Source organism: Oryx dammah, unplaced genomic scaffold (genome assembly GCF_014754425.2).
Source record: "Oryx dammah isolate SB20612 unplaced genomic scaffold, SCBI_Odam_1.1 HiC_scaffold_5, whole genome shotgun sequence".
NCBI classification, from domain to species: Eukaryota; Metazoa; Chordata; class Mammalia; order Artiodactyla; family Bovidae; genus Oryx; species Oryx dammah.
Window position 1 is genome coordinate 7,181,917 of NW_024070189.1, and position 72,089 is coordinate 7,254,005.

Sequence of the window (72,089 nt, forward strand, 5' to 3'; positions counted from 1 at the left end):
TTCTATACTGAATATGCCCTCTAACTACCTGGCATAATTTTCATTATCTATAATTTTATTTCACAATTCTAGTCTTCTAGAGAGCTTTTCTTAATTCATTTAACCAGTATTCATCACTTTCCCTTTGTGCCTTCAGGTTTCCACGCCTTCTTCTGCGGTCCTTTTGCACTATTTGCGGGGACTGTGCATATACTCATTACTGTCCCACCCAGACGTCATGGTGCTACAGGCCATATATATGCACTTCTAGCACAGTGCTCCTGACGTGGAAGGAACACAAGAAAGGTTAGTCAATAAGTGAACAGACAAATGAATGGAGCTGGTATTTCTGAAATTCATTGTGTAAAACCATCTATAATTATTATATTAATGCTATATAAATATATGCTTGGTTTTTTTAAATTAAACAATATAGAATACACTGCATGCAAGGTTATGGACTTTGAGCATTTCTCCCTATTGTACTACTTTCCCAAGAGATACTTCTCCTCACCAGGCCTTCTTCTTCCTTGAGACACAACTCTTATTTAACTTAGGTCAGTTAAGAACCCTGCAATCGCTTGTAAGTGATCAAGCGAAAGGAAGAGCCTCGAGTCTCCGACTCTAAATCAAAAGTTAGAAATGATTAAGTTCAGCAAGGAAGATATGTCGAAAGCCTAGAAAGGCAGAAAACTAGACCTCTTGTATCAAGTTACGAATGCAAAGGAAAAGTTCTTGAAAGAAATGAAAAGTGCTACTCTAGTGAACACATGAATACTAAGAAAGTGAAGCAGCCCTATTGCTCAGATCAAGTTTTGGTGGTCCGGATAGGTCAATCCAGCCACAACATTCCTTTAAGTCAAAGCTTAATCCAGAATAAGGCCTTAACTTCAAACTTGCACCTAACACCAAAGTACAAGTCGAAGCAGCAAGTACTAATGCAGGATTTGCAACAAGGTATCCAGAAGATCTAGTTAAGATAATGAATAATGGTGGCTACACAGAACATCAGATTTTCAATGCACAAAATATAGCACTGTCTTGGAAGAAGCCACTATCTAGGACTTTCATAGCTGGAGAAGAGGAGTCAATGCCTTGCTTCAAAACTTCAGAGGACAGCCTAACTTTCCTGTTAGGGGCTAATGAAACTGGTGACTTAAAGTTGAATCCGATGCTCATTTACCATTTTGAAAATCCTGGGATCTTTCAAGATTATACTATATCGACCCTGCCTATATAGATCCTTCCTGAATATTCACTGGAAGGACTGATGCTGAAGCTGAAACTCCAATACTTTGGCCACCTGATGCAAAGAGCTGACTCACTGGAAAAGACCCTGATGCTGGGAAAGATTGAAGGCAGGAGGAGAATGGGATGACAGAGGATGAGATGGTTGGATGGCATCACCAACTCAGACATGAGTTTGAGTAAACTCCAGGAGTTGGTGATGGTCAGGGAGGCCTGGCGTGCTGCGGTCCATGGGGTTGCAAACAGTCGGACACAAATGAGCGACGGAACTGACTGACTGACGGACCCTGCCTATGCTCAATAAAGAGAACAGCAAAGTCCAGATGACAGCATGTCTATTTATCGTAAGGCTTAGTAAATATTTTAACCCCAGTGTTGTTACTGATTGATTCTTCTCAGTAAGAAGATTCCTTTCGAAATACTACTGCTCATCAATGACATGTTTGACCGCCTTTAAGAGCACTGTTGGATCTGGTCAGTGAGATTCATGTTGTTTTCATGTCTCCTCATCCTACATCCATTTTGTAGCCTGTGGATCAAAGGATAATTTCAACATTCAAGCCTTATTCTTTAAGAGCTACATTTCATAAAACTATAGCTGCTGGACATGTTTACTTCACTAATGGATCTGGAAAAAAGTAAACTGAAAACCTTCTAGAAAGTATTCACCTTTATAGATGCCATTAAGAACATTTATGAGTCTTGGGACGAGGTTAAAAGATCAACCTTAATAGGAGTTTAGAAGGAGTTGATTCCAACCCTCATGAAAGATTTTGAGTCATTTGGGACTTCACCTGCAGATATGGGGAAAACAGCATAAGAACTAGAATTAGAAGTGGAGCTTGAAGATGTGACTGAATTGCTGCAATCTCCTGATAAAACTTGAATAGATGAGAAGTGGCTTCTGACAGCTGAGCAAGGAAAGTGATTCCTTGAAATGGAACCTACTCCTGGTGAAGATGCTGTGAAGATTGTTAAAATAACAAAGGTCTGAGAATATTACATAAACTTAGTTGATAAAGCAGTGGCAGAGTTTGAGAGGATTGACTCCAATTTTCAAAGAAATTCTACTGTGGGTAAAATGTTATCAAACAGCATTACAGGCTACAGAGAAAATTTTCCTGAAAGGAAGAGTCGATCAATGTAGCAACTTTCACTATTGTCTTATTTTAAGAAATTGCCACAGCCACCCCAAACTTCAGCAACCACAATCCTGATCAGCAGTTATCATCATTGTGGCAAGACCCTCCACCAGCAAAAACATTACAACTTTTTGAAGTTTCAGCTAACAGCATTTTTTTAACAATAAAGCATAGTTTTAATTAAGGCATATACATTGTTTTTTTAGACATGCTATTGCACACTTATTAGTCTACAGTATAGTGTAAACAACTTTTATTGGAACTGGGGAATCAAAACATTCACTCTATTCAGTTTGTTAAAATACTTGCTTAGTTGTGATGGTCTGGAACCAAATCTATAATGTCTTTGAGTTATGTTTATAATCCAACTCTGCACAGTTTAACTCCCAAACTATCATAGTTTCATTAATACAGAGGTATATCATATTAACAACTGAAACTTGCAATATATTCATGTTTACTGGAAGCGGCTACTAAATGTACTACTAGGAGAAAAGCAGGTGTTTGAATTTAAAAATATTTTAAACTACTAACTTTCTGGAAAAGTTAGACTGTGTAATTAACCACTATGCAGAACTGGAGAATAAATGGGTTTGGAGCATCACTGTTTGTAAAAGTTTTAAATGTTGGAACATAGAAAATTATAAATTTGAGGTAATCTCTCATATTCAATAAATATGTTCAATAAATTTATTTTGAGCAGTGCAGAAAAGATCATGCAGGTCAAGTAAAACATGTGAGTGTTTATGATTTAACACAATTGTCTTATTTTTAAATGTCATATATCAATTTTTTAAAATTAAATATATTAGGTAATTTTTACCAAAGTTTAGGCAATATAGATACATTATATAACTGACAAGGAATGACTCACCTTGTGCTTGGGCTTAAAAAACTAAATCTAATTGACTTTAAATTAAATTAGTCGAATCCACTGTTTATCTGGCATAGAAAAGCAATTCCACTGAAAAACAGTTGACTGACATTTGAGAGTTATATCTTAGTTATAATATTCAATTACATAATTGGCAGTCAGGAAACAAACTAGTGTGTGCTAATATGAAACATTATTTCTTACCTTGTTTAAATATAAAATTTATATTCAGTTGGCAAGAAGGTTATTATGCAAAATATCAATAAAATAAGCATATTGGAAACAGACTGAAAATTCACATTCAAACTCAAGATTCTCATTGTTCTGATTTATTTAGATAATAACCAACCAGCTGCCTAAGGTCTGTATGGACGATGTGTGTTAATAGTGGCATACACGGGAAATAGCCAGTTTTAACCTTTGTTGCAACATAATGCATTTGACATTTTAAAAAATATAAAAATTCTTATATTCCAAAAGAAACCTCATTGATAGTGAATTGCCAATTCTATTTCTCTCTCTCTCTTTTTTTTTTTTTCCTGGCAACCAGGAGACCCAGATGCTCAGCGCTGGAAGATACTTCTTCCAATAGCAGCATCTGGCGTGCTGGCAGACTCCATAAGCAATTTTGTTTTACAGCTTTAAAGCAGCTTCTGGGTCTATTACATGGTTAATCTGATGGGCTGTCTGGACTGCCTTGTTCTCCTGGATGCCATATGCCAACAGCTAGAGATGCAGTGAGCTGTCTGCCCATTAGGGCTGCTATAAAGAGCACACCTGAAAAAACCAGCTGCAAAGAGAGCGCTCTGCTTCTGCTCAGGCATTACAGTACCAGGGATGAGTGACCTGACTGACATAGTGCAGAAAGGCCCTGCCAAAAATGCCCGATGCCCTCTGAGCACCAGAGAAGACTAGGAAACTGTAAATAATAAAATATGCAGGAAATCAATGTATCATGTGTTATTGACATAAGTATTTGCAATTTTCCCCCATGCAAGAGAAGGAACATACAATGGAATGTAGAATTGTGAGGGTAAGAGACACACATTTGATTGCTGCTATTCTGTGGCAATTAGATCACGAGGGGATGTGAGGCATTGTGTCTTACTCATTTTCATATTTTCAGGGCCTGCCAGAGTATTTGAACATGGCAGAAATTGAGTAAGTTATTTTAAGTAAATAAAAGCAAATAATGTAATATTACCGTGATTGTGCAATAAATTGTATAATCTTTAAATTCTTGGCATCATGAATTTCTTATGCTTTAGATATTTCATTTTACATAGCTATTTCAGGGAATACTTTTCTTGACCAGAGAATAAACTTAACCACCCTTCTGTATGCCCCAATATCTGCTGATACATGTCATTATATCTTGTGACACAATTTACATTTATGTCCTTGTGTGATCACAATAAATTGCAACCCAGTCTTTTAATTTTAATTTAAAACTTGTCAATATACACTAGCCTCTTAATTTTGCATGAGGGCTGAAGCATACTCTTTAAATGTAGAAGAGTCTAGGGTCTCTGAAATCTAAAACACATCAGCTGATAAATAATGAAAATGGTAAGATAAGAGGAAATGTGCAGTGTTCATCAAACTGAGTTGGTGGTGGTGAACTAAAGTTTCCACCTTACGTGCCTAGCTCTCATGCGTGGCATTGCTCCCTCCTCTTCTAGTATCGTCTCTCTGACCCACTCTCTTCTACTTTTAAGAGCTCATGAGAGTAGACTGGGGCCTCCCAGATAATTCAGGATAACTCTCCTGTTTTATTAGCTAACTGATCAGCAATCTTAGTTCTACCTATAGTCCTCCATGTTTCGTTGTAACAAAACCCATTCATAAGTTTTGGGATTAGGACCTGCACATCTTCTGTTCCTAACACTGCCCAATAACTAGAATTTAAAGGGACGGATGGAATATACTCTTGTTAAAGTTTCCCAGCTGAGCCCCAAGAGTGATGTTTGGAAACAGGGGAGGACTCACTGGTTTATATCATATCAATGCTGATGATTTAGAAATGGGTTAGTCATGCACCCTCACTTTATATAAGGTGAAATTGAATCTTTAAGACCTAAATCATGAAGCCCAAACTATCTCTGAAAGAACTGGGGATAATGACTAGTTTTCTAACTCTTATTTTAATGTTCTTTATAGTAAGCCATCCTCCTTAATCATCTGCTGCTTCAGGCCAAAAATACACGGGAGTCTATTTCACAGGTTATGAGATTCTTAATGATTCATAAAAATAAGTATAAAAACAAAAATAAGATTATAATAAATATATAATTCTTACAAAGATTAAAATAAAGTTTAATGGGTGAAGGCTACAGATAGTCTCATTCTAATAAAACAAAAGCACAAAAAAGCAAATGTATTATACGAGCCGTCATTAGAGCTTTGTTCAGGTATAGCCAGGAGGAAACACTTGGAAGTTGATAAATTAGTTTAGGGAAACTCACTGCTCCAGGCTTCATGCTTTACCCTTGTGTTTGGGAAGAATAATTCCCCCCCACCTCTGGCTCCCACCAAATAAATTCATGGTACTCTGCTTTTACATGTCTTTATACTAGCACACCATACAATAAAACAAACAAAGAAAGAAAGAAAAGAATTGTGCTGAACTACTCAAGTAATGAGAGATGGTTTGTCAACCCAGAAAATTTAATAACGAAAAATCTTAATGAAAATATGTATACTTTAAAACCTGAATTACTCTATCACCATAGCCCTTTCTCTATACCATAATTATTCACTGAATAAAGCACCTTAAGTGATTCTATGGTTAATTTGAGTAAGTAGATCTGGCTTCAAAGTCACTCCAGATCCTGTTTGTCATTCTGGAATTCCAGTGTGCTAGAATTGCTTAAAATCATAAGAAAGATCTCCCCTGTAAAATTTCTTTTTCTTTTCCTATTCAACAACCAATGCCCTGAAAAGAATTAGGTATTGATATTGCTACTGCCATCCAGCATGCCTAACCCCTGCCATTTCCTAGCCTGGACACTGGAAGCCAGCTGAATATGCTTTTGTTCATTGAGAACTTTGTTTTCATATTTTTTCATTAAGGAAAGGCTGTTTAATATTTCAATACTCATTAGAAAGGATAGTTTAAACTAAAGGAGAAAGTGATCTAGAATAAAGTATTCAATTACAAATTTGAAAATCTTCATTTAGGAATTTTATATTAAACAAAGCATATTTTGAGTGAGCAATATTTTTCTAGTTTTACTGAAGAATATTTGACAAATAGAAATTATATGTTGTTAAAGTATACAACATGTTTTGATATACATATACATTGTAAAATTATTAACACAATCAAACTAAGTAGCATAACCATTACCTCACCTAGTTACTTTTGACTGCATATGTTGAGAACATTTGAGATCTACTCTTAAAAAGTTGCAATTATTATTAATAAATGTTGTCATCATTCTGTACATTAGGTCTCCAGAACTTATTCATCTTTTAACTGAATATTTGTTCCCCTTTACCATTATCTTCCCATTTCCATGGCTACTAGAAAACAACATTTTATTCTGTCACTATGAGTTTGACTTTTTTAGATTCCATATATGTGAGATTATGCTCTGGGAGATGGCAAAGTATAGGGAAGCCTGGCAGGCTGCAGTCAAGGGGTCACAAAGAGTTGGACACAACTGAGTGACTGAACAACAACATGCAGTATTTGTCTTTCTGTGTCTGACTTATTTTACTTAATATAATGTCCACCGAGTATATCCATGTTGTCACAAGTGGCAGGATCTCCTTTTTAAGGTTGAATAATAGTCCATTTTATTTGTATGTGTATATCACATTTTCTTTACCCATTTACAAATCTACAGACACAGGTTCTTTCCAAATCTTAGCTACTGTGAATAATGCACAATGAAAATGAGAATGCAGATCTCTCTTAGAAATGCTGAACTTACTTTCTTTGGCTATATACCCAGAAGTGAATTGCAGCATCTTACACTAGTTCTGGGGTTTCCCAGTTGGCATTTGTGGTAAAGAATCCACCTGCCAACGCAGGAGATGTAAGAGATGTGGGTTCAATCCCTGGGACAGGAAGATCCCCTGGAGGAGAGCATGGCAACCCCCTCCAGTCTTCTTGCTTGGAGAATGCTATGGGCAGAGGAGCCTGGTGGGCCACAGTCCATGGGGTCGCATAGACCTGGACATGACTGAGTGACTGAGCATGCACGCCAGTTCTGTTCTTTAACATGTCAAGGGAACTCTGCATTGTTTTCCACTGATTGCATCAATTTACGTTTCTACCAACAGTGCAGAAGTGTAGTTTTCTATTCACATTCTCACAAACATGTGTTATCTTTTGTTTTTATTCATCTCTATCCTAACAGGTGTGAGGTGATATCTCATTGTGGTTTTGATTTGCATTGCCCTCATGATTAGTGATGTTAAACATCTTTTTATGTATCTGTAAAGTACTTGTACTGAGCGACTGAACTGAACTGAACTGAAAGCACTTGTATGTCTTTGTTAGATTAATTTTGATTGAGGTATAGTTGGTTTACAATGTAGTGTTAGTTCCTGCTGCTGCTGCTAAGTCGCTTCAGTCGTGTCCGACTCTGTGCGACCCCATAGACGGCAGCCCACCAGGCTCCCTCGTCCCTGGGGTTCTCCAGGCAAGAACACTAGGGTGGGCTGCCATTTCCTTCTCCAATGCGTGAAAGTGAAGTCACTCAGTCATGTCCGACTCTTCGCAATCCCATGGACTGCAGCCCACCAGGCTCCTCCATCCATGGGATTCTCCAGGCAAGAATACTGGAGTGGGTTGCCACTCCTTTCTCCAGGGGATCTTCCTGATCCAGGGATCACACCCAGGTCTCCTGCATTACAGGCAGATTCTTTACCAACTGAGCTACAAGGGAAGCTCGGCATGGTTTACAAAAGTCTTCTGCAGTTCTGCACTTTATCTTTTCACTTTGTTGAATGTTTCTTTTACTGTTAGTTTGATGCAGTTCTACTTGTTTTTTGCTTTCGTTGCCTATGCTATGATGTCAAATTCAAAGTATCACTGTTAGACCAATGTCAAGGAAGTCTTCCCCTAGGTTTTCCTCTCAGAGTTCTATGCTTTCCTCTAGAAGTTGTGTGCTTATATTTAAGTCATTAATCTAATAAGTTAATTTTTGTGTATGTTTTAAGACAAGGGTTCAATTTTATTTTTTGCAGGTGAGTAGCTAGTTTTACTAATATCATTTATTGAAGAGACTATTTCCATTTCATTTTCTAGGTACCTTTCTGGAAGACTAGCTGACTGCATGTGCGTGGCATTATTTCTGGTTTCTCTATCCTGTCCACTGGTATGAGTAAGTACATTAAATACAAAACAAAACTAGAGGCTGCTTATTGCCAAACAGAAAATGAAATTTGATCATTTATTTTGGTGTTAAGAAAATTGTAAGTACTTTTGAAGAGATGAAAATTCATTTGCCTTACCTTGTCTCTTAAATTTCCTTTACTATGGCAGTATTCCCATATTTTGTTAGAATTGTGGTCCAAGTTTAGGCAGCTACAAATGAAGTGGAATTAAAAATTGTTCTTAGAATTCCAATATTTATTAAAATGTGGTTTACTCAGGAAGCTTTACTCTTGAGGTAAAAATCAAATACAGAACAGAAAATAAGCACTACATAGGCAGAACACTCTTTGACATAAATTGCAGCCAGATCTTTCTTGACCCACCTCCTAGAGGAATGAAAATAAAAACAAAATTATGCATGCATAGGCTGCCTGCTGCAGCCCCAGCTTGCCATTACCCTGTCCGCAGTGCAGCTGCCACGTGGCCGTGCTGAGTAGTCTTCTCTTGTCTGGAGTTATAAGATTTTTTCCTTTGATTCATCTGATTCATTCATTGTGTTGTGTACTGCCATCAAAATAAAGCTAAATCTTACAAATCGACTGACGCTGTGAGCAGAATGGCTGACCATGCCATGACCGTGGTGGCTGAAGCCCACCAGACCCTTGAGGGATGGTGTGAAGCAGGGGTGTGCAGTTTACTGATGATGATGGTAATTCATACAGCAGCAAAGACTGGCAGCCCAGGACCAGCCTGAGCAGCAGTGACAAGGAGATCAACGTGGCATCTCTTTACTGTTGGGCAGCCCAGCCACACTTTCCTCCAATCCATAGCACACAGACAAACCAGAGTTCTGCTCCACATGATTACAAAGAAAACGCCGACACGGAAGATGTTTTAGCCCCTGGCATAGGCCTCCGCCAAACACAGCTCTTACCTGAAACACACCCGGATGGCCAACCTAAAAATGGGTAATGTAGGATGAAGCTTTGATATGAGATTGGGCATGGATTTAACCCCTCAAGAAAGGGAACTGGCCAGATTCTATCCAGACTCAAAACTATCACGAGAAACAAACAGAAAAACTATGAACCCAGGCCTCCCGTATTGCAGGCGGATTCTTTATCAGCTTAGGCACAAAGGAAGCCCAAGAATACTGGAGTGGGTACCCTGTCCCTTCTGCAGGGGATTTTCCTGACCAAGGAATTAAACTGGGGTCTCCTGCATTGCAGGTGGATTCTTTACCATCTGAGATATCAGGGAAGCCCCTATAACAATTTTTAGGAAATTTTTAAAGTGATTTTGATTATACATATACATATAGCCTTCTTTTTCAGGTTGTTTTCCATATAGGTTATTACTGAATGCTAAGCAGAGCTCCCTGTGATGTACGTGTAGGTCTTTGTTGATTATATATTTTATATAGAGTACTATGTGTATCTCCCAAACTCCCAATTTGTCCCTCCCCTCACGCTTCCCCTTTGGTAACCATAAATTTGTTTTCTAAGTCTACAAGTCTGCTTCTGTTTTGTTAATAAGTTCATTTGTATGAATCACTTTGTTGTACACGTGAGACTAACACAACATTGTAAAGCAGCTATACTCCAATATAAAATAAAAATTAAATTTAACATTGAGCAAAGTTTCCTGGACTACACAGTAGGTTCTTGTTGGTCATCCACTTTAAAAATAGCAGTATGTACATGTCAATCCCCCCCAAAAATGGCTATATATTAAGAAAGGCTGCCTGATGAAACATGCCTCAATGTAAATATCATAATAATCATAAATTACATGATTTGGTAAGTTCAGATCAGTTCAGTCACTCAGTCATGTCTGACTCTTTGTGACCCCATGAATTGCAGCAAGCCAGGCCTCCCTGTCCATCACCAGCTCCCGGAGTCCACCCAAACCCATGTTCATTGAGTTGATGATGCCATCCAACCATCACATCCTCTGTCGTCCCCTTCTCCTCCTGCCCTCAATCTTTCCCAGCATCAGGGTCTTTTCAAATGAGTCAGCTCTTCACATCAGGTGGCCAAAGTATTGGAGTTTCAGCCTCAGCATCAGTCCTTCCAATGACTATTCAGGACTGATCTCTTTTAGGATGGACTGGTTGGATCTCCTTGCAGTCCAAGGGACTCTCAACAGTCTTCTCCAACACCACAGTTCAAAAGCATCAATTCTTTGGTGCTTAGCTTTCTTTATAGTCCAACTCTCACATCCATACATGACCACTGGAAAAACCATAGCCTTGACTAGATGGACCTTTGTTGGCAAAGTAATGTCTCTGCTTTTGAATATGCTATCTAGGTTGGTCATAACTTTTCTTCCAAGGTGTAAGCGTCTTTTAATTTCATGGCTGCAGTCACCATCTGCAGTGATTTTGAAGCCCCCCAAAATAAAGTCTGAAACTGTTTCCACTGTTTCCCCATCTATTTCCCATGAAGTGACGGGACTGGATGCCATGATCTTCGTTTTCTGAATGTTGAGCCTTAAGCCAAGTTTTTCACTCTCCTTTCACTTTCATCACGAGGCTTTTTAGTTCCTCTTCACTTTCTGCCATAAAGGTGGTGTCATCTGCATATCTGAGGTTACTGATATTTCTCCTAGCAATCTTGATTCCAGCTTGTGCTTCCTCCAGCCCAGTGTTTCTCATGATGTACTCTGCATAGAAGTTAAATAAGCAGATTTGGTAAAACTGAATATAAGTAAACTGCTTCTTTGGGCTATTGAATCTTCATGGTCAACACTGCCCTGTCTGTATGTTCATCCATGCTGATAGAATGTGAATGGAAAATTGATTTTCAGTGCAGAATTAATGTACATGAAACTCACATTAGGGATGTTATCCAGTGAGTGCTAGATATAGAAAATGTTACAACAGGAAGTAATTTAGGATAACTTAGCTATGCATTCTTATTTTTTACAAAAGAAGAAAATAGGTCATGAGGCATCACTAAGAAACTTACACAAAGTCAAGTCAGGATTCAAAAGTGGCTCTCTTGGTCTCTAGACTTGTCTTCACTTGCATTCTATTTGACACCATTCTTCAAGCTTTGTGAACAGAATTTCTTTAATCAAAACTAGTTAATTTTAAGGAAATTCTTAATCTCTGGAAATTGTATATTGCTCATCTTCATCAAGGTGCAATTTCCTGACACTATTTCTCAGGTTTATATTAAAGACATTTTAAAAGCCTGTGACATGTCAAATAACAAAGTTACACACATCATCAACTGTTCTCTTTATGACATTAACATAAAATAATCTTAGACATATGGATTACATTTAATTTTATTGAGGGAAATTTTAAGAAAATGGTAAAACCATCTTTAGGAGTTCTGTAACTTAGCTTTGCAGAGTCAGTGTATCAATATTAGCTAATTTCAATCAGATTAGTGTTTTATTTATGTATTTTATAAACATCATGATTTATACATCACTCTACCTATTCAAATATATGCTTTGAAAAATATACTTTACTTTGAAGTTATTAAGCCATGAGTAAATATTTAGACAGATTTTATACAAATCAGTATAATTCCTACCCAGTCTACTTTCCATTTCTTCCCTCTTAATATCTTTAATATCAGAAATAACAGCATTTCAACCACCTCTTTCCTTTTTCTTCTATCCTGTCCAATTGATCTCGGTGTTACTGATTGCTTTGTAGTAAAGCAGCATGAGTTACTACTTCTAAACAATATGATTCCACTCAAAATGATGCCTTTGAGCTACCAATCATAGGCAAAGCACAGCATGAGGACTGTAATGCAAGATTGTGAGCTCTACCCATGAGCCACAAAGTCGTGCTTTTTCCATGTGTTTTAGTAATTTCCCATAAAAATTGACTTCAGAGAATATTCTCATACTTTAAAACTCCAAAATTTAAAATAGAAACTTCTGTGACAATTTTCCTTAAAGTCACTCTTGGCCTTCCTAAGAGCAGCCATTGGTATTTAATTAAGAAACCAAAGGCAAATTCCCCATGGGTTTTCTTTTTGTAAATATCATAGTACAATAAAATATCTTTTAATATGAAGGAGAGAAATGAATTGCTACTGCTTGTTTTCTTTTTTAAAACTTTTTTTTACCGGAATACAGTTGCTTAACAATATTGTGTTCTTTTTTTGCTGTACAATAAAATAAATCAGCTATTCATATACATATATTGTTGTCATTTAGTTGATAAGTTGTATCTGACTGCTTTGCAGCCCCGTGGACTGTAACCCTCCAGGCTCCTGTCCATGGGATTTCCCAGGCAAGGATACTGAAGTGGGCTGCCATTTCCTTCTCCAGGGTCATCTTCCGGACCGAGGCATCAAACCTGCATCTTCTGCACTGGAAGGCAGACTCTTTACCACTGAGCTGCCGGGGAAGTCCATCAGTCAGTCAGTCAGTTCAGTCGCTCAGTCGTGTCCAACTCTTTTCGACCCCACGCCTCCCTGTCCGTCACCAACGCCTGGAGTCCACTCAGACTCAGGTCCATTGAGTCCGTGATGCCATCCAGCCATCTCATTCTGGGTCGTCTCCTTTTCCTCCTGCCCCCAATCCCTCCCAGCATCAGAGTCTTTTCCAATGAGTCAACTCTTCGCATGAGATGGCCAAAGTACTGGAGCTTCAGCTTTAGCATCATTCCTTCCAAAGAAATCCCAGGGTTGATCTCCTTCAGAATGGACTGGTTGGATCTCCTTGCAGTCCAAGGGACTCTCAAGAGTCTTCTCCAACACCACAGTTCAAAAGCATCAATTCTTCAGCACTCAGCTTTCTTTCTTCACAGTCCAACTCTCACATCCATACATGACCACTGGAAAAACCATAGCCTTGACTAGACGGACCTTAGTCAGCAAAGTAATGTCTCTGCTTTTGAATATGCTATCTAGGTTGCTCATAACATACACATATATTTCCTCTTTTGGGGATTTCCTTCCAATTTAAGTCACCTCAGAGCAGTGTAGGGTTCTCTATGCTATACAGTAGGTTCTCATTAGTTATCTATGTCATACATAATAATGTATATCCATCAATCCCAATCTCACACACATTTGTTCTCTACATTCCTGTCTCTATTTTTGCTTTGCAAATAGGTTTATCTCTACCATTTATCTAGATTATACATATAAATGACATCATATATGTGTCTTGTCTAACCTTGTGAAGACAGAGGGAGAAATCATCCACAAGCCAAGGATAACAGCCTCAGAATAAAACCAACCTTGCCAGTATCTTCATCAACCTGCAGAACTATGAGAAAATGCATTTTTTTTTAATTGTTTAAGACACCCAGTCTGTGGTACTTTGTTATGGCACAACTAGCAAACTAATACAATGCAAATTTATTTAAATTACTAACTCTCTCTACTCTGCATTCACTAAATATTCTACTATTATAAAACTGGCAAGTGTGTGCTACTCAGCTTCGAGTTCTATATCCTCTTCAGTCATAGCTGACCTTCATCAGCAAAAGGGACAGAATACTCTTTTACTGGGCTACCCATGGTGGACCTATGCAGCCTTGCTAAGGCAAACTGCCTTTTATGCAGAAGATCATAACTGTATCCATCTTTCTCCAGGAACCTTGATAATATTACATTGATGAAACCTCTCTCCAAGGGATTACATTGAACACCCTTATTAAGGACATATCATTTTAACAGATTTTAGTCCATTTGGTTTAAATACATTCCTAATTTATAAATTCTACTTAATCTCTTGATGAAAGTGAAAGAGGAGAATGAAAAAGTTGGCTTAAAGCTCAACATTCAGAAAACGAAGATCATGGCATCTGGTCCCATCACTTCATGGGAAATAGATGGGGAAACAGTGGAAACAGTGTCAGACTTTATTTTGGGGGGCTCCAAAATCACTGCAGATGGTGACTGCAGCCATGAAATTAAAAAACACTTACTCCTTGGAAGAAAAGTTATGACCAACCTAGATAGCATATTGAAAAGCAGAGACACTTTGCCAACAAATGTCTGTCTAGTCAAGGAATTAGAAGTTCATGGTTCACATACGGTTGAAGCCTGACTTGGAGAATTTTGAGCATTACTTTGCTAGTGTGTGAGATGAGTTCAATTGTGTGGTAGTTTGAGCATTTTTTGGCATTGCCTTTCTTTGGGATTGGAATGAAAACTGACCTTTTCCAGTCCTGTGGCCACTGCTGAGTTTTCCAAATTTGCTGGCATATTGAGTGCAGCGCTTTCACAGCATCATCTTTCAGGATTTGAAATAGCTCAACTGGAATTCCATCACCTCCACTAGATTTGTTCACAGTGATGCTTCCTAAGGCCCAGTTGACTTCACATTCCAGGATGTCTGGCTCTAGGTGAACGATCATGCCATTGTGATTATCTGGGTCATGAAGATCTTTTTTGTACAGTTCTTCTGTGTCTTCTTGCCACCTGTTCTTAATATCTTCTGCTTCTGTTAGGTCCATACCATTTCTGTCCTTTATCGAGCCCATCTTTGCATGAAATGTTCCCTTGGTATCTCTAATTTTCTTGAAGAGATCTCTAGTCTTTCCCATTCTGTTCTTTTCCTCTATTTCTTTGCACTGATCACTGAGGAAGGCTTTCTTACCCTCCTTGCTATTCTTTGGAACTCTGCGTTCAAATGGGTATATCTTTCCTTTGCTTGTCACTTCTCTTCTTTTCACAGCTATTTGTAATGCCTTCTCAGCCAGCCATTTTGCTTATTTGCATTTCTTTTCCATGGGGATGGTCTTTATCTCTGTCTCCTGTACAATGTCACGAACCTCCATCCATAGTTCTCAGGCATTATGTCTATCAGATCTTTTCCCTGAAAACTATTTCTCACTTCCACTGTATAATCATAAGGGATTTGATTTAGGTCATATCTGAATGGTCTAGTGGTTTTCCCTAGTTTTTTCAATTTAAGTCTGAATTTGGCAATAAGGAGTTCATGATCTGAGCCACAGTCAGTTCCCAGTCTTGTTTTTGCTGACTCTATAAAGCTTCTCCATCTTTGGCTACAAAGAATATAATCAGTCTGATTTTGGTATTGACCATCTGGTGATGTCCATGTGTAGAGTCTTTTCTGTATAACAACACAAGAGAAATTGTCCATAGTACTCTACTTAATAGGTATTAATTTGACAAATTTATAACATCACCTAATATGGGATTCATTTAAGACTATACTTCCACTGCCCAGAAAAACCTTTCTCAATATTCAGATTTTAGAATGTGGATAATTAATCCAGGTTCTCCCTCTGATCCTTTCCAGAAAATTAAAATTAATCTTCCCAGACCATTCTCACAGATAATGCAAACCACCAAGTTGGGACATTAAAAAACAAAACAAACAAACGAAAGAAGCCCACATTTACTTAGTAAATGAAAATCAAATCTAGAGATAATAATGGCATTAATACCATATCCCATAATAAAACCAAACAGCAACCCCTCCATGGTAATAATACATGCTAGAGAAAAATCTACAGCAGGAAGAAAAAAGAAATGTCTGTCCAATGCCGCTGCACACCATTCTGCTGACTCTTGGTCCTGTAATTACTGGTGTGAGTACTTTCACTGATATGTGATCCAGAGGCTCAAGCTCTTCAACTAAGTCATTGTTTCAACCAACCACAGTAAAGGCTCCCACATCATTGGCTTCGGCTGATTGAAGACGTCCCTGTCACCAATCAAACCAACAGCTGAGACCAGGGCCCACAGTCACTGGCTCAACTGGAAGAGCATAGGTACAGGTTAATGCTACAGTCTCACCTCCGGCCACTAACACTTTAATCGGTGAACGTCTGACACTGGGTGAGAAAATACACCCAAAGCAGGCCATACGATTTAAAATCTGTGTTCCGGAGAACCCCTTGCCTTATCCGTCTGGGCAAGATTCTGGGTTCTTGGGATCTTTCAGGCCCAGCCACCTTTGGTCGGGGCTGCACCTGTGCCTGTCGGATTCCGGCGCTGGTTCAGTGACTGCAGTGTTAGGCGTTCGGATGTCATCTTGGCTAGCTGTGCCTCCACAGTGCCCTTTGATTTAAAAGATGTGCACAAGCTGAATTCCCAGACCCACAGGTTCCTTCAAATTCCACAGCTGGCTCAGCTTTATTATAATACCACGGAGTCACCAAAAACGTCAACCGAAGATAGGAACGGATACTCCAGTTGCACACCCCAGACATCACTGCACAAGGAGCTCACCCCATTATCTACCAGGGGAAAGGGTCACTTCGGAGCACATTGTGCCAACCCACGATGTAGCTGCTGGGGATGACTCTGCAGCACAGACAACGTGGCCCCGAAACAGACCACTGTCCCAGCAGCGTCCACGGCCTGCTTTTCCTAAGTCGTTGACAAGTTGGACCTGTCAGTTTTCACTTCTCTTCCTGCAGTGTTAGGGATTTTGTTACATCTCATGAACTGAATATTTATCTCAGAGACTCCTTATCAAGGAATCCTTGGTCCTCCTGGACTCCTTGATGTCTGCCACAATGTACAGCTCTGTCCTCTCATACCTGAAAAGAAATCTGATAGAGGTGGGTACTAGTCCATATCTGTACCATTCGAAATATTAGTGGAGATTATTGCTTTCTCCAGGAGGTACTTGTTTATGTTGGTCTACTCCTTGATCCCCTTGGGAAGAGAATTCTCATTCTCCAGGACCTTCTTCTACTCCCTCCATCCAACTTTCCAAAATGACCCTGCCCTGTGACTCTGGCTGTGTCCAAGAAACCAGCCCTTCCTCCTGCTTACATATGCCATCTTCCCTTACTATCAGCTCAGAAGCTCCAACAGCATGACTGCTGAACCTGCCACCTTGACTCACAGAATACACGAACATATTATTATAATGAACAACATATGCATAACTCATGCTTTTAATATACTTTACAACTCCACTAAAGACCCTGAAATTCCAGATCTGTTTTCCCGGTTAAGGTTATATAACTGATTTTGTTATTAGACTATAAGGAATTCTAATACGTCAATTTGTTTTGCTCCATTTTATTCTCATAATAAAAGTTTTGTGTACCACATAGGGGATATAGCCAACATTTTATAATAACTACAAATGGAGTATGACCATTAAAAATTGTGAATTACTATACTGTACACCTGTTACTTATATAATAGTATACATCAACTATACTTCAATTTAAAAAGTTGCTTCAATTGGGAGCTTGTATACACCCGTGGTGGATTCATGTCAATGTATGGCAAAACCAATACAGTATTGTAAAGTAAAATAAAGTAAAAATAAAATATTTTTAAAAAAATAAAAAAATTAAAAAAAATTAAAAGTTGCTTCCTATTCTGCTTAGGGCAACGTATGCAGGTGTGTGTGTGTGCGCGTGTGTGTGTGTATGTGTGCGACTTAGTCTTATGGGATCTCATTTCCCCAACCAAGAATTGAACTTGTGCCATTACAGTGAAAGCAATAGGGAATACACAGTTTTAGTTTGTATGTTCTTGTTCTCACTGCTCTCTTGACCCAGGTTTATATATATATACAAACTATTTAATATATCCAAGAGGTTATAATCTGTGAGTTAAAAATAATCACCAAAAAAGAAAGCAAACCCCAGCAATAACCATTTCCTGCTATCCATCTTAAGACACACCTCGAAGTTACTGCGTATGTGTGTGTGCGTGCCCTCTCAATCATGCCCTGACTCTTTGCTACCGCATGGACTGTGACCTCCCAGTCTCTGCTGTCCATGGGGTTTTCCAGGAAAGAATGCTGGAGTAGGGTGCCATTTTCTTCTCCAGTGGTTCTTTCCCACCCAGGAATCGAACCCAAGTCTCTGGCAACTCCTGCACTTGCAGGCAGATTCTTTACCACTTGCCACCTAGGAAGCCTCTTAAATCCTTGCAAGTCTTGCTCTAATTACCACTTTCATTCCCAAACAGAGGCAATCACTATTGTTAAATATGTATATAATTTTGCCTTGATTTTACATATAGCTTTGCTGGAAATAAAACAAGTGCTTGTATATATTGTGTTTTGCATGCTTTGACATCTGCGCAAATGGATGTTTGTTTATATTCTTCTGCAACTTGCTTGTTTGGCTCAGAGATTCATCCATAGCTGTAGCTGTTACATAGTCTCTATAGCACTGTATTCAACTGTATTTTATTTATCCATTCTTCTCCTGTTCTCCTGATGAATATGGTTCCATGGTTTTTTTTTATTAATTTAATTGGAGGCTAATTCCTTTACAATATTGTGATGGTTTTGGCCATACATCAACATGAATCAGCCACGGGTGTACATGTGTCCCCTCATCCCAAAGCCCCCTCCCACCACCCTCCTCATCCCATCCCTCTGGATTGTCCCAGGGCATCGGCTTTGTGTGCCCCATTTCATGCATCAACCTGGGACTTTGACCCAGGTTTGAGGCTGGTTTCAGGCTGGTCACTCGTCTAATTGAGCACCTGGTTAAACTTATATCCCGATGCTTTCTTTCTCTGGCTCCCATATCCCAGAGTTACCACACATTAGCCCTTACTGCTCCAAGGCAAGGAACAGACCACTAGGGACAGTCCCCATGCCTTGCCTAGAGCCTGAGAAATCATTTAAATTGGCAACTCCACAGGTAGCTACAAAAGCTAGCCCACCCTACCCCCCTGTCAGATATAAGCTGCCCCCAGTAGCTCCTGCTTGCTGTTCATCTGTCCCTGAGTGCAACCCACTGCGTGGCCTTGCCTGGCAGTTTTCTTTGTCTGCATCTTGAGAACAATGAGTTTTGTCTTTCATCTATATGAATGTCATTGTGTTGTGTCCTGTCATCAGAAGAGTCTTTTTTCTCTTGTAAAATATGTATGCAAAAGACACCCCTAGCAAGAAACCGTATGTGGAATTAAGTAAAGTTGATAGATTTGGGAAACTAACCAAAGGAAAAACTGCCTATTGTCTAGGTGAAATAAACTGTGCTGTGTTTCGGAGAACTCTAAATAGATCCATCACCCCAGGCATGATCTATGTTTCTCCAAACTGAGATGTCTTGAATTTAAGCATTATATTTGATTTTCAAACAGTGCACACCTGCCTTCCAAGCTTTCATCCAAAGTCTCTTTCTGATCTAAATGTCTCCAATGAGGAGCTGTGGTAAATTTTTGACTTCTGAGTATCTATGATGAGTTAAAGATATCTGTAAAAATTATATGAAAAATTATAAAGTCTAAAACTAATGGTGTGACTTTTTATACCACTTCAAAATTATGCTGGTGGTCTCTGTTTGGTAATGTAATAATGATAATAGTTTGGAAATGGAACAGAAAACACAGGTAATATTAAAATGCATAATAAATAGTATTAACTAGGGTTTTTAAATTCTTAATAAAAAATACACTTTGAGAAAGTGATTAGAGCTTGAAATACAAATATATTGCCTATATTCCTTGATTACCAGCATGCTATTAGGCACATCAAGTAATATATCTAAGTTCTAGTGTACTTATAGGAAGATAATTTACACTAACTACCTCATGGATTGTAAGTAATAAGTGAATAGTGGGAGTGTAAAAACCATTTAGTGGAGTTCATAGTATGTAATATGGACTTAATAAATTGTATATAGTGATAGCAATATTAATATTTCAATTATTAACTTATATTAAGGGATATCTCAGTTCAGTTCAGTTCAGTCACTCAGTCGTGTCTGACTCTTTGCGACCCCATGAACTGCAGCACACCAGGCCTCCCTGTCCATCACCAACTCCCAGAGTTCACTCAGACTCACGTCCATCGAGTCAGTGATGCCATCCAGCCATCTCATCCTCTGTCATCCCCTTTTCCTCCTGCCCCCAATCCCTCCCAGCATCAGAGTCTTTTCCAATGAGTCAACTCTTCGCATGAGGTAGCCAAAGTACTGGAGTTTCAGCTTTAGCATCATTCCTTCCAAAAGACACCCAGGGCTGATCTCCTTTAGAATGGACTGGTTGGATACCTTTGCAGTCCAAGGGACTCTCAAGAGTCTTCTCCACCACCACAGTTCAAAAGCATCAATTCTTTGGCGCTCAGCTTTCTTCACAGTCCAACTCTCACATCCATACATGACTACTGGAAAAACCATAGCCTTGACTAGACGGACCTTAGTCGGCAAAGTAATGTCTCTGCTTTTGAATATGCTGTCTAGGTTGGTCATAACTTTTCTTCCAAGGTGTAAGCGTCTTTTAATTTCATGGCTGCAGTCACCATCTGCAGTGATTTTTTTTGAACCCCCCCAAAAAAAGTCTGACACTGTTCCCACTGTTTACCCTTCTATTTCCCACAAAGTGAATGGATATCTAGGCACAAACTATTTTTAAAATAAAAGCGACATCAGCTGAAATAGGTGCTTGATGAATCTTTAGTTACCAAAATGATATAGTTGATAAATATGGACAAAATATGGACCAGAAGGGTTGTAAGCCAGCCCTATCCCATCTTCCAACAGCTGGGAACTGATGTCAAAGAACAGCAAAGTTTTCAAAGCCCTAAAATGCCTGCCATGTTATTAGAAGAATTCCAAGCAGCCCAAGCAACAAAGAAGTCTGTCAAAAATCATGCCTGTACCCTTGAGAAGACCCCAAATTCTCAGATATGTGCAAGCCATCTTATCAAATATCATCTGTATTTTAAGATTCCTTAAGCTCAAATCCAGCCTTTCCTTTGCTTTGGGTAGAAAATGTATTACAGTTTTCAGGCACTTCTCAAGTTTTTGTGTTATTTGAAGGACACACTGCCATTGGATTTAACTTAATAATTTTAATTTCCCTTCACATTTTAGCAATTCATTCCATTTCCTAAACTGTATTTCTAAACCACACATTTCCTTGTATTTTTTGTATTACTCACATAGGCTATAATCATTAGGAAATGATTATTTTTGCTATATATCAAAATCAGACCATCTGAGCAAATGTATTCATAGAAACTGAAGTCCTGTAGAACCAGTTATTAATATTCCATGAATAAATGCATTCATGAGAAAATGATTTGAAGGCATAGTTCTTCTTAAAAATAGATGAACTGATGCTTTTTCATTTTAGTTTCTATGAAGAGTTATTCTGGTATTCACAGAATAAATGATCTATATAAAAGTGCTAAAATGATATCTACCCAATAATGTAGACTTTGTTTTTTTTTTTAATGTCAAATCAATAGGTTTTCAAAGCCAATATGTTAGAATATCAACTAAAAGATAATTTTCTATACAATCTCACTTAGTCCCAATTCCAACATATCTATATTAAGCTAGATATTAGGAGACTTTTAAAGAATATCCATTTTCTAATCTGTAATTGTGATGCAAGATAGAAGAAAACAGACTACAAATCCTTAAAGTAACTAACAAAGAAATAAATTATGAATATTATACAATGTTTAAAGTACAAAATTTATTATGCTATTTATAATAAGTAACTCTGCTAAATTACCATTTATATCTAAATTCACTTTTAAAACTGAATATCAGAATTAAAGTATATTGCAGCACTTTTACTTCCTGTTTCATTCAGGTAAGTGTAATGTGTATGTGTGTGAGCACGCTCAGTCATGTCCAACTCTTTGAGACCCCATGGACTGTAGCCCACCAGGCTCCTCTGTCCATGGGATTTTCTAAGCAAGGATACTGACTGGGGTGGGTTGCCATTTTCTACTCCAGGGGATCTTCCTGACCCACGGATCAAACCCACATCTCACGCATCTCCTGCTTCGGCAGACAGACTCTTTACCACTGTGCTACCTCGGAAGCCCAGGTACAATTAACTTTCTTAATTTTAATGTTCATGATTTTAACTCTACTTGAGGTAAAGTATGTTTTCATAAATTTCTTTCATGTGCATATTATCTTACTAAATTGCATGATTACATACTGTATTTGTCAAAGTTATTCAGAGAAATAGAACCAAGAGGCTGTGTATATACACAGAATGATATTTATTTTAAGGAGGTAGCTCATGAAATTGTGGTGGCTTGGTGAGTTCAAAAGCTGATGGTAGGGTGGCAGACTAGAGATTCAAGAAAAAATGTAGTTTGAGTCCAAAGGCAGTCTGCTGGTGAAGCGGGATGAGCCTGTGTGATAGATGAAATCCAAGGTCATTTTGCTGGAAAATTCCTTACTGCTTGGGAGAGATCAACCTTTTGTTTTACTCATGCGTTGACTCTATTCACACCTTGGATTGGATGAGGTCCACTCACATTGTGGAGGGCAATCTGCTTTACTCAAAGTCCACAGATTGAAGTGTAAATCTCAGCCCCAAACACACTCAGAAATATCCAGAATAACGTTTCACAGAATATCTGATCTCTCATAGATACAGAGGACAAACTCTCTCACTAAAGGGGAAACAGGCTGGGGAAGAGGGGAAGTTAAGGAAATTAAGAGGTTACAAACTTCCAGTTATAAAATAAGTCACAAGAATGCAATGTACAATACAGGGAATATAGTCAATAATACTGCAAAAACTTTGCGTGGTGACAATGGTTATTAGACTTATGGTGCTCAATTAATAACACATACATGTTGAATCACTATACTGCATACCTGAAGCTAATATAATACTGTATGCCAACTATGTTGTTGTTCGGTCACCCAGTCGTGTCCAACTGTTTGTGACCCCATGGACTGCAGCACACCGGGACCCCCATCCCTCACCATCTCCCAGAGTTAGCCCAAGTTCATGTCCATTGCATCAGTGACGCCATCCAACCATGCCAATTATACTTCAATAAAAATAAAACACCTGGTCTCTATGGCATAGCTAATTTGATGTAAGAAAATTGACCATCGCACGTTTCCACTTTCTTTATACCAATAGCAATTCAATGGAATGCCTCTCAGTGCTCTGTAGTGACCTAGAAGGGTGGGATGGGGGGCAGTGAGTTGAAGGGAAGGTCCAAGAGAGAGGGGATATATGTATACACATGGCTGATTCACTTCATTGTATAGCAGAGGCTAACACAGTATTATAAAGCAAATACACCCAATTAAACAAACAAATAAACAAAGCCTAGAAGTAAATGCTTGACGTGCTTTGATTTGATACTAAGATTTAACTATAGTTGATTATTATTGATGTATCACTGCTGATGACATCAGTAATGAAGCATCTTCCACCTCATATTCTACAGATAAAATTTCTTAAAAGAAAGGAAAGTGAAAGTCACTCAGTCATGTCCAACTCCTTGTAACCCCATAGACTATACAGTCTGTGGAATTCTTCAGGCTAGAATACTGGAATGGGTAGCCTTTCCCTTATCCAGAGGATCTTCTCAAGCCAGGGATTGAACCCAGGTTTCCTGCATTGAGGGTGGATTCTTTACCAGCTGAGCCACCAGGGAAGCCCAGGAATACTGGAGTGAGTAGCCATTCCCTTCTCCAGGGGATCTTCCTGACCCAGGAATTGAACCAGGGTCTCCTGCATTGCAGGCGGATTCTTTACCAGCTGAGCTATAAGGAGAGCCTTGAAGAAAAGTTTCTCCCTTATATTACAGACTATATATGAAAATATCACAATAAAATTATTACTGATATTAAGTAACTTTTATTTCTTTCAGAAGGGGATGGCAAAGAGTCCCAGTAGATTACAGAGTAGAGAAGAAAGTTTTTTTTTTTTTTTTGTCTTACAATTCTCTGAGGTAGCATAATCCAGTTGATTTCAGAATCTGTGTTTCTTATTTCATAGCAGCACTGAAAAGAACTGAAACGGAATGTCACAGAATGTGAGATAATCCTCCCTAAAACGGCATCCCTAAAGTTGTTCGACTTAAGCAATCAGTATCCTGTTCCTACTTTTTTCAGGCTTAATAACTTGAAATACCTTTCTCTTCCACTATTCTTTCACATTACACACAATTTTTAAACTTGGTGTTGGTATGCAACATAGGTCGTTTTCCTTTCTCAATTTCATATTAAAACAGTCTAAGCTTTCATGTTTGGATTTTTGTTTCCTTCTTTTCACTAGCCTTGCTACATTTATTTTCTGTTCACTTTTCTCCATCAACATTTCCTGGATTATGATAAGAAATAACATTCCTCAAAGTTGATTCTATGGACATTTAAATTAATTTTTCAAATTTGAATTACCCAAAACACTAATCTAAAATAAACCTTCAGAAAACAAGTTTCATATAGGTATTTGAAAACACCACGGTGCATATCTTTCTTATGAAATGACAATTACAGCAGCAGCAGCAAATTCAGAGAATCATTCATTCACACAACCACCAAGCATTTGGTATCTACTAAGTGCAGGCTCTGCTCTGGGAATGTGTATATAGCAGCAAACCAAAGAGGGATAAAATCTACATCCCTTGAGTATACATACATGCCAGATACTAAATGCTATAACAGAAGGTAAAGCAGAGAAAATAAGGCAATTTTATTTTGCATGCTTTTGTCTTTATTAATTTAGTTACATAGATGCCTACAAAGTATATAAATCTTATGTGTATAGCTCTGTTAATTTCTGTTCACTATATAATATATGAGCACCCAGATCAAGACATAAGGGGTGATATGTCAGGCTGAGTGTCAAGAAAGTTCTCACTGACAAGGTGATATTTGAGCAGAAAAATGAAGCTAGTAGAAGAGCCAGCATGTAGTTCCCAGAAGAAATAATTACACTCTATTTTATCTGGAACTTCCAGTGGTTTGAGTACGCAATCTATTACCTGGGGAACTGCTCACATCCAGAAGAAACGGTCTATGTAAGATGCATAGTGGTATGGAGGCGTGATGCATTTAAATTGCCTTTCATGTACCACAATACTGTATCTTCAAGTCTCTCAGAAGTGATGTCTCCTTATCTAACCATAGTTCTTCATTCCAGACAAGGTGTATGAGAATTAGTCCTCCTATTTATTTCCAGAAATCCTCTCTACACCCACCATTCTCAGAGAGACCATCACGGTCTCCAAGGCTTCACATCCCAGTGCTATAGCCAGGGAACTCTGCTCTCATCTCACATACTTCCCTTCCTTAGAGGACTAGAGTCCTGTCCTGCCTTTTCATATTTTTCCTACTTTTACACCATTTTGCTACATTTTGGAAGGTGACGTCTAGTTACCACTTCCTCTTTTGTGCCAGAGGAACAGTTGCTATGTTTTCAGCTTTTAAAAAATCTTCTCTTAATTAAATAGCTCATGCACGCCTCACAAAAACTTGCGAAGCTGTTAAGGTAGGTCTCCTTCCCTTTTCTGTCTCCATTTTCAGATTAAAATATAGAGAAGTTATTGAAGGCTTTTAGTTACAATATGAAAATATTCTTAAAGTTCTTAAACTTTCCTAAAGCTCTCAAATTAGGAGTCATGATCTATATTTTCCTTTGCTGTATCTGTTACACTGTAGTGCTTTCTGTTTCATATCCAACTATAGATATATAATTATCTACAAGCTATAATGGTTACAAATATCAAAAATTATTTTAAATAACTGTTGAAGGTTTTGCTAGTTTTTATCTTACTCCTTTCTGATTTTTCAGAAAGTGAAAGCTTCTTTAAGAAATCAGTTTTCTTGCTTTCATTTGTTTGAACTTTCATTTCTATGTCTCCAATAGGAAAAAAAATGGACTATACAGTATATGCAGATACTCCTATCTCTTTTTATGCAATTCTTTCAGAGAAATAACAAATTAAAACAAAACCCTTTTATCCTAGAATTACTATAAAAGTATTCTAAAATCATCAAAGATTGTAACTTTTCATAGCATTTATGTATGGAACAGTACAATCATGCCTTTTGCTGATTTTTAATTATTCAGTAAGTGATTTTCTGTCCTCATTCTCTTCACAAATCGCCCGTACTTTCTTTTGATCCTGCTAAGTCTTAGTAACATATTTATATATATATTTTTTTTTTCAGTAGCATAACAGCAACTGTTCCCAAGTCAAAATTTGTGCCCCCCCACCTTTGCATTTCAAGAGAAACTGCTAAATTCTATCACAAGCAAATAAAATTTGTCCTTGGTAAAAAATACACTCAAGTGGTCTGCAAATTGTATCCCCCAAAACTGTAGGGGGTAATTGCAATTTCCCTACAAGTAAACAAATTCTTGTCTCACATCCTAGTTTCCAGGGATTTACTGTCAGTGGGTTTCACAGCATTGAGCTAGAAATACATAATGAAAGGGAGGATATAAAGAACTATTTAACTTTATACTGATCAAGAAATAGAACCATATTTTTCTGCACCACTGCTATTTCTCAGCAGGTTACATATGTACAGGCTGATATACATTCCAGATCCCACAGGCTATTGAAACTTAAAGACCTCTGTGTCCTTGGCCTGCTTATGACTTACAAGAGACACAAATATGGTTTGGGGATTAGGCAAAGAGGCATTGCATGTTGCAAATTTTAAATTGTCAATTAAAAAGCATCACTGAATCCTAAGTGGAACTGCCAAGGGCATGTTTGTCTGAAAAAGGATGGATTAGTGCAGACAGTCCCCATTGACATTTAAGATACATATCTGTGATTCAGGACACTTGAGGATCTATATCTAAACAGTGCAGTCACATTTCAAGTGCTGGAAGCAATTTTTGTCTTAGGAAACTGAAAAACCCTCAATCAAACAAGGAAAAACTCTCAAGATATACTTAACTTTGTAAACTATTTGTCAGGAGCATTTGCATTCACTATCCATGCATGTGATACCAAGTAGACACAAAGGTACAGGTCCCTTGGACATGGCTGTATTGAATACAAAAGAGTGTCATTTCTGTACTAGGAAACTAATGTTGTTTGGTGAAGACAGTTTATTTGCTTTTACGAGAGAAGAGATTAATAAACAGGAAAGTATAAACACTTGAGCTGACAAAAATTTTCGAGTGCTTTACGTTTTAACTTATTATCCATACTAATTGTGTTTTTCTTTCTCAGAGGTAAACTAAATACAAAAAATAACAACAGAACCAAAATAATAATTTGTGATTAAGAATAAATGTTTTTTAAAGATTATAAGTTTCCCTTTTTTTAAGAAAAATTTTTGAAACATTCTTTCCATGACTTGAAGGAACTTGAGAATATTTAAACAATCTTCCTCAGATTTCACTTTTACTTGTATAATTCAGTGATATCACAATGACATATCTATATACACACACACACATAAATACACACACACACATACACAAATCTACACATATCACAATGTGATGAGTTAGTTGTTCTCTACAATGAGTAGAGTAGCATAAGATTTATCACTGTTTTCAAGAGAATTAAGAAAATACAATGTTTAATGGAAAATAGCATCAATATTATTTTCAAAGGATTTTCACATAAAACATAAAGAATTTCAATTTCTTTATATTTAGAAGCTGTTATATTTATGACATTCTAGGAAACAGAAATTTCTAGGAGAAACCTTGCAGGCTATACATTTCTAGAAAATTAGATTTAGCCAACTTACTGTTATCAACAGCAAAGCAACTGTGATCTTTTAGGATGGTAAAAAATAAACCTAGAAAACTCACTGAAAGAAGAAAATGAGAATGAGCCATTTTTGATAGGACATTATTAGGCCGCAGTATCTGTTGCCACCACTGACACATACATATCCTGGTTTCATACACTTGTATAAACCCTTCTGACTTTAGACTGGTCCTGTAATATGCTTTTACCAACAGAACATAGCAACACTGATATACTTCAGTTACAAACAAGAAACTTAAGACACCCTAGCAGTTTTGGCTTTCAAGTCTTCAAAGGCAGCTGCTGTAAGAAGTTCCATTACCCTGAGACCTCCAGGCTGTGAGGAAGCGCAAGCACCTACACAGATGTACGCTAACGGAGGAGCACTGAAGCCCTTTACTGTCAGCGCCAACTGAGCCAGTAACTGGGACCAACAGTCAGTCCTGTGAATGAGTGCATCTTAGACCCAAGAGTCACAATAGAGCACCAGCAGAATAAGGGAGTAGAGCAAGAGAACTTATCAGTCAGCCCAAAGGATTGTCATAAACGATACGCTGTTATCCTGACTTTCGGGTTGAGATAACTTTAACAACTGTCATCGAGGATAAATGCTACCATGATCCCCACGTCAGTTAAGATTCTGCTTCAGTTCATTCTAGTTGAAGCGTTCAGATGCCACACACAGAGCAACTTTGTTTTCATGGCATAATCTACTGTTGACAACTGCTGAAATATCATGGCCAAATGGAGCCTGAGTGGATAACTAGAAATGTTTGGAAGGCTGCTGAGCCCTCCAAACCTGTTTTGATGACTCAACCTTTGCAAGAGCCAGTTAAACCAGGGCCATCCAAGAGAAAAAAAAAAAAAAACTGTGGCCTGGAGTTAGGGTAACAAAATATTTTGAGGCTTAACATGTGAAGTAAATGAGCTTCCCTGGTGGCTGAGATGGTAAAGCGTCTGCCTGTGATACGGGAGACCCAGGTTCGATCCCTGGGTTGGGAAGATCTCCTGGAGAAGGAAATGGCAACCCACTCCAGTATTCCTGCCTGGAGAATCTCTGGTAGGCTACAGTCCATGGGGTCGCAAACAGTCAGACACGACTGAGCGACTTCACTTCACTTCATATGAAGTAAAAAATAGATATACGGTAAAATTTAATTTTAGTGACAGCTGAAATAGCAAAACAACTTTGCTGTCATGGTTATAGAATTCTGCTAGATATTTTCATCATAAAATATTTTCCTAGTATGAATAAAAAACTTTGGCTTTAAACATAAAATTGTTGTTTAAAAAAAATGACATTTTTTCTAAGTTCAAAAGTCATTTCATTCATCCCCTAGACATACACCCAGATCCTTAGTGCCTTGTGTGTGTGTGTGAGTTAGTCACTCCGTCGTGTCCAACTCTTTGTGACCCCATGGACTGTAGTCCTCTAGGCTCTTCTGTCCATGGAATTCTCCAGGCAAGAATACTGGAGTTGGTTGACATTCCCTTCTCCAGGCATTCTTCCCAATCCAGGGATTGACCCTGAGTCTTCTGTGTTGTTCTTTACTTCTGAGCCACCAGGGAAGCTCCTCTTGCTTATATAATACCAACAGTGCCTTACCTACCTTCTTCCAGTTATCATTCATTTTTGTATTTGCTACTAAGTTAGACTTCAAGAAGATAATACCCTATCTTGTCATTTTCTTTTCTCAAAGACATATAGTAGCACTTACTTTATCACAAATTGAAATTAAAATTTCTATAAATGGTTATATGTATTCTTATATACATATGTGTTCATGTTTTATAATGTGTAATATATATGTGTGTTTTATGATATGTTATAGATATTTATCATTTACATATATGTGTACATGTATATTACATATAAGTTTTTACCCTAATAATTTCTCTTATTCCAAAATACTAGGACTTCTCCCTGTTATATGAATACAAGTGACTATTTTGCCTTTGATTATTTCTCACTTATTACCTGAAATATTTTTCACCAAGGTATCTATTGCTGACTATCAAAAAATCTGTGAAATATAGTGGTCTTCCATTTTCTTGTTCTTGTGGATCATTAAAAAAATGAAGAAAATCAGTTTACTGTTAGCATATTTGAAGTGATATTTTAAAAAGTAATCCTCAGTTTAAATACATGAAAATGACATAATTTCCAGTTTTGTAGATATTACTACTATCAAATAAAATGGTTATGTGACAGTTTAAAGTATATTCACTATAATTTTAAAGTCTAGTGATTCTAAATCTACCATCACACTTTAAAAATCTCTTCTCCAAAATTGTCAGAATGTTACATATTTCGTTTTGTTCATGAAACCATATTTTTACCCCACATGCCCCATAAAGTAGTTTATCCTTATATCATATAACATACATTTTTTACTTGAAAGTTTTTTATTAAACTATGTTATAATTCTTAGAAACAAAATATGCACACAAATTGAAGTTTCAAATTTCCTGACACCAGGAAGGAAACCTTTTTGAAGAGTATTATACTGTTGTTCAGTTGCTAAGCCGGGTCCCATGGACTGCAGCATGACAGGCTTCCCTGTCCTCCACTGTCTCCCGGAGTTTGCTCTCCCTCATGTTCACGGAGTCAGTGATGCTATTCAACCATCTCATCCTCTGTCACCCCTTCTCCTTTGATTTTCAAATCAAAGCATCAGGGTCTTTTCCAATGACTTAGCTCTTAACATCTGGTGGCCAAATTATTTTAGTTTCAGCTTCAGTATCAGTCCTTTTAATGAATATTCAGGGTTGATTTCCTGTAGGACTCGTTGGATCTCCTTGCAGTCCAAGGGACTCTCAAGAGTCTTCTCCAACTCCACAGTTCAAAAGCATCAATTCTTCAGTCCTCAGCCTCCTTTATGGTTTGACTCTCACACCCATACATGACTACTGGAAAAACAATAGCTTTGAATATACAGACCTTTGATGGCAAAGTGATATCTCTGCTTTTTAGTACACTGTCGGGGTTTCTCATAGCTTTCCTTCCAAGGAGAAAACACCTTAATTTCATGGCTGCAATTCACTGTCCATGGTGATTTGAAGCATAAGAAAATAAAATATGTCAGTTTCCACTTCTTCCCCCACCTGTTTGCCATGAAGTAATGGGACTGGATGCCATGATCTTAATTTTCTGAATCTTGAGTTTTAAGCCAGCTTTTTCACTCTCCTCTTTCACCCTCTTTAAGAGACTCTTTAGTTCCTCCTCACTTCCTGCCATTAGAGTGGTATCATGTGCATACTGAGGTAGCTGATATTTCTTCTGGCAATCTTGATTCCAGCTTGCCATTTATCCAGTCTGGCATTTCACATGGTGTAATGTGCATATATGTTAAATAAGCAGGGTGACAATATACAGACTTACTGTACTCCTTTCCCAATTTTGAATCAGTCAGTTGCTCCATATCTGGTTCTTTGCTTCATGACCCCACATACAAGTTTCTCAGGAGGCAGGTCAGGTGGTCTGGCACTTCCGTCTCTTTAAAACACATTTTCACTGCTGTGATCCACACAATCAAAGGCTTTAGCATAGTTAATAAAGCAGAGATAGATGTTTTTCTGGAGTCTCCTTGCTTTCTCTATGATCCAATGGATGTTGGCAATTTATCTCTGTATCCTCTGCCTTTTCCAAACCCAGCTTGTCCATCTAGAAGTTCTCGGTTCATGTACTCTTACAGCCTAGCTTGAAGGATTTTGAGCATAACCTTGCTAGCATGTGAAATGAGTGCAGCTGTACAGTTGTTTGAACAATTTTGTCAATGCCCTTCTTTGGGGAGTTTCAAGTTTCCTGAGATCAGGAAGGAAATATTTTTGAAGAGTATTATATAGCTCTTATAATTTTATAACTGATGAAAAAACAAAAACACCACACATTTTAGAGTGTGAAAAGTTAGTTAAAAATAAAGTATGAGGCTTTATTTTGGCCATGCTGAAGTAACTTGTAGAAGACTTGTCCTCTCATCACAAAAAAATAATAATAATAAAATGGTGAATGGACACAATTTGTAAAATAATATTGGACATTGATTACTGAGGAGTGTGATGCCCAAGATAAGGAAAACCAAGGAGATTTTCTGATATTTTTAATGATAAAATCCATTTATATGATGTCTATATTTTAAGAAAAAATGGAAATGTTAACTTTTAAAACATAGGAAAAAAATTTGTCCAGTCTCTCATCATGAGAGATTCAAACTGACCATATTAATATCAAAAAAACTAGAGGTTGAGGAACAGTATCAGGATAAAGAGTTATTAATTAATAATAAAAGGGGTAAATACCAAATATATAATAGTATTAAACACTGAATAATAGAGTTTCAAAATGTATGGAGAAAGTTGGAGAAAACTGAAAAGAAAAATTCACAAATCCACTATTATTGTTGCACAACTCAAAACCTCTCACCAGTAGAACATACTGACCAATAATCCGTAACCATACAGACGACCTAAAGAACAGGAGCAGCAATTTGATCTGTTTAACGTTTGAAGACCATCACCTTCAACCACGTTGAAGACCACCACCTTCAACCAGAATCACATTCTATTCAACTGTGAAAGCAACCTTTTACCTAAGGATACTACATGCTGGGCCAGGTAACACATTTTGAAAATTTGAAAGAATAAAACATGTTCCTTTATCAAAATTAATACAAATCAGATATCAGAAACAAAATCATGTCTAGATGATCCATGAATATCTAGAAATTCACCATTCTTTACAACAATAAGTTTCACTGAGAAAACATAAAAGTTATTAGAAAATATTTTGCATGAAATAAAATTAAAGTGACCAGACATTATTTTTGTGCAATACAGCAAAAACAGTACTTAGAGGATTCTTTACACCTTAAAAGGTCTATATTTGAAAAGGAGAAAGGTCCAAAGTCAGGGACCTAAGCTTTCATCCTAAGACTCTAGAATAAGATGATCAAGTGAAATCCAAAGCAAGCAAAAATGAAGAAGTAATAAAGCGAGGAACATAAACCAACAAATGGGAAAGAACAATAAAGAAAAAATAAATCAAAGACTGATCTGTGGTAAAAAGAAAGAATATTTCTATTACTCTACTCTACTCATAAAAAAATGAACAAATAAAAAGATTATCAAACATCGGGAGAAGGAATTGCTGCAAATCCTTCAGGTATTATAGTTTAAACAGACTGTGGTGTGAACAACTTGGTGCTAATAATTTCAACTACATATATGTAAAGGACAAATTTCTTAGAAAACAATTTGTCAAAATTGTCACAAGAAGAAATAGAAAAGCTGAATTGCCTTATATGTTTTTAAAAAATTTAGTCTACAATTTAGATTATTCCCACTGAGGATACCATCCTTTAGTATCCAAATCCCCACTGTCCAAATGGATTTTCCACTGAAGTCTATCAGCATGAAAGTGGAAATAATGCCAAACCTAAACAAAACCTCCCTGAAAACATACTAAAACTGCTTCATTTTATGAGACCAGAATTAAGTTGATATCCAAAGTAAACATAGACATTACAAGGAAAGATAATTACAGGTTAATATTTCTCAAGAACATAGACTCAAAAATCCTTAAATATTAACAAATCTAGTCCTACACATATAAAAAAATAAAACATCTTATGCCATACGATTGTTTCAGAAAAATATATCACTACATTTAACACCCTTTGGTAAATACCAAAATTAAACTAGCAAGAAAGGGATATACAAATTTTATTGGATTATCTGCAAATAAGCACATATGCTTACTTTACTTAGAAAATCAGTTTACTAAGATTTTATTTATTACAGCTAAAGTTCAAATATTACTTTGAAAATTAACTTTGTCCTTTTAGTAAATCCCAAATCAAACTTCTATATATTATTTATGAATGATAAAATATGTAAAATATATAATTGTTCTTTTAAATATTACAAAGTATAAATCATTTCTGATTATGTTGCACCCATTTGTGAAACAACATTAAATTTTGTAACCAAATAAATTATGTACATGGATTTTTTAAAACCAAAAGAGAAAAATAATCTTCTTATGCTACATCACCAAATATTTCAGATGAAACTCTTACTTAATGTCTCAGATTTTAAAATACATTTCAGCGATACTAGTAAAGATGCCAGAGTTGCATAACCTCTCCTAATAATTGCTCAAATATTTGTTGGATGAGTATTTCCAGCAGAACATGAGCCCCTTGAAGACAAAGATGGATCGTGTCTTTTAGATATTTTAATCTATAGCACAGAACTGTTTAAAAACTGCATCTTAAACTAAAACTACAAAACTCCATTGTACTTATTTTCTTTTGGTTTGGATTCATTTCACTTTATTTTTCTGATATTCCAAATAGAAAATACACTTCATTTCAGAAACCTCTCTTAATTTGTCCATTGCTTAATAAATTGTGACTGGCTTATCTTTTATTCCTGGAGTTCACTTCTATCCAACAGGCATATGAACTCTAATATTTATTGAACAGAATGTTACCTTTCATTCCAATGGATCCCTATGTTCCTATTTTAAAGTTTTAGTAAGAGCTTGGGAAAAAGCCATTGACATTACTGTTATTTTGTAAACCATGGAGTAACAACCTAAATGTCCACGAAGTTGTACAACAGATGAAATACAGCAACATAAAGGGGCCCTAGGGAATTTGTAGTCTAGCAGCTTTGACACCTCTAGTGTTAAACAAAAGCATGACTTGTGTAGTCTCTTTGATGTTTACTATGAGATGTAATTAATGTTTTCATTCAAACGCTTTTCACATGATTTAGCACAGCCTGATGCACGCTTTTAAATCCATCCATACATGCCACAATTATTGCAACCTGATTTGCCCAATCCAAGTCAAAGTATAACTGTAGCGACACTTAGAGTATGTTTCCTTGTTCCTGAGACATTGGTTTCTCCATTTCCCAAGTTACCAATCTGACTATAAGCAGAGAAGGAATTTTATATTAGGAAGATATCTGAAATTTAGATACTGACAGAAGATTAAGTTAATAATATAAAGACAAGGCAGTTATTGAGAGACATGGAATGTCTTAGTTAGGCTTTGAAAAATAAAGTCTACTCTTCCTTTCTGCCTTTTTAAATTCTTTCCTACCCAGAAAACAGAATCCTCCATGGGGCTTGCCTGTGAAATTGAGCCATGCATCTTGACCGACTATTCTAGCCAGGCCAGTCACTGCCCAGGCATCAAAGACCAGATTCCCACTGCACCTTCAGACTGCATGGCAGAGAATCACCCTGCCAGGATTCCATCCTAGCTTACCCACATTGAAAAAAATGTTCTGAATTATACTGTTGCAGGGCTCCTGCCTTGACAGGAAGCAGTCAAGCCTGACAGCCCTTTCCCTCTTGTCTGTTATCTTGAAATCAGCTGCACAGCCTGATGCACCGAATAACAGCCCTGGACTATTCTGCAGGACTTGACCCATCTGGTCACTGAGGATGACAGCTCTGCTGGCTTCCTACGATCTGGGAGGAGCCTGCTGCTACACAGAGGTGACCTCCATCTCTCCACCTGGCTCTGCTCTGGAGGAAATCAGTTTTACAAGTGTGCTCATTCAGAAATCAAAGCAACTTTGCACCAAGGCCTATCCATCTTTGTCTTTAATTAAGAGTGCTGGCTCCTTTGAGATGAAATACTGAAGTGTAAAGCAATGGCAAGGGCACAAATTTTCTGCATCAGGTACCATTTTTTGTGTAAATCCCTTATAAAAATCTTGAAAGAAATCAGACATTTCGATAGAGGGGAAAAAAAATTAATGTGGCTATTTTATAAATCCCCGTATATTTCATCTTTAAAGAAAGTTCTTATATTATAGCTGACTAGTGCGCCTATAATGATTAGTATTTCTCCAGTTGGTTCTTTCAGGTAAATGATCAATTTATACTTAATTGTTTGAAGTTGATTTCACAGCCTGTCTTACATTTTAAAAGAATGACAATATTGGTGAATTATAATAAGTGGAACCCGAATGTATAGAAACTGCAAAGCGCTCCTGAATCCATTACTGAAAAGACAGATGAGAGCAAGAGGAAAGCCAAGACTGATTAATATGTTTAACTTAGTGAAATTCGGGGATGCTGGGCTGGAAGAAGCACAAGCTGGAATCAAGATTGCTGGGAGAAATATCAATAACCTCAGATATGCAGATGACACCACCCTTACGGCAGAAAGTGAAGAGGAACTAAAAAGCCTCTTGATAAAAGTGAAAGAAGAGAGTGAAAAAATTGGCTTAAAGCTCAACATTCAGAAAACAAAGATCATGGCATATGGTCCCATCACTTCAAGGGAAATAGATGGGGAAACAGTAGAAACAGTGTCAGACTTTATTTTTCTGGGCTCCAAAATCACTGCAGATGATGATTGCAGCCATGAAATTAAAAGACGCTTACTCCTTGGAAGGAAAGTTATGACCAACCTAGACAGCATATTCAAAAGCAGAGACATTACTTTGCCAACAAAGGTCCATCTAGTCAAGGCTACGGTTTTTCCAGTGGTCATGTATGGATGTGAAAGTTGGACTGTGAAGAAAGCTGACTGCTGAAAAATTGATGCTTTTGAACTGTGGTGTTGGAGAAAACTGTTGAGAGTCCCTTGGACTGCAAGGAGATCCAACCAGTCCATCCTAAAGGAGATCAGTCCTGGGTGTTCTTTGGAAGGACTGATACTAAAGCTGAAACTCCAATACTTTGGCCACCTGATGCAAAGAGTTGTCTCATTGGAAAAAAGACTCTGATGCTGGGAGGGGTTGGGGGCAGGAGCAGAAGGGGACAACAGAGGATGAGATGGCTGGATGGCATCACCAACTCGATGGATGTGAGTTTGGGTGGACTCCAGGAGTTGGTGATGGACAGGGAGGCCTGGCGTGCTGCAATTCATGGGGTCACAAAGAGTCGGACATGACTGAGCGACTGAACTGAACTGAACTGAATATTTCATAGTGTTAATAGTTTGGTTTCTGCTTGCTTTTTATATTTATAAAAACAGTTAGCTGACTTTTATGGGTTTCTTCATAACTGCACTCTGTGAGTTGCCATACAGCACTAAGCATGTAGGATTTCAAAAGTCTGCTCATTGGTTCTCCTGCCCCACTCCAGACCTCCTACAACACATTCACCCAGACACCCAGTGATATTTGAAGAACATCAATCAGATTACTCCCCTTTCCTGCTCAAAACCTTCCAGTGCCCCCCATGTCATTCAGACTAATGACCACACTGTCTTCGTCCACAAGGCCAGTGTGATCTGTCCCTGCCTGTCTCTCTGACCTTGTCATCCAACAGTCTCCTCTCTTGCTCACCCCACTCAAAATGGAGAGCTTGTCTCGCTGCAAGCCTGCATTTTTCATCTAACTGTGAAGTTATGTGTTAAAATTATCTTGGCCACAGATGTCTGTTAACATACTCACTATAATCTCATAGGTTACAAGCCCCATAAAGTCAAGAATTATTTTTCTAACCTGTTTACCACAGTATTTCTAGTGTCTAATAAGTTACATGTTCAAGTAATGTGATACTAATCACTTATTTATCTCACAACAGTTCTATGAGAACCAGGTCTAAAAGCAACTAAAATGGTTTCATCATCACCCCATTCACACTCCCTTGGGTACTTCTTGAATATTAAGGTCACAAGCACTTGTTGAGTAAATTGCCCTAAGAAAATAAATATATTAAATATGTGCAGGGGGAAACTCAGAACAGAATTCAGGATTGTCACAAAACAACAATGTGGTCACTTTACTTTAGAAGCAAATTAGAACAATATTATTAATAAACTTACACAGCTTAGAAGCACTGTTACTTGGTAAAAAAAAAACAATATAAATTAGAGTGTAAGGGTTTAAACTACTCAAGCCATGGTTCAAATTGTGGCTCTACTCCTTTTGTCTATTTGTGACCTTGGGGACATCAATTAATTCATTGACTCCTTCATCCACAAATGATGGTGAAACCTTTTATTCCACAAACCTGCAGGCAGATTCTTTACCATCTGAGCCACCAGGGAAGTATGGAGTGTGCTGTGCGTGCATGCCGGCTCAGTCGCTCAGCTACAGCCCCCTCTTTACGACCCGACAGACTATAGCCCGCCAGGCTCCTCTGTCCATGGGAATCTCCAGACAAGAATACTGGAGTGTGTTGCCATTCCCTTCTCCAGGTATATTGTGAGGAGTAAATTAAGCATTATATATGGTCAAAAGAAGAAAATGTATAGTTTCAAATATGAATGATTATTGTTGTATGCTTCAGTGATAAAGACATCTCTTTAAAGCCTTGTTTACCCCACCTACTTGCAGCTATAGACATAATATCTTCTTCTAAGTAGGGTAAAATATTGAAAAGATGGACCACGATGAGCTATAGAAGTCAATTCCTGGTACATTTACTGGGATTCTTATTCCATCCTGCTCAATGAGATTTTATTATACACTAGATAGTGCATTAAAACAATACAAATCAAAATAACCTCTTTCATGTGGGAGAAGAAGTTATTCTTTTTCTTCCTGGCATGAACTTCAGAATCAAGTCCCAGAGTGACAACTTCAATTAACTTAAATCAATTTGAAGTTGATAGAGTCTTAATAAATTGACCTACTGTGTGAGGCTGATTCACTTTTGACCCAGAAATTAATAAGCAGAACTCTTGGCTATAAGAGGGACAGAACAGAAGAAACACAGGTTTCAGAAGACTTGTGATTAGGTATGATGTAATAAAACACACTCAGGCTACCTGTAGAACCACTTCTACTGGCTGATTCAGAAACAATCACATATACACACAAGGTCTACTTCAATAAATAAAACAGTTTATCGGGATAAATTTATAAGTTACCAAATTAGTTTATATCACTTAGATTCATGTATTTTTTTCCAAATCAGACTGAAGATCAGATGTTTCATACTCAAATGGCCCAATGCAAAGTACTTCAAAATACTAAATCATTTAAAATCATAAATGATCAGGAATGAAAGTGGAAAATCAACCACCAAGTTATTTATGAATTAGAAATAGCAAAAGATCTTTGCTATTGGAGACTACGATATTTCTGAGCTTACTTGCCAGGAAACTTAAAATATAATTATCATCACATATGTAAGTAAGTTAACCTGCATGCCTGCTCAGTCCTGTCTGACTCTTTGCGACCTAATGGACTGCAGCCTGCGAGGCTCCTCTGTCCATGGGACTCTCCAGGCAAGAAGACTGGAGTGAGTTGCCATTTCCTCCTCCAGGGCATCTTCCTGATCCAGCGATCAAGCCCCCGTCTCCTGCATCTCTTGCACTGGCAGGTGGATTCTTTACAACTGAGCCACCTGGGGAGCCCAATTAAATTACAGATGTCCAGAATTCACTGTTTGTTCATTTGTTTTATCTAATCTCCTCTTCATTATGGGAAACAACCCATCTTCACCAGTGGTCAACAAAGGAATGGCTATTTTATACACTTTACTCCACTCCACTGGTCATAGTCCAAGAATCAGTGGCTAACCCAAGCTGAACTAAAACTGCTGTCAGAGAATTTTGAAAGTGAGGAACAGAATTAGATATTCCAGAAGCTCCAGCAGCGTCATCGGTCATATTTGGTGCAATATGGAGTAGAAAGCCTGAGAAGAAAAGGTGAAAAATATACACAAGAGGAGACAAGAGACAGAGAATCTGGATGGCTTGGGAAGGTCTATTTCTGCTCAATTGTTCTTGGTTCTTTTAAACCATCCCAATTTTTACCAATGTCATTGTTACTAATCTATATTGTTAGGCATGGCAGATACTGCTAGTTAATCCTCAACAACTATTCTGCCTGCCTTTCTCAGCAGTAGAACAGGTATACAGAACTACCATTAAACAAAAAGATAAATTTCCCAGGTTTCCTTGAAGCTGGGTGTAACCATACCATTCCTTTTTCCTGCCTTTTGTGGATATAATATGGACATAATGAGCAGTCACCTTGTGGACACACAATGTAAAAAGTCATACATTGAACTTGACTGTGTAAAACATTAAATGGAAGCTGGTTCTTCAATATCCATGCCAATTCCTGAATGCTTATGTTTCTATGAAAGATAAATAACTTCTTTCTTTTAGACAAGTGTTATTTTGCCTTTTCCCTATCCCACAAACTTAATCCTAACCAACAGTATATTGGCTTTCTGTCACTTGGAAACAAAAGAGTTGTAACTAATAAATCACCTTATTCATTTATAATCACAAATGTCTTCTGTTTCTGCTTGTTATATAAGTAGATGTGATAGAAATGACTAATATTTTTGCCTTCTGTTAGTTAATATTTGCGATTTTACTTAAGCCAAAATTCATTATCTCATTCCAGATTGACCCATCCTAAAACTGATTGCTTCTGACAGTAGCGATGCATTTTGTTCCATCAGCTCTAAACTAAATTTGGATACACTGAATAGAGTGTCTTTATTCTCTGCACAGTGATTCCTGCTAGTATCAATCGAAGCTTCCCATTTTAACACTAGAAGCATATAGCCCAGTATAATGGGGGATAGTCCTTGAAATATTCTTTTACATGAGATGAAACAACTCTGTTTTAGCACAAGATTTGCACATTAAAACACAAGATTAAAAAAAAACAGACAAGTTAAAATTAGAAGTAGAAGATATTATGTTTATCTAAAGAAAGTATAATATAAACAATTATTTTGTTTTCCTTTATATCATTTTCTGTTTGTATGTTCAAATTAATTAAATCACTTTTTCTTTAAGAAGAAAAAATCATTTGCTGGAGGCCCATACACTAAGTCTAATTTTCCATCAGTGTGTCTTTTTACCTAATTAGATATGTGTGGCTGCTATTCCCTCAAAATTGATTTGTATCCTCTTCTCTATCTATATAATCATACAGTTGGAACAAACTTTTTATACCTTTCCCCAAGAATGAATAATCAATCAGAACACTTTCATAAATCAGGAACTTGCAGACAAAAGGTCATGTGGTTTGTCTAAGACAATATTGATTGGGAATTTTTTGTTTCCTGGAATTGCTACTAGAGCATTCAGGTAAAAGAAAACCAGGGACATCAATTATGTACATTGCAAAGAAAGCCACTTATAACTTGTAAAGAGACATATACTCTCTTTCAAGTCTTACTAAGAGGCAAAAGAACTGGCCCTGTCACAACCTCCTCCTGCTCACAACTGTCAACTGAAATACTACAGTCAGAAGATGAAGAGAAGAGGTCTTCTCGAATCTGCTGGTAAGTACTATGTGTTTTAGGAATGAAAATTCCTGTCTTTGTAAATAAGAAAAGTAGAGGGGTGTTTATGTTCTAGAAGGCAAATGAGGAGAGGTTATGAGAATAACTGACAGAGATTAACTGTTGCCTTAAATAGATATCTGTTCTGCCTTTGAGTGGATACTGGGTGTAAAGGGGGAAAAAACAAGACAAAACTGAAAAGAGATCATAGAGAGAGAGAGAATGAGGGAACAGCTCTTACACTGACATACTTCACAATTTGGTGAGAAAAAGATGCTTGAGTTTCCTCTGGTTAACTGGGCATCTCAAAGAATCAGTTCAGTTCAGTTCAGCTGCTCAGTCATGTCTGACTCTTTGCAACCACATGAACCACAGCACACAGGCCTCCTTGTCCATCACCAACTCCTGGAGTTCACTCAAACTCATGTCCATTGAGTTGGTGATGCCATCCAACCATCTCATCCTCTGTCATCCCCTTCTCCTCCTGCCCTCAATCTTTCCCAGCATCAGAGTCTTTTCAATGAGTCAGTTCTTCACATCAGGTGGCCAAAGTATTGGAGCTTCAGTTTCAACATCAGTCCTTCCAATAAACACCCAGGATTGATCTCCTTTAGAATGGACTGGTTGGATCTCTTTGCAGTCCAAGGGACTCTCAAGAGTCTTCTCCAACACCACAGTTCAAAAGCATCAGTTCTTCTGTGCTCAGCTTTCTTTATAGGCCAACTCTCACATCCATACATGACTACTGGAAAAACCATAGCCTTGACTAGACGGACCTTTGTTGGCAAAGTAATGTCTCTGCTTTTGAATATGCTGTCTAGGTTGCTCATAACTTTCCTCCCAAGGAGTAATTCTCAGAGAATACCTAGGGACAATTCCATTGGCATCCTTCCTGAGATGAAACCTACCAGAAAGTGGGAATTTATGAAAAGCAAGATGCTAAAAAGCATACTGTTGATAGAGTTCGGTAAGCAGTGGAACATGTTTAGAAGCCAAGTCTTCCAAATCTGTGAACTATATAGGAAGGAGGCTGGGCAAGGCTCTCCAAAGAACTGACTCACTGACCCCACGACAGAGGCTAACAGAGGGTACATACATGGTGTGGAAGCTGATTTCAAAGATGCCCCACCCCAGCGGCCTTCAGCCTAAGTGAGCGATTCCTCCTGTTTCTCACGCCCTGTGTAGTCCCCTGCTCCACTCGATGGGGTTGGTCCTCCGTAACCCTTCGCGTACAGCAGGAGTGACACTGACAAGACTGAGTCCTCCCGTGGCTCCTTGGAGTGGCTCTGGGGACGTCAAATCCAACATAAGAAAGAAGGTTAACGATCACAGGCTGGCCTTGCTGTAAGACTAAGCTAGGCACACTGGAGAGAACGCACAGCAATATAGAGATGACTTGCCAAAGTTGTTCAAGTCATCCCAGTAGAGGTGTCAGACAAATGAATAAAGAACCCACCTTGAATTTTAACCCTGCCCCCCAGTAGATGCTCTATGGGGAAGATACAAGATACTCAGCAAAGACCAGAGTCCTATTCCTGATAAGTGGCCCTGATTGAATCAGTCATTTGACTGTTTCCTGGTCATTTGAGCCATTCTAGTTTCAGCCAGTATATACCATGGATTAGACATGAGCCATCTCAGGGTTTTCTACTCAAACTCCTGGTCAAAATAACTGCAGACAAAGTAAATTACTGTTTTAAGGGACTAAATTTTGAGTTGGGGTTTATTTTTTTATATTTTTTGTTTTGTTTCTGGACTCAGAAATATATAAAAGACAAGAGAGTGCTAGCATATGAATGATAATGAACAGAGATTGCCTACAGCCATACTGGTTATTAGTTTTCCTTTTACTCTTAAACCTTCAACTACTCTTCATTCTAGTTTGTTTTATGAATATTATTGGCAAAATTTTAAGGGATGCTGTGGTCTATACCTAAAATGTATCATTAATAACAGTGAATACATATTAAACAAAGGTGAAATTATTGAGTCAGTACCAATATACCAAGATATAAAATTATACATTGAGGGGGAAAAATGCACAAAATAATTTATTAATAAGTAATATTTTTCTAACATTTAAATTTCCCATTCTATAATAATTTCCTAAATTATCAGGACTTTTATTCACCTTCTTTTAATTTTTCCAAAGTTATTTTGTGTTAAAGTACTACCAATATGCATTTGTAATTATAGTATAACAGTTACACAGGAAAATTTTACTGTATATCATGCATTTCTCTGATGAATACCAGTGGTATCCTACAGTCATTTGTGATAGATAATTTTTTAAAAAGTGCCCATACATTATAACGCTTACTAGAAGATGTTGGCTACCCTTTGAGAGGGGTTGAGCTAGAACCTATATGGGGAGGAGTATGGGAGTCCCAGAGCAGACTCTATCCACTGAATCACACACATCTTTTCATATCAAGATTCTGCAATGGCACGGAAGCAGCCTAGATGTACATGGACAGATGGGTGGATAAATAAACTGTGACACATATATACAATGGAATATTACTCAGTCTAAGAAGGAACAGATTTGAGTCAGTGGTTGTGAGGTGGATGAACCTAGAGCTGTCATACAGAGTGAAATGAGTCAGAGGGAGAAAAACAAACATTGCAGATTAACGCACCTATATGAAAGCTAGAAAGGTAGTACTGATGAGGGCTTCCCTGGTGGCTCAGAGGGAAAAGCATCTGCCTGCACTGTGGGAGACCTGGGTTTGATCCCTGGGTCTGGAAGATCCCCTGGAGAAGGAAATGGCAACCCACTCCAATACTCTTGCCTGGAAAATACCACAGTACTGATGAACTTATTTCCAGAGAAGAAATGGAGATGCAGACGTAGACAGTCTGGGGGACACAGCGGGTGAAGGAGAGGCTAGGACAAATTGAGGAAGTAGCACTGACATCTATAAATGATCATGTGTAACCAGAGAGCTGGCAGAAGCTGCCATATAACACAGGGAGCCCAGCCTGGCACTCTGTGACAACCTAGAGCGGGAATGTCAAGGAGGCTCAAGAGCAAAGGAATATAATTATGACAGATTTGCACTGATGTATGGCAGAGACCAGTGGTCATGTGTGGATGTGAGAGTTGGACTGTGAAGAAAGCTGAGCCCCGAAGAATTGATGCTTTTGAACTGTGGTGTTGGAGAAGACTCTTGAGAGTCCCTTAGACTGCAAGGAGATCCAACCAGTCCATCCTAAAGGGGACCAGTTCTGGGTGTTCATTGGAAGGACTGATGCTGAGGCTGAAACTCCAATACTTTGGCCACCTCATGTGAAGAGTTGACTCACTGGAAAAGACTCTGATGCTGGGAGGGATTGGGGGCAGGAGGAGAAGGGGACGACAGAGGATGAGATGGCTGGAAGGCATCACCGACTCTATGGACATGAGTTTGAGTAAGCTCTAGGAGTTGGTGATGGACAGGGAGGCCTGGGGTGCTGCCACTCCTGGGGTCACAAAGAGTCGGACATGACTGAGTGACTAAACTGAACTGATGGCAGAGACCACCACAACACTGTAAAGCAATCAACCTCAAATTAAAAAAAAAAAAAAAAGATTCTGCAATGGGAAAAAGAGGAAAGAGTAGGTGTGGCAACACCTGGCAGATACATAGGTGAGAGTGGAGATGAGTTTTAAATCAAGTTTGACTTTAGCATTTTAAAGCATAGTGATTATTATAACCGAACTTGTAAACATATGGAACCTATTAAAATGGAGATTCCATGAAACACAATGAAAAGCAATGACTGGAACAACTGTGTTTGTGTGTGTGCATGTGTGTGTGCAATTGTGTACTATTTTGAACCTGCTCAAAACTGGTTACATTTGTACAAGCTTCATTATTAAAATAAAGGCTTGTTCACGATTACATGGGAATAGTAAAAATAGATTGATTCAGAGTCATTTGAGGTTCTTTATCTTGCCTTACAAGAAAGAAACTTCTGCCTTTTAATCACTGCAGAGAAGACAACTTCGTTTATTGATTATATCAGGAGCTATCGGCATCAGTACTTTACCTACATTATCTTGCAGCAATTTCAGAGCACTCCATCAAGCAGTCGTTATTATCACCACGTTGTAGGCTGAAAAAACGGAGACCCAGACAGCACGGGTAACACGCCCAGGATGACATAACGAATAAATACCTGGTTAATCTGACACCCAAATGATGGTCCCTGTGTCTATAATGTCTTTCAAGTCATTTTCCATGTGGAATCCTTGAATTTAAGGATTATTCTGATTTCTCCAAGAGAATTTACTCACATGACTAAAGACGATATGACAAATTATTTCCTTTCCTGGTACTCTTCCAAAATCTCATCTCAAAAATATAAAAAAATACTTCTTGAAATTTTGGTTTGGCGACCAAAGTTTAAATATATTCCACTAAGCAATATTGACATCGAATGTTAAAGCATCTTATTGAAAAAACAGCCCTTTGAGTGGAAGTAGTTATTAAGAAAAAAAGTTAATTAATATGATCGAGGCAACCGTGTTTCCATCAATATGAAGTGATAATTTAGATACCACTTCAATTCTTTTTAATTGCCCTACATGCTCCATACTAAATGGACTGAGAGAAGACTGTAATCTTACTAGAGGTGAAAGAAACAAATACAGAAAAACATATGCCATTTTTATATGCAAAAAGGATTACACATCATAAATTTTTAATCAGTTCATGTACATAACTGGTAAGTTGTGGCCATGTATATAAAGACTAAAGTAAAACTTGACTTAAATACTTAACATGCTATTAAATGCCTTTCCACTGGAATAGAGCTATTTCCCTAAAGAACTGACAAATAGTTTTAAATGGAACTCTATAAGGAAGTTCTTTGCATATGAAGAATGAGATTATATGAATAATAAACATAAAATTATTTCTTAATTTTCTTGAACAGTAACAATGCTTCCTCATTGGTATTAATGAAGTATTTACTGTAGGAAGAAGAAATCCCTACTACATACTCAAATTTTAACTTTCCTACTTTAAGAGCCATATTTCTCCAGCCTTTCATTTTTTTAATATAAATTTATTTATTTTCATTGGAGGCTAATTACTTTACAATATTGTATTGGTTTTGCCATACATCAACATGAATCCGCCACAGGTATACACGTGTTCCCCATCCTGAACCCCTCTCCCTCCTCCCTCCCCATACCATCTCTCTACTTTTTAAAAATTTATCCTTAGCTAGGAATAGTAGACCATATATTTCAGATTAAATTTTGAGGATTTAAAGGTTAAGAGGTATTGGATAACTATAAATAGTAACTATTCAAACAATTACCATTTCAAAATTAAGGAATGACATTCAGCAAACAAGCTAGAAAAGAGCAAGTTGGCACAAGAACAATTATTTCCAAATAAACATCTTTCAAAGGTTTGACTCATCCACTTCTCCCTTCTTCTACCTCATAAATTTTTCCTTTCCATTCTGCCCCTCATTTACTTTACTGATACCCACCTGCCTCCCTTGTTGCCTATCTTAGAATTAAAGGCATATTTTGAGGTTGGAAACTATCAATTTAAGTTAAATCATCACTGCTTGTTCTATACTGTACTAGTATAGAAGTGTTTCAGATTTAAAGTGGTATTATTTGATAAGCCCTGATGATGGATTCTTGATCATTTGGTAACGGTTAGCAAAGTCCTTCAAGGTCAGACTTGCGTGCTACTCCAGTATCTCTTGACTACCAATGTTTTCCTACATCATGCAAAAGGCTGAGGTGAATGAAGCATAAGCTGGAATCAAGATTGCCAGGAGAAATATCAATAACCTCAGATATGCAGATGACACCACCCTTACGGCAGAAAGCGAAGAAGAACTAAAGAGCACCTTGATGAAGGTGAAAGAAGGGAGTAAAAAATCTGGCTTAAAACTCAACATTAAAAAACAAAGATTATGGCATCTGGTCCCATCACTTCATGGTACATAGACGGGGAAACAATGTAGACAGGCTTTAGTTTCTTGGTCTTCAAAAACACTGTAGATGGTGATTGCAGCCATGAAATTAAAAGACTGTCGCTCCTTGGAAGAAAAGCTATAACCAACGGAGACAGCATATTAAAAAGCAGAGACATTACTTTGCCAACAAAGGTCCATCTATTCAAGGCTATGATTTTTCCAGTAGTCATGTATGGATGTGAGAGGTGGACCATGAAGAAAGCTGAGCACAAAAGAATTGATGCTTTTGAACTGTGGTGTTGGAGAAGACTCTTGAGAGTCCCTTGGACTGCAAGGAGATCCAACCAGTCCACCCTAAAGGAAATTAGTCCTGAAAATTCATTGCAAGGACTGATGCTGAAGCTAAAGCTCCAATACTTTGGCCACCTGAAACGAAGAACTGACTCATTGGAAAAGACCCTGATGCTGGGAAAGATTGAGGGCAGGAGGAGAAGGGGACAACAGAGGAAGAGAAGGTTGGGTCACCATGCACTTATGCATCACCAACTCGATGGAGATGAGTTTGAGCAAGCTCCGGGATTTGTTGATGGACAGCGAGGCCTGGCATGCTACAGTCCATGGGGTCACAGTCAGACATGACTGAGAGACTGAACTGCGCTGAACTGAACAAAGTCTCCCCATATATATGCAGATTCTGAAAATACTGAAAAAATATAAATGTGCACATTAAATAAGATGAAACAAAACAGAACACTTGGAAGCGTAGAACTCACAAGGAAAAAGCTCTCCGTGGGAACAATCAGTAAGCAAACAATCCAGCTAAGAACTGGTTTAAAGACCTTAATACATACCTCACCAAAGAAGATGTACAGATGGCAAATAAGCATATGAAAAGATGTCACACATCATATGTCATCAGAGAAATGCAAATACATTGAGATACTACTACATACCTGAACACTCCAGAACATATACAAGACCAAATTCTGGTGACAGTTTAGATCAAAAAGAAATCTCATTCATTGCTGGTATAAATGCAAAATGGTACGACTACACTGGAGAATGTTTGGTGGTTTCTTGCAAAACTAAACATTTTTACGATATGATCCAGTAATCATTCCTGTTGGTATTTACTTGAAAAGTTGTGGCCACATAAGAACCTGTATGTGGGTGTTTATAACAGTCTTATTCATAATTGCCAAAACTTGGAGGTAACTGGGATTTACTTTCATAGGTGAATGGATAAATAAACTCAAGGTCCATCCAGACAATGGGAACATTATTCAGTGCTAAAAAGAATGTCAAGCCATGAAAAGACATGGAGGGAGCTTACATGCGTATTACTTTACTAAATGAAAGAAACTAGTCTGAAGCGGCTACATGCCATGCGGATCTTCCCTGCATCTGTGACTGTGGGGCTGGACTTGTCTCTAGCCCTGTGAAGGCTTTAAGTCGCTGCTTAAACCCCCACCGCTGCGGCAGCTCCGCCAGCTGCTCCTCCAGCTACCGCCCCCAACCACTACTTGGGGCCCCTGGATCAGAGACCCTCCACATGCAAATCAGGAGAATGTGCTGCCTCACCAGTTTAGGGTGAGAATATGTTGCCTCACCAGCTTACGCCCCTTTCCCTAGGCGACACAGTTCCCCTAAAAGAAAAGGGGGGAATGAGAGGGTAATAGGCAGGAAGGCTAGAGGCCTCCAAATGGAGGAAACAGGCTGCAAGTGTCAGACATTTTTTTCTCTCTCTCTTAAGCAGCAGGAGTAAACAAGCTACAAGTGTCAGAGTTTTGGCCTCCTTGAGAGCTCAGGTGGGAAACAATCCCCCTGCAGTGCAGGAGACCTCAGTTCGATTCCTGGGTCGGGAAGATTCCCTGGAGAAGGGAAAGGTTGCCCACCCCAGTGTTCTGGCCTGGAGAATTCCACGGACTGTATAGTCCATGGGGTCGAAAAGAGTTGGAAATGATTGAGCAACTTTAAAAACAAAATGTAAAGTATAGAAAAGCAAAACTATACAGATCATATTAAAGATAAGTGGCTATCAGGGTTTGAGGAAGTAAGGAATAATCTGTGGCGGACAGAGGATTTTTAGGGCGGTAAAAACACACTTCATGATACCATAATGATGGAGACACATCTGTTCATTTGTCCAAACTCATAGAATCTGCAACAAACATAAATCTTATTATTAACTATGGACTCTAGATGATTATGATGTTTGTAGGTTCATCAACTGCAGCAAAAATCCCACTTGAGGAGGGGATGTTGATAACGGGGGAGATTATGCATATATGGGGGTACAGAGTATATGGAAATTATCTCTACCTTACTCTTAATTTTGCTGTGCACTTAAACCATCTCTAAAACCTGAAGTCTTAATATAAGAAAAGGGTAAACGTGGAAAATATAAAAGAACACTTGTAAAAATATTAAGTAGAAGAAAGAGGAGGCTGAGAAGGGGGAGATGAGGATGAGCAGGAGAAGAAGAGGGGAAGGGCAAGACAAGGGAGGAGAGTAAGTGGAGAAGGAAGAGAAAAAGACGAATAAGAAAGATGCATAGCTTCAAAACTAATAGCAGAAAAAAATCATTAAAATATGGTGTGATGAAAAGGAGAACCTAAAATGAAGAAAGGAATGTTGAGGGGAAAAAAAGGCTAACGATACCTTTGGTTTATCTAAAAGAAACAAAATTTAAGTTCTCTCAGTTTAAATATTGATTTATGCAAACACTGATATAACTCTTAACTGTAGGATACTGAAGGCAGTACTGTACATTCTCCATTTGCTGGCCTGCAGCCTTTGACTACAAAAGGATGGCACTGCCTGGCCTCAGACGCTGTCTATTTACCTATTTACCGAAATCCAGTTAAGTGTATTGTGGTGTCAGAACCAATGCCTGGAAGTTTGTCACTCTCAGGGTGTCCTCATGAAGTGTCCAGCAATTCTTCAAAATTATCGTCTAAGTGTTCCTACCAGTTTATAGCACATTCTGCCTCTGCTCCAGATACGTGTATTATAGATCTGTCTGGATTCACTTGTCCCTCTAGAATTCAGGGTGGTAGTTTGACTTGTGACTTCAATACTCTAATGAAAAGTTAACTTTAACTTTGTCCAGTCTTCCTCATCTGAAGGCTAGGAATGATATCTTTCATTAGAGCTGAAACAGGCAATCCCTTTATTTCTATTTTTTTTAATTCAAGAGTTAGCTTAGGGTTTTCCTATAAAACTTAAATATTTTTCCAATATAAAATTGATTTTTTTAAATCAGGTAGATATATATCTGCCCAAATGTTCTAAAAGAAGCATACCCACAGAGAAAATATGAATGTTATATTGCTTGAGGATTTAAAAACCATTTTTTCTTTCCTTTTCCAATCTTGAAAAAAAAAAAAAGACATCTTGGGTTAAGATGTAAACAGATTTCTTTCTCTCTCTGTCTTGTCCATCTATCCTCCTCTTTTTTCCTAAAGTGTTTCTTGAGGTTCATAAAGTGTTTGTTGTGGCTCTCCTAATCATCCCTTCTTCTCTTCTCTTACGTATCAATATATTTTTCTCAACTTGTAATTATTTCTTTCTAATTTTTAGCTTAGAGCTCTGCCAGAAATCTATGGACATTCTTAGACCCACTGTTGCTATTAGCAAGGGAAATGTTTTTAGTTCAGAGGTACAACTTCCATTTCAGTAAATGTTGAGTGAGTTAACGAAAAAAACAAAGCAAAAGCAAGAGAAGCTAGTGCAGTAAATCCTAAAACACATAATGCTTGAACTGGATGAAACCTTAGGATAATCCAATCTTCTCAGCTTAAATATGAGCCCAGGAAGAGTAAGTGACTTGCTGTTTCCATCACTATATAAAAATACTTCTTTGATTTATAACTTTACATTCATTCTCTTCCTGTGAATTTGCATCTATCTCAAAAATGTTTTTCAGTGAAAAACATTAGCTTTTCTTCATCCAGAATAAGAAAAAAAAAAAAAACACATATAATACTTAACAGCTTTAAAACTATTCTGCTTATAGGATAGTTTGCAAGAATCGAGTGGGTGTGTTTGCTTGCTTTTGTAATTGTGCTTGCTGAAATTTAATTATAAAATTGTTAAATAAGCAAGATTGGAATTGTAAAATACATGTGAGCTATTTTGTTATTTTCACTTCAATATTTGTTTTCTTTGTATCTTCTTTTTCCTGGAAAAAAAAAGACGACGACGTTTGTAAGAGCATATGTGTTGGCTGTACTTTAACCGAAGTAATGAGACGTGTAGCAAGCTTAATAATCAAACATAATTAATGCAACAAAACCTTCTGTTTTTATCTAATGATTTTAAATGGGCATGTTATACCTAAATTGAAATTAAACTAGATTTTGATCATTCAGTTGTTTACAGTTAGATCAAATCATGACAATTCTGTTTTTTTATTCCACCTATTCAAGGCAAATATATTTATACATTTATGTGTGTGTATATATATATAGTGAGTCTACTTGAATCATTGAAAATATTTAGATATCATTGTTTCCTTTCTTCCAGCTAGAGAAGATTACCCACTTAAGAATTACAGGGCATTCATGTGTATAATTATATACGTGATCCCATCCATTAGACTGTATGCCACAATGACAGAACTTCCCTTTATCCTTTTCTTTTGTAAATGTGTTCAGAGACTGCGAAAGTAGAATAATGATAAATGCATAAATTACTCAAATGGCTACATTTGATGGGTGACTTTTGAGAGAATTGGCAATACTTCAGACTTCTTTTTTTTCTTAAAAGGACAGGGTCTATGTTTCATTCATTCTGTCTTCCATAGAGCCTCACACTGTGCTATTGAAAGTTGGTGTCAATAAATAATTTCAGAGCACAAGGACAGTGAAGAAACTAGATTGTCCTTCAGACTCAAAACTAGGTAAAAGTGGGCTCAGTAGCCATCCCCTATGTGTTTCCAACTTGTATGTTATCAAACATTATAAAAATTAGAAGCAACATTCAAGAGACAAGTTCACACCTCTGTCAAAAAGGGATTATTGAATTGTCTTCATGTTTCTTTCCAACTTAAAACCTTTCAATTCTTAATTTCAGTGATTATTCATACTATATGTATTCCAGTCACCTAATTAAAAACACTCCATCACTTAACAAAATAGGAAAAGGTTGAAGAAAAGAAACGTAGTCTACTCTTTTACCCTGGAGAAACAAATCAAAACAATGATATAAATGTTTTAAGGGGAGGAGGGAAGGGTATTGCATGTAAATAGCTATCAAATTTAGGACTTAGAGGTACAAGTGCCACGTGAAGTGGAAATTTGCAAATTGTGGAAAGAGCTGCTTGTCTCTTGCCCTCAGTTATTTTTAAAAGATTGTAATAAAAATGTTTCACTGCCCTGACCTTTCATTACTAAGATCTGGTTGCATCTCCTCTTTAGTCTCAGCAAACGGGACATAAATCACTCTCCTTGGCATTCTGCGTGGTCTGCCATGCAGGCAGCCAACTTCTACAGATGCCCTTTCTGGCTTCAAAAAGCAGAAGCCCGCAGGTAGCAGAAAACGCCAGGTTCCTTCTCACGCCTGAGAAGGTTCCGTCTGCAGCAGAAAAAACCTGAGCGCCTTGATAAATGCCAGTGCGCCGAGTCAGCATGGTGGACAGTTTAACTCCATGACCTTCCGCAGGTAGACAGCCACCCCCGTAGAGTGTCTTTGACACAACCTATAACACAGAACATCAACACAGCCTCACCAGTGTGATCTGTATTCATTTTGCTGTGAAACAAGGGCTGTGCCTCGTATTCTCCAAGATGATTTCTTAGGCTTTAGTGATGGTTGGTCATGAATGCTTGAAAACTCATCAAGGAATTTTTTGCTGGCTTAACTTTTATTCTGTCACTTTACATCTCAAGGGGGTCAAGGCCCAGGGCCAAGTTTCTATAAGCCGTTTATGGAAAAAGATAACTAAGGGCTGTTAACTATATTTGTTATCTTCACAGACAATGGAACAACTCTGATCCCATTACTGTGACTGTTATTCAGTTAGAATAACTTAATCCTATCTGTCCCACTCAACTGGCTTGTGGGAGCAAGGAGGTTTCCCTGTGTGACACTGATGTGTAAAGTTAGCCTCTGTAAAATAAGAATTTATCTTAGTTTTTCCCTATGAAGCAGTTCTAGCTATTTTTGAAGCACCTTTTTCTTTTTTTCTTTTTTATTTACTTTGCCTGGCTTTCTGCACTTTGAAACAATTGGGGAAAATGTTTTGTTTGTTGTTGTTTTGTTTTTTTTCTCTTAAAATCAGAGGAGGTTCTGTTCAGGTCAGAAAGTTTCAGTATGCAAGGTATTAAATCACAAACACTAAGCCCTTTTTATTACTGACTTAGGTAAGATTGTGAATTTATGTATTGCGCTCTAATCTGAAAAAGTAAAGTGTGCTTTTTAGGATGGCCACACAATATCGAACCACATGTGCCACATTTTCTTATCATACTTTCCTCCTTCCTTGCCTTTCGGTTACTACATCCCCAGTCCTCTTTAATGTCATCTACAAAACTCGGTATTGTCTGTACAACTGGCTCTCTGCCCTGTGCTGTTCAGCAGGGGTTGGCCAACTATACTCTGCGGTTCAAATTCAGCATGCCACTAATTTTAGTAGAGGAAGTATTATTGGAATAGAGCCAGGTCCATTCGTTTACACATTGTCTGATTACCTTAAATCTACTTTTCATCTGTTGAGCACATGCAACAGAGACTGGATGACCCACAAAGCCTAAAAATATTTACTGTCTGATCCTTCATAGAAAGTTTGCCTATTTCTGATATAAGCTTCTGCTCTTCATCCCAAAGTAGCTGGATGTCCTTGGTGAGTCATCCAGTCTTTCTTGCCCTTTGAAAAATGAGAAGGTTGAACTAGCCAGCTTCGGGGGTGACGGGATTCATTCAGCTTGGCACAGTCGGCAAGCCTTATAGTCCAGACTAAATCCAGTTCTGCTGTGTGCCTCCCAGTCCTCTCCAGAATGCCATGCTCTTATTTATATGCTACAATCTGCTTTGCATATTTAATTAGTTTACTCTAACTCACAGTTACTATCTAGGTATTTAAGTTGCTTGAGAGAAAGATAGTTAAGCTGTAATATGAAGGATAAATAGGAAATGAAAGTGAGGAGAAAAGCGAACACAAGCAAGGGCTTTTGCCAGAAATAGCATTTTCACCCATGTTGCATTGCCTTAAATTTTAAGATTTACCACTCGTTTATGAAACATTAAGAAAGATAAACCACAATTCACTTGTGATACACTCTTATTATGAAATCTGTGTTGATTTCAGAATCTGAAAATGTACTTTTGGAAAAAGTACTATCAATGAAATATAACATTATGATACCTCTGGAGAAAGCCAATGTGATTGCAGAATCAGGACTAAAAGAATCCTTAATATGAGAAGAGATAAGAAGGGGCTCCCTCCTCATAAAATTTGCAGAAAGTTAGGTGATTACAACAGAGGCACCTATAAGAATATAAACAGAAGAGCTGGCTTTAGGTTACAGGACATACTCTTTCCCACAACAGGAGTATGAGAAGGGAGAATAAATGTATATGTGGGTATGGGTTGAGGGGCAAAGTACAGGTAGGAAAAGAAATTGCCACCATATAGTGCCTGTTCCTCTGATATATGGTATAATAATTAAAAAATTGAGAAAAGTGGAGATTTAGAATCTGTGTGACACAGAATAGGGGGTCAAAATGACTAAGTCATTTTATTGAGATATCTGAATTATTAGAGCGCCTAGGTAAATTTGGTAATCTGAGAATTTCTGATCTGCTATGTGGGTATATGGCATATATAAAATGTAACACAACTCCAATACAAAGTAGTCTCGATGATTTTTATATCTAAGGATGTTAAATGTGACACTTTCTATTGGTCTTAAGGGCAGGGGAATAATTTATCACCAGGAAGTCCCAAACCCTAGAGACAAAACAGGAAGACCTTGGAAAAAGTGATAAAAATATTATCTTGGTAGCAATAGTCCATCCAACACCACTAAAGATATCCAAGTGAAGTTAATAAAAGAGAAGAAGAAAGAAGAGAAAGGAAGTGATGAGGAGGAGAGGGGAGGGGAGGGGAGGGAAGGAGGCAGCAAGGAGGAAAGGGCAAAGCAAGCAAGAGAAAGAAAAAAAAAAGAAATATGGAGACTGAAGATGAGGGACGACTCTAAGCAAAGTGGTCAGAGCACTGTGCACCCCCCAGGGAGGGGAGGAAAGGAGAGTCACCGTCTCTTTAAACTCAGTCAAGCTGCACCCAGTTAGTTTTTGGAAGCTCTCCATGTACTTTTGTGCTTATGGTAAACCAGCTCTCTGGAAAATAGATAATTAGGCCCTGATTTGATATTAGTGATACACATATACCCACCATAAACAATTTCAGGAATCCAACAGCTTAACAACAGGCTCACAAAATCCCTAAACATTTACCAAAGTGCTCTAGATCTGGTAGGAACTAATTCCAGCATATTGCTGCATGTGTCCATAGTTGTCTGGAAACTAAGGGATGACAATGCCTGGTGGTTTGTATAAACCATGGAAATGATTGAGGAAAACCCTAGGAGTTATCTGAGATATCATCCAGAAAGCCTAGAATATCACACCAAAAGAACCAGCTCTTGTATCTAACTGAGTCCAACCTATTTGCAAAAGCAAGAGTTATATGAATGTTAAAGAATCAAATCAAATCTGTCATTCACTTGACCCATCACAGTCACCAGAAGATTCAGTCTCAGTCATTGCCATGCTTTTAACCCCTTCTTGCTGGTTGCAAAATACAGGAAAAGGTTTAACTGGGGTGGCTTTTAAGTTGAACAAAGATACAGAACTGAGGCCATCTTCAAAAGGATTTGAGTTCTGGATAACGGAACTGTATTATTTCCAAGATTACACATCCGTATGGAAATAAAGTGAAAGTGAAAGTCACTCAGGTGTGTCCAACTCTTTGCGCCCCCTTGGGGTTCTCCAGGCAAGAATACTGGAGTGGGTAGCCTTTCCCTTCTCCGGGGAATGTGCCCAACCCAGGGATCAAACCCAGGTCTCCCGCATTGCAGGCGGATTCTTTACCAGCTGAGCCCCCGGGGAAGCCCCCCACACAAATGGAGCACTGCACAAATCTATCATTCCCTCCACTGCTATAGTTCATGAAATCACGTTAGCTCACCATTACCGCCCTGTGGCACCACTGAATAAAACATACCCTGGAGGATAAGGTGAAGGCAGCTTTTATGAGTTGATACATCTTGGCACTGAAGCATCCTGATTCTGTTTTTGGACTTTCTAGCCCCTAGAGAGGTGGCTCAGACAGTAAAAAAGCATCTGCCTACAATGCAGGAGACCTGGGTTCAATGCCTGGGTTGGGAAGATCCCCTGGAGAAGGAAATGGCAACCCATTCCAGTATTCTTGCCTGGAAAATTCCATGGACAGAGGAGCCTGGCAGGCTACAGTCCATGGGGTTGCAAAGAGTCGAATGCGACTGAGCGACTTCCCTTCAGAGAGGTATTAGGGAATCCCTGATGGCTCAGAGGTAAAGAATCTGCCTGCAATCTGGGAGACCAGGGTTCGATTCCTAAGCTGGGAAGATCTCCTGGAGAAGGAAATGGCAACCCACTCCAGTATTCTTGCTTGGAGAATCCCATGGAGGGAAGAGCCTGGTAGGCTACAGTCCACAGGGTCGCAAAGGGTTGAACACAACTGAGCTACTTCACTTTCACTTTCTTTTCTTTCAGAGAGGTATTAGGAGTAGAATGGGTCAAGAGATCATTCTGGCATGTTTGATCTTCACTGTTTATCTTGATTTTATCCTGTTAACAAGACTGCTATCTAAGGACAGACTTATTCATTTTTCAGAGAAGCTGTAGAAATGAAACAAACAATGGGATTCCTTTTAAGACACTACTTTGAAGATAATGCAGTTGAGACATTAATATCACTATGCCTTTGAAGAAGAGAGTTTAGGGTTTGGAATATTTGGGCTTTTAGGATATCTAACTTGGTTCAGAATAAACCCTTGAGTTGATATCCATATTTATTTGACGGTTCTCTATATTCCTCAAAGTGATTAATCAAACCCAAATGAACTAATCAGTTTCTTCTCTGAAATGTGGAATTGGAAGACCATGGATGGGTTTCAGTTACTACATCTGTAATACATGAAATGAGAAGTGGTTGCCCAACTTCTATGCCTCCATATGGGACAAGTAGTAGAGAAACTAATTAATCTAATAAGAAAATATGAATAAATCCAATAAGATTAGATTAGATTAAATCTAATCTAATAAGAAAATATGAAAAAACTTATAAAATCCAACAGGAAGAAAAAGACAATATGGTTCTCATTCTCTGTGAAACTGGTTCTCAATTTTGCTCCTAGATTCTATCAACCACTTTCTTCAGCCATATATAAATGCAATGCCTATTTAAAAGGACATATATCTAAAGTATTTTGAATATTCTACAGCCCCATTGCTTTGTGATAAAGAAGTAAAATTGCTACATGAATATGAAAACATTCCAGTTCTATCTTACATCAATATTTATTTCATAATTCATGAACCTATATGATTCATTACTTAAATTTCTAAGAAATAAATCCACTGCATACTCGGATATGGTCACAAAGACCTCTCTTGCTAATTATTACTGTTAACATTAGAATTATTAAAATAATTATTATAATAATTAGCAGTGTAGATATAACTCTTCCAACATGATGCCCTGAACTTAAAGCAATTCTCACATAAGTTTTGAATAATATAAAATACATAACACTTAACAAATTTTCCAGGCTTCCCTGATAACTCAGTTGGGAAAGAATCCGCCTGCAGTGCAGGAGACCTGAGTTCTATTCCTGGGTTGCTAAGATCCCCTGGAGAAGGGAAAGGCTACCCACTCCAGTATTTTGGCCTAGGGAATTCCATGGACTGTACAAGTCCATGGGGTCACAAAGAGTTGGACAGTACTGGGCGACTTTAACAAATGTTGCAGTGGATTGGTCCTAAACTCCTTTTCTTGTTTAAGTGTAAACTCAAGGGAACTCTTTCAAGCAAGCATCAATGGAAAAAATGGAACTCTGGGTTTAAAACATAAATTTTAGGAAAAGCAAGAATCAGAGGAGGAAATTATTACTGAGAAAGCAATGGATAAAATGTCCTTCCATGAAATTTTCTTCTCTCCCATTTACAGGAAGCTATGACTTTGAGGCTCAAGTACAGTCAGAAGTGAATACATAAAAAAATAAACCCATAAGTAGTCTAGTCTATTTAGATCTTACAATGGCAAAATGAGTTTTCCAAAAAATATATATGAGAATTTCAGCTCAGAGGACTTAACCAGCATTGTTTCAACAAACAGTTATGGAAGTCATGCTCCAGAGTGGACAGATAAAAATATGTTAGAAATGATAAATGCCATGAATAAATAGAAAATGGCAGGCTTTACTTTTTTAAAAATAGGAGATATGGGTCTAGGACTGGGTCATATACTTGTTAGGAAATATATTCTCATACAGTGATATACAGTGTAGTGATTCTCAAGCTGAAATAAAGGAGGTAAGAGACTCTTATGTAGAAAACCAGGAGTTGAATAATAAAGTATTAGAAAAGTGAATTTTGAGGGATAACAGAAAAGATCCATTTAAAATGGAGCTGCTATAATCAGGGATTCGGAGGGTGCACAGCATATCTGGGAGAAGCTTCAGATGGCCACAACACGGCCCAGCTTTATTCCAGCTACATACTGGTTACCGGAAAGCAAATTTTGGCAGATCACAGGCTTCTGCATACCTGCTATTATCCATGATCACCTGTTTTTTACATGTTTTATTTGCTTATTTGTTGAATATAGCATTTTATAGTTATCTCAATTAAACTTCATCTGGCAAGATGAAAAGCATGTAACTTCAGCTGATCAAATTCTTTTGATTCTGGTCCCATCATCCAAATTATCAACGAAAATTCTTTTTTTTTCATATCCTATGCAAATTTAGTAACAGGAAATCTATCTTTTTTCTCCCTAATAGTTAATGCAATTTTGAATAGATCAAATTATATACATAGCCAAAAGATACATTTCCCTCAAAACTCACTTTCAGAGTGAAATGAAACTAATCATCAGAACACTAGTAAACTACTTCAAATTATTATGAATGTCATTCAACTCATTTTCCCTTGCTAATCACAAGAGGAGTATGGAAGACTTTTCCAAATGAGTTATTGAGTTCTGAATATGTTTTTGATGAGGAAATCCTGAAAACACTATTCACATTGAATCTATGATGCCTCCCACAGAACAGATCCTTTTTCTTTTAAATGTTCCAAAACAATATATGTTCAAATACTTTTTAGCACTGGGACCAAGAGAATGGCCTATATTTTAATAAATCAAGAGTTTATCAGCTCTTTCCTCCCCTGAATTTATCTTCCTCATTTTTCTAAGACTTAGTAAACTTGACTGGGTGATTTATCAGCCTCCTCTATAAAACTGCATCATAAAAACAAGGTAGAATTTATCTAATATTCATTTGAACCAGTGAAAAGCTAACTTAAAAGCTTGCTTACTTGACTTGGTCATCATTTCCATAGTGACCTCACTAGTTTTGTCTTTTTTCAGTCTGAAAATCACTTTGAAAGAAAATAGAAGGAAACATAAAATGGATAAGACTAAAATGTAAAAGGTTTAACATTAACAAACAAAGACAGTAGATCATTGCGGATATGAAAGTACAAACTGAGGTCATTTCAATTTCAAAATTCTTCCAGAAGGACTGCCTATGCTTTGTACTATGGTAATCTGCACCATAATGGTATAGACTGTGGGAAGCAAAGTGAGCGTGATCTACCAAGTTATGAATAACAGTACATCTCAGTGCAAGAAGAAAATGCCTAAAAAATGTCTGATATGACAGATTCCCTTTTTTGCTGGCAAAACAGGATTTACAAAATAATTGCTTTCTTTACATTTTGTGATATAACAATTATTTAATCACTGCTGCTGCTGCTGCTGCTGCTGCTAAGTTGCTTCAGTCGTGTCTGACTCTGTGCGACCCCAGAGACGGCAGCCCACCAGGCTCCTCCGTCCCCGGGATTCTCCAGGCAAGAACACTGGAGTGGGTTGCCATTTCCTTCTCCAATGCATGAAAGTGAAAAGTAAAAGTGAAGTCACTCAGTCGTGTCCGACTCCTAGCGACCCCATGGACTGCAGCCCACCAGGCTCCTCTGTCCATGGGATTTGTCAGGCAAGAGTACTGGAGTGGGGTGCCATTTCCATTCAATCACTAAATGGTATGTATTATGTGTGGATCACAATAAACTGTGGAAAATTCTGAAAGACATGGGAATACCAGACCACCTAACCTGCCTCTTGAGAAATCTGTATGCAGGTCAGGAAGCAACAGTTAGAATCGGACATGGAACAACAGACTGGTTCCAAATAGGAAAGGTGTATATTGTCACCCTGCTTATTTAACTTATACGCAGAGCACATCATGGGAAACGCTGGGTTGGAAGAAGCACAAGCTGGAATCAAGATTGCCGGGAGAAATATCAATAACCTCAGATATGCAGATGACATCACCCTTATGGCAGAAAGTGAAGAGGAACTAAAAAGCCTCTTGATGAAAGTGAAAGAGGAGAGTGAAAAAGTTGGCTTAAAGCTCAACATTCAGAAAACAAAGATCATGGCATCTGGTCCCATCACTTCATGGGAAATAGATGGGGAAACAGTGGAAACAGTGTCAGACTTTATTTGGGGGGGCTCCAAAATCACTGCAGATGGTGACTGCAGCCATGAAATTAAAAGACACTTATTCCTTGGAAGAAAAGTTATGACCAACCTAGACAGCATATTGAAAAGCAGATTCATGTCAATCTATGCCAAAACCAATACAGAATTGTAAAGTAAAAATTAAAAATAAATAAATAAATAAATTAAAAAAAAAAAAAGAAAAGCAGAGACATTACTTTGCCAACAAAGGTCTGTCTAGTCAAGACTATGGTTTTTCCTGTGGTCATGTATGGATGTGAGAATTGGACTGTGAAGAAAGCTGACTGCTGAAGAATTGATGCTTTTGAACTGTGGTGTTGGAGAAGACTCTTGAGAGTCCCTTGGACTGCAAGGAGATCCAACCAGTCCATCCTAAAGGAGATCAGTCCTGGGATTTCTTTGGAAGGACTGATGCTGAGGCTGAAACTCCAATACTTTGGCCACCTCATGCGAAGAGTTGACTCATTGGAAAAGACTCTGATGCTGGGAGGGATTGGGGGCAGGAGGAGAAAGGGACAACAGAAGATGAGATGGCTGGATGGCATCACCGACTCAACAGACATGAGGGAGCTGGTGATGGACAGGGAGGCCTGGCATGCTGTGATTCATGGGGTCACAAAGAGTTGGACAGGACTGAGCACCTGAACTGAACTGAACTGATGTGCTGAAAAAAGACTTCGGTTGATATCTAGGTATCTATGATTATTAATGTAGAACAACTTTGCACTAATAACATTCCAGTAAACGGAATTCATTTCTTTTTGAATTTATTTGATGCATCTTAAAACTTACTTTCAAAGTGAAAATCTGTATTTTGAATGCTCTTCAACTGAGCCCAAGCATTTTAGAATATCCCATCTCTATGTTGGAAAATCACTTATATATATAGTAAAACATGTGTTTCCCCCAGAGCTGTCCTTGCCCTGGGCTTCTCACATAATTTTTGTCCTCTTCCTAACCATGCATCTCTTCCCTTGCAGCTCAACAGATAGCACAAGTTCATGGGGAAAGCGTGATGAGAAACCACACCCTCTAGTGCTACTTGAAACCCCACAGTCATGTGAAGATCAAAGTTGCAGACTGTCTTAGCGACCTTTGATCTTCACATAGGCACACTTAGGTTGTATCCTCATGGGGCTAGAGGACTGACTGACTGGACTACATTGGTGATTTTCGCACCAATTTTTTAAAACCTTAGTTGAATCTCCATAGACAGACAAGATTGGCTAGAACTCCTCTTTTTACTTTGTAATGCTCTACAGACATTGTCAGGAAACATCAGTTTCACATGGTGAAACAGTTTTTTTGTTGTTGCCACTTTTTGAAGACAGATTTTATTTACAATTACCCCATCCTAATAAGTCAAATACTTCATCCTTATACTTCATCCAAATAAATCAATTTTTGATTTAATAGGTGCTTTTGACTTTCCTTAATAAAAGAAAATAAATGTAACTCCTTATGAGAATTTACTTTGTGATAAATAAATGTTAACTAATTTTTAAAAGATGTCTGCTTACCAAAATACTTTTAGGTTTACTTTTGCAGGTAAATGAAAAGGACAATATTAGTCAAGGTACTTTTTCCAAAAAAGATTTTGAATGGAGATATTGTTAGCTTCCTCATCCCATTGTTAAAAAAGATCAAAGGATTTTTGGAGCTAAGAATAATGCAACTCACATTTAAGATAAGTACTGGTCAGAGGTAGCTTGAAATCCATCTCTACAGTCTGGAAAATGCTCTATTGTGCAAAGACCCAAGGACAGTGATCTGCTTTCATCATACTGGCAGAAAATCACAGTGAAGAGATTAAAGTATGACTATTAAAAAAATAGTTTTGCTTTTAACAGCATATTTCATACTTTTTTATGTATCCATTTACAAATATATAAACTTTGGAGTAATGTGGTAATTTAATCCTCAAAGGAGATAAACACACCAACCCACATCATTTACAAAGTTCCTTGTATCCATCGCTAACTTTATATTCTTCCTCTAAAGGGAATTTAATCATCCATCTGACATCATTTAAAACCTAAAACTTTTTGTCATGTTAAACCTTTACTGTACATAATTTAGAAATTGCTGATACATAAAAAGAAGAAAAATCTCCCATAAAATCATAACTTTATCATCCAGAGATAAATAACATTAACATTATAGTATAGTTTTTGAGAGATCTCTCTCATCAACTATATATGTGTATTTTTAAAGAAAAATTGCTTCCAATTTATAATTTTAAACAAAATATATCATGAATATTGTTCCATGTCAGATATTATTTTACAATTTTAATTGTAAGGTTTTAATGTACTAAGTAAAGCATCTTTGGAAATCAACGCTGAATATTCACTGGAAAGCCTGATGCTGAAGCTGAAACTCCAATACTTTGGCCACCTGATGTGAACAGTTGACTCACTGGAAAAGACCCTGATGCTGGGAAAGACTGAAGGCAGGAGGAGAAGGGAATGACAGAGGATGAGATGGTTGGATGGCATCACTGACTCAATGGACATGAATTCGAGTAAACTCCAAGAGATAATGAAGTACAGGGCAGCCTGGCAAGCTAAAGTTCATGGGTCGCAAAGAGTCAGACATGACTTAGTGACTGAACAACAAATAACAAAGCAGCTTTAACGATCCATTTAACTTTATTTAAACTTTTGAACACAACTGATTGTCTTTGAAGTTAATCCATAAGACGATATTACAGAGAAATGATAATAAATGAAGCAGTTATATTTTAATAAATATTGCTGTTTCTATTTATTCATCAACATATTATAGTGGTTGATTTAACAAATATTAAAAAAGATCAAACCTTACAACCACTTAGGAAATTTACTTTTCATTATACTGTATAATCCGCTTTTGATATAATGTGGTAAAGAGCTTAGAGAAATAAAAGAAGTTTTGTAAGTGGAAAATAGCATGGTTAATTCAAAAAAACACAGAAGGGAAAAAAAATCAGCCTGTTTTTATTTACTGCATCCATAGGAACTGAATCTGATATCCTCCCTAAAGTACATACATCTGCTTTAAATAGATTTTCTTGATTATAACACCATCTGATATCCTGAGAAACTCAAACAACTCTTCCATTCAAAGCTATCACACTCTTCATCCAAGAATCTCAGAGTCCAATGAAAGCACTCTCTAGCTTCTTCCAATGGGTTCTTCTAATCCTGCTGGGCAAGTCAGTAGAACTGTCAGCAGTTATGACCCCCCTGCCACTCTCTGCAGTTTTTGGCATCACAGGCTCGCCTGGTTTACCGGTTCTGGCTATTCCTGCATTGTCCTCTTCAGCAGTTCCCTTGGAAGTTAACTGCATGGGCAGACTCCGACTCACTTCTCTCTGGATTCTTCTTCTCGCTCTGCTTCTCTTTCTGTTTGTTTCTTTTCTGTCCATGTCTCTCTTCTCCGTTTTATTTGAGTCACCGGGGAAACGGTCTTATTTAGTGTTTCTAACCATTTACCCTTAAGTTCAACTTCTTTTAGACCCCTGTAACACTCAAACTAGATGTCCTTACCAAAACTGAACTTCACCCATGATCTAAGTCCACACTTGTTTATTATGTATCTTTATAAAAACACAAAATGGAAAGAATGCCTGCATCAAGTCTCCATTTGTTATATAACTAAGTTTACTATTCACATTATAACTGTTGCCAGGAAGTCTAATGAATGCTTTACATATTCTTTGGCCTGAACGCATGCATGATTTGAACTCTTTCCCTAATTTCAAATGGATAGAATTCAGAGATTAAATCTTGTTTATATTTTGGCATACATAAACTAAAGGACAGAAAAAAGCTATGTTTAAAAAAATAAAGTTTTTTTTTTCCTTGTCACCAAGTACTAGAATGTGGGTGTTTTGTGTTTTTTTTTTTTTTTTTTAACTTCCTGTCTCAGCTGCCTCTACAGTGATCCAAATGCCATCATTTTGCTTTGTTTTTGTTCTGTTGCAAAATGGTAACTTTGTCAAAATTCATGATACTATTCAACAGTATTTTGCTAACTGCTCATCTTGCTCAATTTGAATCCGTGTTTCCAAATGTCAGCAGATTGTATGCCTTTCCCCACCCCAACCCTGGTAAGTCTGCTTTACTGTCAATATGGTCATACACAACATTATAAATTGAATTTATTTCATCTTTTCCTGTTGTGTTATAGTAAGGCCTTATTTAGAGTTATGGTTCCCAACTCTCACTGTGTATCAGAATCATCTGGAGAGATTATAAGAATACCTCTCCCTGACCAATTAGAGGGGGGAGAGTCTGGGGTTGTTAACTGTTTTTATCTCCACAGTTAATCCAAACGTGCTGCCAGAGTTGAGAACTGCTGATGAAGGGACAATTGAAAAGACTGCTTTTCCTTCCAAGGCGTAATCAAGAAACTTCAGCCATGGTTAATTATTCAACAGCTTTGAGTTTACCGAGATAGACCTTGGGATACCGAAGACTCAGAACAGTCTGAACGGCTTTAAAACAAATCAATCCAAAAGAAAACCTCTTTAGTTCTTTCTTTAGAAAATTCTCCAGTTATTAGAAATTTTAAAAGATTAATGCAATGCTATATGTTTATTTCATCTCTGTGACAACTAAAGCAGAAGTAATAAGACAATCTTTCAGTGCAATACCAAAACTTCTAGTCGTTCCTCTTTCATGCTCTGCACTGCACTTGGAGCAGGCTCCAACCATATCTGTTGCAATTGCATTGTGCCTGGTGTACGCCTGACGTACAAGTGCATATCATAAATAATGGAAAAAGGACAAATTGACTTTACAGATAACATAATTACCGACTTTAGGATCAATTAAAGCAGTAAAGATGTTGAATTTACCTGATGTTCCCATTAATTTGGTACGTGGTCCCAAACAACTAAATGCCACTGTACAAAAAGATTCAATTTACCATATGTTGCAATTCTAATGTAACTGCCATTGATCACTAAGTCACATTCTCTTTGTTGGATTATTAACAAGTGAAGTAACACTCTATTATTATCCATGTGCCACCAGTTATGTACAGTATAAGGTGAAAGGCAATGTTTATATATTGCTGAATAAAAACATCTAAGAAACGATTTACTCTGTTAATGGTGACTGCGAAGTACATTTTAAAATTGACCCATTTATCTATTAATTTGTTTTCCTCACTAAGAATTCTTCATTCTTATTATTCCTATTTCTTTACCTTAATAGAAAATAAAGTGATATTTCTTCAAACTTTAAGCATCCATTCTCAGTACGAGTTTAAAAGATATCAGACACCTCCAAAAAAAAATTATGTCACAGCAATAACATAATGAAACAACTCATCTTCAAATAAATGGTCCTCTACTCTTTCAAATATACAGAAACTGGTAATGTGCAGCTAAGCCAGTTTAATGGACCTGCAGCAATATTTGAAAGACATTCCCCCAGCCCCCATGTTTCTATAAAGCAGAGACTCTATATAAACTCTATTAGTTTAGGGTCAGTTAGTACATTTTAACAAACCTTAAAACTAAAACTCAAGAAGCGCTAATACTCTATATACTCTTCCCCAGGTCTTCCTGCCAGGCTGCTGCCATACGTACGAAGCCAGTTAGGAAGACTATCCATCATCTGTAGCTGACGAACGGGAAGCTTGCCACAGTGTGTGCACGTGACCAGTGACACCTTTTGAGCGAGTTCACTCTATGTGCTCAGCTGAAAATTCTGCAGCTTTCTGTTATTAGAGGCGAAGGAGTGCAAAGAGGCCTGCATCTGGCCAGCTGGCTTCCCTGAATCACCCTGTGAAGGCAACATCAGCTAGAAAAAAGAACCTCTGACTTAACCTCTGTTCTGTAGCATTAAAAAGAGCCAGAGTGGGATTTTGAAAAGTAAAGAAGGAAAGAAATCTAGGAGGCTATTCAGCTAGTATCCAACAGGCTGGGGTCAGTGAATCCCATCGTCTGTACCTGCCTTTACCAGTACTGAAACTCAGTTTAGTCATTTTCCCCAAGGAATATTCAATGTCTCAATTCTTTTATTACATGCATGTCCTCAGTTTTGGAAATCCTGCACTTTGATAATTCCAGTCTAGGCACGTGTATGTGTGTGTTAGTCACTTGGTTCTGTCTGACTCTGTGGCCCATGAACTGTAGCCCACCAGCCTCCTCTGTCCATGGAATTCTTCAGGCAAGAAGAGTAGAGTGGGATTGCTATAGGCACTTGTATTCTGACCTAAATAATGGCAACACTTCCATCACTGCAACGAGAGCCCTGGTTCCATGCATGTCCCCTTTCCATCTATTTTATATACCACAGTGAGATTCAGAAATCTGCATTCCAAATGAAATCATGTCATTTGACTGCTTAAAGATTTATGGGCACCGATTTGGCTTTGGTTAAAACCCAAAGGTAGTATTAAAGTTTACAGGGCTCTTGTCATGTCTTACCTCTTCCCTCTTACCCCGTTTGATTAAGAGATGCAAACGTTTCCTTCTTTTCCATTCACACCATGTCGCTCTGTGGACTCTCATGAGAGTTACCCTTTCCCTTGTCCTGCTCTCTTTCATATCTGTAACTCGTTGTCATCATTCTCATCTTCTCACCTGGGACTAAATACGGGAGGCTATTTTTTCATGATTCATGTGGTTCTCCTTGCTTCTCCTATGCAGGGCTACTGCTCCATGCAATACCTGTTGGAAGGTACATTCCCATCTTGATGCAATGCTAAGTCAGCATATTTGTCTTTATCGATAAACACTTAGAGGACTGATGTTGCAGCTGAAACTCTGATACTTCAGCCACTTATTGCAAAGAGCCAACTCATTGGAAAAGACTCTAATACTGGGAAAGACTGAAAGCAAAAGGAGAAGGGGGTGGTGGAGGATGAGATGTTAGTATCATCAACTCAGTGGACATGAATCTGAGCAAACTCCAGGACAGAGTCAAAGACAGGGGAGCCTGGTGTGTAGCAGTCCACGGAGTTGCTGAGAATCAGACACAACCTAGCCACTGAACAATAGAGGACTGTGTTTCTCAGTAGAACATCCCCATGACCTATTACAGTACATAAGTACATAGTGGGTATTCAACAGATGTTTGTTGAAAACACAAAAGAAAGAATGAGTGACATGTATTTGATAAGTCAGAATGTATCAATGGATCTTAGTTAGTTAGTTCAGTCACTCAGTCGTGTCCGACTCTTTGCGATCCCATGAATCGCAGCACACCAGGCCTCCCTGTCCGTCACCAACTCCTGGAGTTCACTCAGACTCACGTCCATCGAGTCTGTGATGCCATCCAGCCATCTCATCCTGGGTCGTCCCCTTCTCCTCCTGCCCCCAATCCCTCCCAGCATCAGAGTCTTTTCCAATGAGTCAACTCTTCACATGAGGTGGCCAAAGTACTGGAGTTTCAGCTTTAGCATCATTCCTTCCAAAGAAATCCCAGGACTGATCTCCTTTAGAATGGACTGGTTGGATCTCCTTGCAGTCCAAGGGACTCTCAAGAGTCTTCTCCAACACCACAGTTCAAAAGCATCAATTCTTCAGCACTCAGCCTTCTTCACAGTCCAACTCTCACATCCATACATGACTACTGGAAAAACCATAGCCTTGACTAGACGGACCTTAGTCGGCAAAGTAATGTCTCTGCTTTTGAATATGCTATCTAGGTTGCTCGTAACTTTTCTTCCAAGGAGTAAGCGTCTTCTATTATTTTTTAAATTAATACCATTTTATGAAATTGCAGCTCAAATTCTGTTCTTTAAAGCATCTGTATATAGTCTCAGGACAGATATTTCTATAATCAATAAAATATTTTTGTTCTAATGAATTGTTAAATATAAAATATATTTAACCAAAAGAAGTATCATATTGAATATAATCTACACTTTAATATAATGCATACTTTTATTTTAAGCTAGTATAGAAAAATAACATAATTAATGGGTACATAATATACTAACATGTGGATATTACAAACACTATTTTTTATCTGTTATTAAAATTTTAGTCATTTAAATTTTGAACTATTAAAAAGTGTCTGAATATTTATTTCTTGCTTTATTAAGCAATAACTTAAAGATAATCTTAGCTTTTCTAGACAATGACATCATGTTTAACTTCAATTATTGCACAAGACTGTGCTCTATTATGCTTTTAGTCAATAATGTTTTAGCTTTAAAAATTTTTTCTTACACTTTTGGGTCAAAAATTTGTTCAAGTCTCTACTGTGATTTTTTTTATAGTTTCTTTGACTCGACACATAATATAAATGAGATCACTTCATGTTTTCCTGTGTACCTGTCTACAATTTTTAATTCATTGCTTCTAAATCACTGAAAGTTGAGAAGCCAGAACACTAGGCTTGCTAGAAATACACAGAAACATAAATTATCTGATTGAAGTACTGGTATGACCCTCAAGCTTTTACTCAATACTTTGCACATATAAATACAGATATACGCATATACATACATTACACGAATTCTCAAGGCATTTGCATCAATTTTGTACACTTTGAAGCACTGCATTCGAGTTGACTGGAAAAGTCTACAACCTCCATTTAAATGTGCATTCATTATAATGCATGTTTAGAACTACTGTATAGGCTACTATAAAAAGCTATCCAGTAAATAAATAAATAGCTATTTCAAGAGAATTGAGTAATTTCCCAAAGGTAAAGTTCTTGTTTTTGAAATGGTATGGATTGCTTCATGACTGCTGCTATCAAGTCCTCAAAACGCATTTGACATTACTTTGAGTAAAACCTGAAAGTTATTAAGAAGTTAAATTGTGTTAGATCAACTGAACTGTATTCAAGTCACTTAACGAATCAACATGTCGGTATAGAACACTATGCTCCTGCTCAGTCGTGTCCGACTCTGTGACCCTGTGAACTGTATGTAGCCCGCTAGGCTCCTCTGTTCATGGGATTTCCAAGCAAGAATACTGGAGTGGGTTGTCATGCCCTTCAGGGGATCTTCCTGGCCCAGGGATCGAACCTAGGTCTCCTACATTGCAGGGGGATCCTTACCTCTGAGCCACCATAGAACTCTGTACTTCTTAGCAAATCAGGTATGAAATTTGCATCTATTTTTAATATCTTACATCCCTGGGCTTAGCTAATGACTAAAGAAAGAAACTTCAGATGAGTTGTGAGTGCTGTCAAAGTGTTAGTCACTCAGTTGCGCCCAGCTTTTTGTGACCCCAGGGACTGTAGCCCACCAGGCTCCTCTGTCCATGGGATTCTCCAGGCAAAAAGGCTGGAGTGAGTTAGCCATTCGCTTCTCCAGGGGATCTCCCTGGCCCAGGCATTGAACCCAGGTTGCCTGCATTGCAGGCCGATTTTTTACCTTCTGAGCCACCAGGGAAGCCCTCACATGAATTATGCTTACGAAAATTCTTAAGTAATCATAGTTCACAATAGCAACAATTGTCTTATACCTGCCCAGCTAAGCTACAAGTGAATGAAGGAAATACTTCAATGAATGGGTAAACTGTGCCTCTTTAATAAATGTCCCCTGCAAGGGTGTCATACAGTCTACGAAAATCCTAGACTTTGTTTTCATAAAGATCTGAAATGAGAAACATCACTACATTGTCCTTAACTTCTATTATCACACAAATGTTTGCATTTAATCTTAGTCTAGGACACAGCAGATGAATGGTATGCTATCAGAGGCTTTGTGTGCCTTTGCTGCCCCCTTAAGACAAATAAACATAAATAAAAATCTAGAGAGAACCAAACTTTTCCTGAATTAGTAGAAATTGTTCCTATAGTCCTTAAGTGGAGACACACACACACACGCCCCACACACAGAACAACCAGAATGAAGAGACTGATTGGTTAAAGATTATTAGACAATCAATGTTTCATTTGACTCTGCTCCATAATCAATGAAAATATTAATTTTGTTTAATGGTCTGAGAAAATCATGTATATTTTAAATTTTATAAAGTCTGAGATTGAGCACCTATGTTTGTCAGTACATTTTTATGATTTTTCTTGAAGTAAGTCATTGAGGAAAACAACACTTTTTCATTTTTTATGTCTTAATTATAAAACTGAGCTCAAGACCTTAATTTTCAAGCCTTAGCCATCTAAATAAAAGTGTATGGCTCATGGGTGGTTTTATAAGTATTACATATGGAAAGGAAAGATAATGCATGAAGTAATAAATGCTAAGTTAAACATATAATAATGTAAACTCATAAATTTTGAAAGGGGATAGATTATAATGTGATGTTTGCTATTGGCTTTATTTCTAATAAAACAGACAGAATAAACCTGAATACAATTTATCCTTTAAACTAGCTGTTTTCTGTAGCATGTGTTAATTTTGAATGAGAAAATTTGTTTTATTTAAAAGAAATCAACACATTTTAGTCAATAAATAAGCATTGAGCAAAGCATTGTACTCAGCACTGAGTTGCTATAATCCATCCTTGCATTTATCAGAAGCATGAAGCAGAGGTTATCTATAAACACTCATAAGAGATACTGAAATTTTCCAAACTCTGCAATACATTATTATGCTGGTTAAAAACCAGAAACCACTTTAGTCTCATCCTTCTCTTTAAGACTTTAACACATTGACTTAATGTGAATATTCAATGACCCATCAATATTCCTTTTTAAATATTTTTCTGATTCACATATATAGATTCAAGGTTAATCAATTTAATAAACATATGTTGAGGACTAAATGTTTTATAAATGCTTGCTTTATTTTTTACTGCAATTGCAAGATTTAAGCATAAAGACTATTGCAACTCAAGTCTGCAAAAAAATCTGTCATTTCTGCTGTTATCTACATAATTCTATCACAAATAAATCATGATTCATATTTTTACTGAATATCTTTAAAATGGTTTCTTTGTAATTCCATACTGAAAACAAATACAGTGGCTTACAAGAAAAGCGTGTGTGTGTCTGTCTGTGTATGCTTGAGGAGTTAGTATACTGAGCAGGGCTGGAAAAAAGTCGTGTGGAAGTCCTCAGAATGGAACATGTCATCATGAAGGAAGATCCTGTCATTCATTAGAGGGAGTGGGGGTGAAAGGTGTTAGGAGACCAGAACAAGCCTGATTCGTATTGGTGACAGGGGCTGATGGTGGAAGTAAACCCCACTTGTGTTACATTTGTCCTAAGTCTTCTGACTTTTCAGTTCAATCCCTGTGGTGAAACCACTATATCCTTACTGCTGCC

At 37.7% G+C, this 72,089-nt stretch overlaps 1 non-coding gene across 1 annotated transcript; it reads left to right on the plus strand.

Annotated features, from left to right (window-relative positions):
* The first annotated feature begins 28,882 nt into the window (after positions 1–28,882).
* On the plus strand, positions 28,883–28,954 carry TRNAH-GUG. The gene has a single exon. It is a non-coding gene; the product is annotated as a tRNA-His (tRNA).
* Positions 28,955–72,089: the final 43,135 nt, after the last annotated feature.